General features: G+C 38.6%; 3 protein-coding genes across 6 annotated transcripts; 1 reads left to right on the top strand and 2 right to left on the bottom strand.

Annotated features, from left to right (window-relative positions):
* Positions 1–1,845: 1,845 nt before the first annotated feature.
* VPS22 (EAP30/Vps36 family protein) lies at positions 1,846–8,050 on the bottom strand. Of its 4 annotated transcripts, XM_089069300.1 has the most exons (10): positions 7,907–8,050; positions 7,304–7,400; positions 7,099–7,209; positions 6,017–6,152; positions 5,649–5,803; positions 5,117–5,224; positions 4,554–4,643; positions 4,355–4,460; positions 3,133–3,168; positions 1,846–2,350 (listed from the first exon to the last, which is right to left on the bottom strand). In XM_089069300.1, exons 2-8 carry the CDS (start codon positions 7,352–7,354, stop codon positions 4,356–4,358), a joined length of 756 nt encoding a protein of 251 aa, XP_088925426.1. In that variant the 5' UTR covers positions 7,355–7,400; positions 7,907–8,050; the 3' UTR covers positions 1,846–2,350; positions 3,133–3,168; position 4,355. The 4 variants fall into 4 exon arrangements, with proteins under 4 accessions (XP_088925426.1, XP_088925425.1, XP_047974663.1 ...); XM_089069299.1 differs by lacking the exon at positions 3,133–3,168; XM_048118706.2 differs by lacking the exons at positions 1,846–2,350; positions 3,133–3,168 and having other exon boundaries at positions 4,077–4,460.
* A 1,685-nt stretch (positions 8,051–9,735) lies between these two features.
* Positions 9,736–14,416, bottom strand: LOC125210825 (Major facilitator superfamily protein). Its single transcript, XM_048110423.2, has 7 exons — positions 14,059–14,416; positions 13,315–13,442; positions 12,535–12,756; positions 11,374–11,841; positions 10,609–10,806; positions 10,364–10,501; positions 9,736–10,227 (listed from the first exon to the last, which is right to left on the bottom strand). Exons 1-7 carry the CDS (start codon positions 14,137–14,139, stop codon positions 9,966–9,968), a joined length of 1,497 nt encoding a protein of 498 aa, XP_047966380.1. The 5' UTR covers positions 14,140–14,416; the 3' UTR covers positions 9,736–9,965.
* An 8,050-nt stretch (positions 14,417–22,466) lies between these two features.
* Positions 22,467–24,360, top strand: LOC125214600 (putative serine/threonine-protein kinase PBL23). The gene is made up of 5 exons (XM_048115691.2): positions 22,467–22,662; positions 22,734–22,915; positions 23,022–23,211; positions 23,282–23,673; positions 23,767–24,360. The coding sequence occupies exons 1-5, from the start codon at positions 22,527–22,529 to the stop codon at positions 24,061–24,063; spliced, it is 1,197 nt and encodes a 398-aa protein (XP_047971648.1). The 5' UTR covers positions 22,467–22,526; the 3' UTR covers positions 24,064–24,360.
* Positions 24,361–50,589: the final 26,229 nt, after the last annotated feature.

Genomic DNA, 50,589 nt, shown 5'->3' on the forward strand with positions numbered 1-50,589 from the left:
ATGGAGGATGCCTTTGGCCTGAATATCCGTAAGAAGCTAGAGAAGGCGAAGGCCAAGATAGGTGAATGTATGGTCAAGGAGGTTGGGGAGTGGATCTACCAAGTGAACACAAATCGAGATGAGCAGTTCGTGGTTGACCTGCGGAAATGAAGTTGCAGCTGCCGGCGATAGATGTTGATACGATTACCTTGTCCACATGTGATTGCCGCGATAGAGACGACGACGGAGAACGTCGACAACTTCGTTTTGAGAATATACTCCAAGGAAACCTTCCAACAAGTGTACGCACCCATCATCTATCCGGTGCAAGGTCCACAACTATGGACGAGGACTGCCCAACCAGATGTCGTACCACCCGAGCTGACCAAGCTGTCGGGACGCCCAAAGGGAGCGAGACAGAAGGTCGTGCAAGAAGCCAAAGAAATTAACAAAAAGAAAGCTCGGGTAGCCCGAATTGTGCAAGTTAGAAAAGATGGTGAGGGACGCATGACTATGTCCCGGAAAGGGTTAATGTCGGACTAAAAATGTCGACATTGTGGTGTCGTCGGCCACAAGAAAAGAAGCTATCCCGAGCGTCAGCCAGCAGCAGGTAACAGCAACCCATGATCCACGACATGTCTAGTTAGAATTTGCAACATATTTCCCAACCTTTAATATAGATTTATCAGCCTATATGTCATTGTCTAATTGTTTTTTATAAAAGCAGGGAAGAAGCGCAAACGAAACAATGAAAAGCAAAAATGTGCATTGTGTCGCCAACCCGGTTATAATAGGGCACGATGTCCAAGTGCCATAGCTAACATGTTTGCAATCCAGCCTCATCCTCGGTGGTGGGTGACAACCAAGGTAGTTCATCCACTGTGAAGAAGACATAAACTTAGCGTAGTTCTAGTTTTTTGGGTATGGACAGTGCCCATTGGTCCTGAACATTCGTGAATTGTGTAACTTTTTGGTTTGGACAGTGCCCATTGGTTTGTGGGGTCCATAAACTGTTAGCTTATTGTGTTTGGGTTTGGGCAGTGCATATTGGTCCTGAACATATTCATGATTGTGTAACTTTTTGTTGGGGGCAGTGCCCATTGGTTTGTGGGAATTCATAGTCTTTTGTGGAAATTTATGAATCGTATAGTGTATTTTATTTTGACAGCCTTGTATATTTCATTTATGATTATGGTTGTGCATTAATATCATTAAATCATTTAGACAACATGAATTTGGTTGATGGTATTTATGATTTGTACTGCCACATTCAAGCTATTGAAACCATTGAATTGTTTATGTTTCATTTATGATTATAGTTGTGCATTCATTTCTTTGGTTGTTGTCTCATTTATGAATGGTTGTTGTCCCTATTTAATTATAAAGGAATTCAACTATTTATAGCACAAACATATTTAGAATGAAGCACAACAATCACACCTATCTCTAGTTCCCATTCGAAATGTATAACTCCAATAATCTTTCGAAGGCGGACGTTGAGAAGATAATGGAAAAGTTGAGGAAATCGGGCGACATCGACCGATGTTCGAGTAAACATTTGGAAACCGTCGTGGCATCGACTACAGTTATGAAGACAGAACTTAGACGAGAAAAAGAAGGTCGATCATCAACTCCAAATCGAGATCAATCTATTGGAGGATATTTGTGATGCATCTATCCAATTATTAGTTTTTTTTTTAGGTAAATTGTAGCTTTCATTTCAAAGAAAGCACATTTCAAATTTCAGATTACATAGCATTTCAGATTTCTGCCAAAATCCATATATTACTTCACTCCACATTCATGCCAAAGACTGCCAAATTCATACCTTACTGCCAAAAAATCCATACATTACTTCACTCCACATTCAAAATACATACCTTACTGCAAAGAAATTCAAACATTACTAAATCCATCATGCCAAATAAAGCTTTTACATCATGATTTCACTCCACATTAATGCCAAAATACATACATTACTTCAACATCAAAATACAAGCCAACATCACAATAACAAAAAAACTAAATCCATACTTCACAACACTAGCTAATTTCTGTATGGCTCGATTATTGTCATCGATCGATGCCAAAATCAAGCCTAAACTGTCCCCATCCGTCTCGTCCAGCGTCGGCAATGATTCCACACCATCGTCTTCTTCAATTGGTTCGATTGGTGAGCACCACTTGAAAAAAGTGCACTCTTTTTTTCTCACAAACAAAGTAGAGTTTCCCCTTGTAGGGTTGCCATGACTTTTGACGATACGAAGGGAAGTAAGTCGACTGCAATTGCAACACTCGTACCAGAATCGAAGGTCACGTTGATCGCCGCCACTCTCGCCGGACCCTTTGCTGAAAGTCGAACGCTCCATAACTAGGGTTTGAGAGGAAGAGGAAGGAAGAAGATGAAAGATGAGAAGAAAGAAGAAGATGAAAGATGAGAGGAAGAAAAACGCGATGTGAGGAAGCCTTAATCTATTATTTAAATCTGATTTTAAATGAATATTTACTAAAATAATTAGGAAGTAAAAACTCAAAATTAAAAGTCTAATTTGGTCAAAATCGAGATTAAACCCGTTGACCGTTAGTTTTTAACGGAAATGTTGACGGATGACCAAATGTGCAGGACCAAAAAATCAAAAAGATAAAATTTAGGACCAAAAACGTAAAATGATCATATGGACCAATTTTGGCCTTTAATCATTATTTATTTACAACATATATTACTATGGTCAACCATTATAACTCATTAAATACTAATAATAATATGGATCTCACTATCCACTAACACTACTTTAACCATCATTTTTCCTCCTCTCTCTTACTTTACCAGTTGTGTTTTAGTTCCCATGTCATTTCAAATGCACATATTTTTATAAGAAACTTGATTTAATTGAGTTAAATGAATATTACAGATTTCATTGAGTTACATTTTGCGGAGAGCTTTCTCAGCTACATCAAAAGCACAGTGGTCAAGTTTCTTGTCCCATGGATCTATACAAGAAACAAGAACATAGGGGTTGAAGTTTGAACTGCATAAACATGTCCTAGATATGCTTGGTAGTAGTAGGTTGCTTACGGGAACTCTTGACTAAATTGGAAATGCTAGAAATCCTAGAAGGCTTGACAGGCAACTTGGGAAAAAGAGATACAGACCTTGTTTAAGAGTGCCCTTGAGAATGAGTCCGTAAACTGATCATTAACAAGACAAAAAGGAAGAGTGAATCTCAAAAATACATTGTTATCTTTGGCAATTCGAAAAACACTAAGAAGATTACTAGTTATCATAGGAAAATGGAAGGGATTTTTAAGAAAAGAGTTTAGAGTGAAATGTAGAAAATATGATTGACCAATATTAGAAATATTTAAACACTAATACCATTTCCAAGTTGGAGTTTATTACCTCCATGGTATACCATTTCCAAGTTGGAGTTTATTACCTCCATGGTATCCTAGGCTAGAATTCATATATGAGATATCACTGGAAATGTGATGAGTAGCGCGAATCTCAATATCATGAGGCGATGGAGTATCCATCAATTCCACACTCAGTAGGTGAATTGAGGGAAGGGGGTGAGTGGAAGCTATGAGCTCCAAGGCATGTGACATATTTGCAGTGAGAGTTGAGGGATGGAAGGGATTCTGTTAATAGGAGTTAGCTTATTGTTGTTGTTGCCTTGGCTGAGAGTTTGAACCACTCATATGCGCTTATCTATACCAACACATACTTGTCGAATGTCGAATTAAAGCATTTGCCTCCTCTACTGCCTTTAAAGGAATGTCAACCTATAGTCCCTGAGACGTCCTAAAATTCAAAGGACTATTTCTGTGAAGATATCTTCCTTTGCCTCAAACGCATTAAGGATTTTGGCTAATTCTTTACTCAGTTAACTGACTAATCAGTTCAATTCAGTTGCTAATCGAACTGATCAATTAACCACCCTATATGTTACATAGTTGGAACTATGTAGGGAAAAAAATCTATAATTTGTTATTTGAGTAAAAAAGAAGAAAAAAAAAAACAATCTTCAGAGCAGCCACCAATATAGAATAAGGGCAACGTAGCATGATGTTATAAAGAATCGGACCAATGATCAAAGTTCAAGGGAATTCTCAAGGAAATCATATTATTGACGTTAATATTATCTTAAAGGAGCATCAACAAGAGTTGAACTTGAATACCTAAACAGGTGGATCAATTTGCTCTCCGCTCTTACATACGATAAAAAAAAAATAGTGTAGATAGTCAACCTTCCAAAATAGAAACACAAAAGCAGGTATTTTCCATACAAACTTAACAACACAACACTCCTTACAATTGTGACAATTAAGCCACTGTATAACACAAAATTACATAAAACAAGATAAAGAACCGAACCTTATATAGCATCAGATGCTGAGTAAGAAGATACAGATGATACGCAAGGAAACCAATATCGGCTTCTACCATCCTTGTGTCCATTATCAATCATGGCAAGACCTTCCTGTATTATCCAACATGTACCAGAAAAGCTCTATACTCATTTGGAATCAAAGTTTTAAGCATCTAAAAAGAAAAAATAGCAGCAGCAACTTACTTCTAGTAAAGTCTCGAGGGCATCAGTTGCACGTCCAGAAGACCAAGAGAGCCGTCTCTGAACTTCATCAACTGTCACAAAGCCTTGACCCTAATGAAACAGCATAACAAATAATTACAGTAAGTACTATTAAAACCTTGACCATAACCCAAAGCACATGCTATAACATACACAGCCTCAAACAAGAGGATTCTGTGGACACACGTCAATTTACAACCATAAGGCATGGATAAGATCATAAGACGAGTAGAATCAACAAGATGCTCCGTAGAGATGTTTCTTCTTAGATGGTGTCATGGTGGGATCCCAAAATTTCAGTAACCAACTTAAGCCAGTGTTAGTTTGATATAGACAAGCAACCAAAACCATGAATAGAGAGTTTGCTAGCATATAGATCTATACTGCATCTACCTAGGAATGATAAAATGTGTAGGGGCACAAACAGAAAACTGAAACTGCAGCTGGTTCAAGAATATATGCCAAGGGTAAAAAACATATCTAGATATGAAAGTGATAAAATCAAGAATACAGCAGTAAAATTCGTCAAGGGCTGAAGGGGAAACCTGCGCTAGCTCCAAGATTTCATTGTGGTCTTTATTCAACTCTGTGGGGACAGATCTAACAAGCTTCTTCTTGCCAAGAGAAATGACCTCAAAACCGTTCCCGAGGACCTGAAACAATTTTACGTGTTTAGCACTGTAATTCGCAATGATATCAATAATATAAAATCGGTAACAAGCTACCTAAAATATATATAGAAAATGAGACAGATGAATGCAGACAGATGTGCACACACATGCATATATGAAAGTGGGTAAGAGAAGAGATCTAATGTTGCATCTTAAGTTTAGGAGAAAAATAAGCTTGTAGTGTGCCAATCAGAAAATAAACCATATTTTTATCCAAACATTGATAATTATTGTGGAAAGCAATCAAATATAGCTTGTCACTTTTAAGAGACTACATAAATGATACTCCTTCCATCCCAAGTGCATTGCTAAAATTAATCAGACAGGTGATTAAAAATGATTTGAGGGGTATCCTCAAACATATTCCACTAACATAACATCAGCGATAAGATCAAGACCAAATTACCTTCAGCTTACTTATGGCACGCAAACAATCATCCTGAGAGATAGCCTCGCGAGTCCCTTTCCTTCTTTGACCAAGCAGTTTACAAAGCTCTTCCAAGCTGATCAGACCTCCATTGTGAGGTCTGGTAGCCAAGCAAATATCAACAATTTGCACCCCTGTCTAGATACATGGATTTGTTACAGTTAGAAGTGAAAGAACAGAGACTGTCTATACATAAGGGAAACATGAGGCCAAAACTGTTATGAATAAAATAAAATAAACACCGGGAGTGAAACTAGATACTTGTCAAAATACAATAGTGACAGGCAATAATATAAGTGTGGCAAACAGCTTAGCGTAAGAGATCAATGAAGAGGTGTGGAACCAACCAAGTTCGTAATAGAAGTCACCAATGCCCAATAGTTCAGCCCAGAAACCCTTATTAGAAGCCAGAGGATCAACTCCAACTTTGGCACACATCTCATGAAACTGCGACCGAAATGCTGGATTCTTGCGGATGTCATTCTATCAAACCAAACAGAATGATGAGACAAGCAAATACTTTAAATATTTTGATAAGGAATTAGGGGAATCAGTTATAGCAAACTGCATAAGAATGTGAACTAACTTTGATCAGAAGCTGCAAAGATGTAGTATCTCTTATTTGGTATAGTGATGGTTATGGCACATAAGGCTAGAAATTTTCATGCTTATAATCAAAGCTTCACCAAATTCATCGGACTTTTTGCATGCAACAAATAAGGTAGATGGAGTTATTACCTTTTGATGGATATATTTCTTTGTTTTTAATGCTAGACAAAAAACAAGAGGAACCTGAATTGGGATTCTCATACATTTCATTTAACTCAACATCTTATCATACAGTCCAAGTCCAACCAACTAGGCCTTTAGCCTCTTTCATATAAACTTCACAAAAAATTTTGGACAATGGAGACAAGATACTCAGTCACTATCTCTGGATAGACTTTGAGTGCTTCATTGGCATAGTTCCCGCTAAATTTAACTATAAAATATTTGCTTTTTCAAAATAATGTGAGATTGGCAGCTTGCACCACACAATAACTATTGTGGTATAAATTACTCAAAGAAACAGGTTACTGATAAAAGCTAGACAAAAGAATTATGAAAATAAAGCGAAGAGATGGTATAATAATTATTAAAATGGTTAAATCATGTTCTAGATCAAAGTTTTCCCATCATCAAGAAATAGACCACACTTCCAGTATTGACATAATTATACCCAATATTTTTATTTGGTTTTCAAATCCAGATCGGGCCCACTTTTTCTGTACCAATAGTCACGTTGACAACTGAAATTTGGGAGAATTAAGTTAAATTTTTTTTGTCAATAATTATTTCTGAAAAAAAAAATGAGCAAACTTCAGTCAAGGAAGCTATACTAAACCTTACTCAAAATAAAAAAATAAAAAAAGAAAAGAGAAAAGAGAACCTTGTGTTTGCGGGCAAAGTCTTCTAGCTGAGAACGAAATGTAGCAAGTTGTTCTTTCATGAGATCAGTCCGCAATTTTGCCACATTTTCTCCAAGCAATCGGTACTGATCCTTTAATCATCCAAAAATATTTATAAAAAGTACAGCCAAATATAAAGCAAGATTCGCATTTATATTTAATATAAAGAGAAGGAGTGGGAAGAACCCTAGCAGCGGCGGCATTCTGCAAACCTCCAATTCCAGGTCTACGCCTCATTATGTTATTCTATGTCCAATTGAACTTTGCACTATAACTTCTATTTCTGCTGAAGCAAGATGAAGACAATAGACATCAAATTAAGTAGTGGAGTAAAAACACTATTTAAATAAAGGAAAATACAGGTAAAACTTATAATTCCAAAACCAAAAGGAAAGTATGTGGAGTTTCAATCATAAGATGACCACCAGGCCAGTTCTGTGAATCATAAGTGAAAAAACTGAAATGTGTGCATAGCCAAACAGAACTGGACACCGAATTAGGTTCGTTCAATTTTTGTTATTCTGCAGTTACAAACTTTGTGTTTGTAGTTTCTTCTTCTGTATCCTATGATTCGAATCAATAGACAATGAGAATAGCAAACTAAAGTGCAAATTAACTAAATTCAATCAACAACGGCTATAGAAAACGGAGAACAACTCTCAATTTTGCGACTAGTTTGATTAAAAGGGAGTAAAACTAACGAGGCAGGCCAGAAAGTAGGTTTGATTTTGCAATAAATAGGAAAGCATTTAACCCTAATCATCCATTGAAGGGACGAAGATCTCGAACCTGAGAGTGTTAACGGCTGAGAGAGTTTTCACGACATCGGCGGCGGCGTGTTCGCAAGGTAGAGATGGATGCGACGCGGTGGGAAAGTCGAGTCACTTTGGGAATTGGTAATTGTTGTGGTTACGTTTGTTTTGTGTCAGCAATCAAAGAAATCAATTACTCCCTCCTTCCCATTAAAATCACCCTTTGACCGGGCACGAGTTTTAAGAAATATAAAAAAAAGTCAGTTGAAAAAGTTAGTGGAATGTGAGACACATTTTTTTATATTGATTTTATAATAAAATGTGAGTGAATGGAATGTGAAACCTACTTATTATTTATAGTAAAAATGAAATGTGATTTTTAATTGGGGACGGACCGAAATAGAAAAGTGTGATTTTTAATCGGGAACGATAATTAAATTTGACTTAGCTATGTATACGGACATAGAGTGTATCACCTCAAAATTAAATTTGAATATATGGTGCCCGTAGGACTGGGACAAAATACCGAAATACCGAAATACCGGCCTTATCGTATCAAAAAAATATCGAAAATACCGAATTTTCGGTATACCGTGACTTTCGGTACGGTATGATACCTTACCGAAAGATTCCGGTAAGGTAACAGTATGAATTTTCAAATACCGCGGTATACCGTTGCATACCGAAATTCGGTATATACCGTAAATTAAGGTATATACCGTAAACTAAGATATATACCACAAAAATATAAACACAATTATATATAAAATATATTTTATATATTTTTAAATTGTAAAATCTATTGTGAAATATAAATATAATTATGAATAAATTATATTTAATTTATTTTTAAAATTATAAAATATAAATAATATTCTAAATACTCTAATTTTCTATTTTAATTGATGTTGAAAGTCAGGTATACCGCAAAAGTAATGTATACCGAACTTCGGTACGGCATACCGAAAATGAGGTATGGTTTCGGTATGGAAATTCGCCATACCGAAAATAAGGTATACCGAAGTTCGGTATACCGAAAACTTTGGTAAGGTAAAGGTATGACTTTTTCGCATATCGTATTTACGGTAAGGTATATGGTATGTTGGTTTCGGTAAGGTATACCTTACCTACCCACCCCTAGGTGCCCGTGCATCCTTTTAAATTATAAATGAAATTTAATTAGAATGATTTATTATAATAATTATAATCATGATTTAAGTAGGATAGATTAATCAGGATGGGATCAGGTTGCTAACTAATTTGTTAAGAAATATATCAAAGATTTATGTTATAATATGTCAATACAAAGATATTTGTATGTTATTTAAATTTTGTTTACATGTCACTACGAAGATATTTGTATGTCAACTAATTTCGTCCCATAAAAAGATTTGAAATGACATGAGAATTAATGAAAAATTGATAATGCAAGACGGAAGAGAAGAAGAGTAGTTAAAAATTTAAAATAGCGTTATAGCGTTAAGTGGACAGCGGGATCCACATTATTATTAGTGTTTTATGCGTCATAATGATGGGTCATAGTGGTGTAAATAAATTGATGCATATAAGTAATAAGTTATGGTCAACTTTCCATTAATGGGACGAAAGAAGAGTACATTTTTAGTTGATATACAAACACGTCCGTGTTGAAATCTATAACAGACATAATTAGCTGTTAGCAAATTTAAGATAATTAGCATTCTAATAGGACCCAAATCCACCATGCATATGATATGGGTAAACAGCTAACTCGATCTAAAGAAAGGCTTTAGTTTAAGCAATTAGTAAGAGTAGTGTATTCAGAATGGTGTTTAGTTATTAAAGAAATACTAATGCATTTACTTTCAGCGCATTGTGTAATAGATATTCCGCTAAAATATGACATGAACATTCCTACCTCTGTCCAAAGCAACTAATCCCTTCTCTCAAATCCTTTTACAAAGACCAAAACATTAGTAGGCTAAAAGCTTATATGGAATCCTGTAATCCACAACTGTTTCTAATGTCAAAATTGCTCTTCTGAAAAATAAATCAAACGACCAAAGCTCATTTCTATCTCGCCTAATCAAGTCAGTTCTTTGATCTGTCTCTAGCTGCTAAGCTGATATGCCTGTAGCTTCTTTCGGTATCAAGAATAGAAAAGCCACCGGGATAAAGGTGCATACGACTTGGATCATAATGCCCACGAAAAGGTTGTCAAAGCTTCCTGAAGAGATATTCAAAACTGAGGCCAGCCCAGCACCCACAAACGAGCTCACAGTCGAACCCAAGTTGTTGATGGACATAAAGAGTGCAAACAATGTTCCTTCAATACCAGGTGGGCAGAGTTGCCCGGATAAGATGAGGAATGGCATAAACCTGCAAGAACAAGTTGAATACTGATTAATTCACTGCTTTCACATCTACCCTAAAACCTAGGTGGCCATGAATTGAGACATTTATTTCAATGCAACAATAAGAATAGCCTTTGATACAAAAACTGTTATGTGCGTACTTAAATTGGTTGATGCCATCTGATAGAGCTGATCCGAAGATCACCATAACCTTGTCTGATATGCCTAGTGAAAGATTTGATCTTGACACCAGAATTGCGTCCAGAAGACTCAATATGGACAAACTAATATGAGCACACCTGAAAATTTTTAAGAAGCCCACAAATGAATAATTGGTAACTTACTTGGAGTGAGGGTCTAGTTTTGCCAAAAAGTCAAGAGGAATCCAGGTCTAAGATCGACTTACAGGAGAATCCTACGCAATTTCATTTTCTTCAAGTAACGATTATAAATGAAGGTCCCAAGCATGAGCCCCAACCATCCTATGACACGAGTGGTGCCCAAGAATGATGCTTCCAATTTGAGAACTTCAGTCTGGTAATAGAACATTATTGTCGACAGGTTTGGAACAGTGACATGTGCCAGGAAAAACCATGCCATGGGTCTACACTCCCAGGAGAAAGTAGCAGCATAAAAGAAACCATCAGTTTATTCATGTCATTAAAGAGAAAGAACTTACAAATAAAAACTCAATAACAAGGCTGCAAAGAAATACTAATAAAATTGGTAACAAACACATACACTTGAATACAGGTGCTCAGATATTCCATGTTTCAGTAATGTCAATTTAATAATTGTCACTTTCATATATGGTAGAAGCATTAATATTTGTTACCTGACTTCAAGTATTACGATATTGGTTTTTGATATTCAATCATTGAAAAGGTATAACAATTCACAACAAGTAAGAATCATTAGCCACATTTCTTGGTGATTTTACTTGCCGAACTCTACAGTAGAAATGGGCAAATATCCATTCCAATAATGAATCCTCAAAGCACATATGCAAGTAAATAACACATAGGGAAGCTTAAGTGAAAGCAAGACAATTAATTGTTTCAGGTAAAGTACATATGGGAATAGAGCAGCTTAAGAGACAATATTCAGCCGAAAATCACTCCAATCTTACACAAGCAACCAACTAACTATATGCGAATGTACTAGTAATTACCTCAAAATGATTGGCTGTCTGAAAGCCCCAAGCAATGAAAATGTGGCACTTTTCAAAGAATTGAACCATTTTCCCATAATGAATCCGTGGTCAGACGACTCAGATACAGCTACAGGCTCTTGTTTTGTGCTCTTCTGCCCCCTTCTTCGCCTATGAGTACTTTTTCCGGACTTCTTTGTAGAAATATTTCTATGGTTTCTCGCATTATCTTCATCGGAATCATTGCCATTAATTGAGTGTGAGGCTCCATTTGAGTTGGAGTTCTCAGAAAGTAATTTATCTTCTACTGAACTCTCCTCAACTAAACTACATGAAAGGAGCTGTATGGCTGGTAAAACTGAAAAAAGTAAAAATATTTTATTTATCTGTAAGTTGTCAAGGGTGTAGCCCCCAAATAAACTGCCACATATCCCTCCAAAAGCCATTGCCATCCAGGATATGGACTGAAGATCACCAGCAAAACTAGCCCTGTTCAAGAGTCACAAGAAAGTAATTTATTGACGCCAAAACAAAAGAGAAATACATAGACTAACTACAAATTCAGTGACATATAAAAAACCATGGCATGCTTTGCATGCATGTAAAGTACAGAACAGACTACAGTTTTACATATTTAACACTTCGGCATATACTTTTGAGGAAATGACATTATCTTTGAAACTTGGTATCCCTTCATATATATACTATAGAAGAAAGTCTTTTTACAACAGACAGATTCACCAGGACAGCCAATAAAGACACCAAAATGTTCCATGTCAAGTTAGAACACTGAAGATTAATCTCAGGTTTTGTTCATTTAGAGAGAGAGAGAGAGAGAGAGAGAGAGAGCAACATTGGGCATTCTCAACTTAATAGGAATTAAATGCAGTCTGCAGCAGTCATCATACTTAATTCAAGAAATAACATATTCGCCCTTGGTAATGTTTTCCACACTGCATTTTGGATGGCTGCTAATATTTTAAGCTTCAATTTGAGCTAACTCTATCAAAGGTCAAGTGTAAAAATTAAAACTAAATTTGAATGCCTCATCCTCTGGTGTCAACAGATAAATGTCAGCAATTATCAACATAGCAATATAAGTTTTTTACTTTCAATTAAAAGGGTGCACAATCTCACAGCACATACGAAAAAGGCAGCCCCACAACACATTGAAAGACTTGCCTTTCAAATCTTACAGCCTCAGCTATCATGGCATCAATCACAACATCGGCCATTGCAGAGCCCAAATTCTGTACTGTCAAAAGAATCATGAGCTGCAATCTGGAGGTCCTTGCAGATGTATGTATGCCCAAAACAAGCCATGGGAAAAGAGATAGCAATGTGGCAATTATTAAGTAAGGAATCCTTTTTCTTCCGCCAATGGGTATGCAATCTGACAAAATTCTGCACCGCAAATCGCAATTCAACATTAATTATGTCATCAATGGTGAAGTACTAGTTACTTAATGATTCTTATCAAAATTGCATGCGTGCAGTAGAGCAATAAAGCACTACTATCAAGAGACCTGCTTGTAACATACTGTACACAGGAAAATGTTGAATATGATCAATTAATAATGCAGATTCTTTTCTCATGAATAAAAGTACTTACTCAACTCAATCATGGACTAGTTAAGGCTTCCAGATGCTGATTATTACTATTTGTAGCACGTAGTATAGTGCTTTGATTTTTCTATTTTGAATGAATAATTGATACACCTGAATAAAGTTTCTACAAGGTCTTTACATCCATCATGGCTGCTAGTCCTAGCTCTTGTTTTCCAATTTTCACATTCCCAAAGAAGTGAAGAACATATGCAGAACAGAGAGAATTAATATTTACAGGTGATGGGAGGGAGGGGGGGTATTAAAATGTTGCTGGACTTCCTATTTTCTTTCATGAAAAATGAGCACACATCTCAACATAAAGGCATCACACTGAAAATGGAGTTTGAAACATACCCATATACGGGTTTGATACTCCAAGGAAAAAATGCTATCGTGGTCACGAACTGCGATGCAGAAGGCGATAGCTTTAGCTTGTCTTTTAGTAGGTAAGACACCGCAGTCCAAACAAATGATCTGAAGCCCTGGTTCAACCAGAACAAAATTCCAAATTTAGTGTGGAGAACAAATATCCAGAGAACACAAGAAAGCATATGCAAACATCACAAGGGTGTAAAATCTTCTCTTAGATGTCAAGTCAATTCAATCCCCGTTGTATCCTACTGAAAGATATCCTAAAAAACTCTTCCCTAATAGAGTAAAAGATTTTAGTTATTTGGTAATATGACTCTAGATTCTTCTTAGAACATAAATCAGATGCCTAATAGTTAAATCATTTTATATAGATATCTCAATAGCATATTAACAGGAACTGAAGTGTTTTCAGAACAAATCATCAGGCGTGACAATCACCAAATCGGGGAATCAAAATAAATTAACAAATATACCATGCAATCAGAAACTATTAGGTGCGACTCATCCACAACGAAACACAGGCATATAATAGTAACATAAGAGATCACACAAAGCAATTAATAAAAGCCTTCAGAAATCACTCAAATATAACAATTATTAGAAAATTCAGCATTGCCTTACCACAGCAAGCGAGAAATTGTTAAAAATCAACTGAAAATATAAAAGGAACGAAAAAACTCGGCAACAACAATCGAAATTGAGAAAAACGAGAGCTGGAAAAGGAACCTGGGTGAAGTAAATGAAGCAAACCAGCCATAAAAAGGAGGCACCGAATGCGATCCCTAATTTCTTCAACCAACTTATCATTTTATTTCTACTTGATTCTGGTGGAGCGAACCGACTGAATTTTGTGCAACACCCCACCACCCGTCGATGATCCCGGATAAAGTTTCAATAACGGATGCTGAAGAATTCGTTTACTAAAATCTCCATCTTCTACAATGCATATCAAAAATTGAAATCGCGAAGTATATTGAGGAGAATTGGATCTGAGGGAAAATTTAGCAGATTACGCATCGAATTTGCTTCATTGTGGGAATTTAATGTTCCTTTCTCTCGTTTTTATGTTTCTTCTGCATTCAACGGTTTTTTTCTAACTTGTTGACTCTATTTACATGATGAGGAAAATTGGATTCATTTTTCTAATTTCTGTATATTTTTATTTATGCAAACTTACCTCATTTTCTCTTTTTTTAAAAAAATCTTTCATTTTACCAATTACGTGATCGTTAGTATTTTTCACTATATGATTATTAAATGATTTCTTTCTATTTAATACTACTGAATGTATCCTCTAATATAACGAGAAAATATGCTTGTTGACAATTTTGACACAAAGAATTATTAAATATACTAGTGATAAATACAAACTATATATTACCTCCGTCCCCTGAAAGTTTGATACAGTTTACCATTTCGGTCCGTCCCTGAAAATTTGACACACTTCACTTTTTACTATTTTTGGTAGTGGACCTCATATTCCACTAACTCATTCATACTCACATTTTATTATAAAACTAATATTTTAAAAGTAGGACTCACATCCCACCAACCTTTTCAACTTACTTTCCATTATATTTCTTAAAACTCGTGTCTGGTCAAAGTGTGCCAATATTTGGGGGACGGAGGTTGTATATTGTATAAACTTCAAACTATAATCTTGACGGTTAAAAAATATCAATAGATGATAAAATTATAACAATAAAAAATGTCAACAAATTTTTAACATAGCATCAGCCATTGACAATTGACATTTTTTGTTGATATTACTTTGTCTGTTTATATTTTCTAACAGACCAAATAATAGTTTCAAATTTGTTGAATATTTAGAGTTTGCATTTGATTACATCTCTATACTTATATATACTAATTTAAATTATATCAGTGAGTCAATAAAACCAATATCTTAGTATTCTCTTTTTTAACTTGAACTTTAGTGCATTCACATCCATGCTCTTGCACAACACCTTTAGGATGTAGGCTCGGACCCACCTTTATTCTTTTTTAATTTCATGTTTTTCCGCAAGAGCACAACACTCACATTCGTGTTCTTCCGCAAGACATGCTCTTATACAGTTACATTATTCATGGGTCTCACCATTCTATTATTCAATTTAAATACTTCAATTACTAAAAATATTTTGATAATATTAAAATGCATTCAAAATGCCCGAAATACTATTACAAATTACTAAAAAAATTAAAAATTACATAATTAAAATTCTAAAAATTAAAAATATAATTAAAATCCTAAAATTTAAAAATTACATCCGTGGAAATTTAAAGAAGAATAGTTCAATGGCGGCTGTTGGTTGGGGTTGGGTGATGTGAATCAAATTGTAGTCCTTTATTGTATTATTTTAACATACTTTTAGGTAAAAAAATGGACTCATTTTGATATATTGTAGAACAAAAGATCAAGCTCTAAGAGAGAGAGGAGAAAGGAGCCGTTCATGATTAATTTAAAATGCTTCTACATGGCCGCCATTGCATTCACATTTGAAAGAGTTTCGCGTGGATATCTTGCACACCTCAATCGGAGTCCAGTAGAAGTAGATACGGCTGTTTTACGAAGACTGCGCATTACAGTGAAAAAACTCGCGGGTCGGGCGAAAATTGTCCGACCTGGCGATTTGTGTACATGTCGCTATACAAAAAAAAACGCCCGATCGGGCGATTTCTGAGCAAAAAAACGCCTGACCAGGCAAATGTTACTGGCATGTTTTTTAAGCCATAACTATTTAAATAGCTAAGGCATGACTTTCAAGGCAACTTTTCGCGGCTAGAATGATTTTTGAGAGGAAATTAGAGCTTGGAAGCCACACTTGAAGGAGAAGAGCAAGATTGAAGCTTCATCCACCCAAGCCTTCTCCCCCATGGTATCTTTAGCTTGTTTCCATGTTATTGTGACCACCATGAGGGGCTAGAGCTTGGGATTACTCCTAATTTGTAGTAGGATTGTTGAACATAAACTTCTTTAATTGAATTTTTATGATTTCCTTTGCTTTTTAGTTCTTATCTTTGGTGATTATTCTTATCCTTGTTGAGTTGAGCATGTAAACTTAATTTGGGAATCGCCTTAATTTAATGTCTCTTTAACTTATAATAAGGAGCAAATAAAGATAAGGAACCTTCAAGTTAGAAACGATTAGGTGATAAACCGGGGGTGAATCCTTTGTGTTGAATCGTTTTTGAAGCTAATCCCGAGCTTACTGTGCAACTGTAGGAGTGAGGGGTTGGTGAGTAGAGCCTAGGAACGTGATCAACCTATCCTAGGTGTACAATTCCTCGATCAGTGATCAGCTGCGAGCGAGTGTAAAATCAACATGATCCCTAAAAGCATTGAAAAAATAATTAGGAAATAAAAGTCATGTAAAAAACGGCCTGAACCAAATTAAGAGTAGTTCTTCTCCTTTATTGTGTTAATCTCAAGTTTACTTTCTCGATCTATTTGCTTGAGTCATTTGTCCAAACCTATAGAACTATAAATTTACCGTTTTTTAGTTAGATTTAATAGTTTTAGCAATTAATCTCCTCCCTTGCAGAAATAGTGTTTTTAGGGAATTAAAACTTGTTTTGTGAAACTTAAATTACACCCTTAAAATCACAACATTGGGAAGTATACCCAACTGCAGTTGAAGGGTTCGTATCATCCGGCCATGAGTCTCTTTTTGCTCGGGAGACATCCGAGACGTATCGGCAAAAATAACGGTATTCAATATAGGAAATAACATGTTGGGGTTTGGAGGCATTGCAGGGGGTGGAGGCGGCACAAAGGGAGCCGGTGGTTCCGCTATGATAGCAGTGCAACAGCGGTTGGGCATCGTCGTTTTCTTCCCCGGCGGATGGAGTCGGGAACCGCTCGGGCCGGCGTTGGAGCTATCCAATTAGGCTCCGGCTAGCTGGCTTGCCCCTTGTCCTCGCTGAAGTCGGATAGCGACCTCGACCTTTTTTGGAGGAGCTGGGGGAGGGATTAGATGTCTCCCTTCCACTTTGAAAGATGACGTACCTTCTTCCAAGTGTGGAGATGTTTGAATAATTTGTGTAACATTGTTTGTAGACCGACATTGCGGTCGTGATGATGTTGGCCGTTCTGGATTTCATCGTTGGCTCTTTCGACGACATTGTACAACCTACTCTCAGTGCACTCCACCGTTCCCTCCGGCCGGTTGGCATTGTACATGCGAGCGATGCGGTTCGTGCCTACCTCCGGATCTTCACCGATCGCGTCATATACATCGAATATCTTATCCATCCGAGCGGAGTGTACGGAGTTCGGACATTGGGGTCACCGCCACCGCCCCGGCTACGAATACCATGACTGCTGGAGTTGCCCTTCAGAAGTTGGGACAACGGTTGTGCCGAGCCATGTTTGGGTGTCCACCTGTATTGTCCATGGGGGGCATCTTGCATCTCCACCGGGTAAGGTCGAAAACCACCCGGAATATGCGAACCGTGCTGGAGTTTGTATACTAAAAGATGCTTCGAGCGTACATGCCTTTGTATAGTCAACTCATGCATGTATATAAGAAACATCGCATCACTTGTTTATCTAATTATGAGAATATATAATACTGTCTCCGTCCACCATTAGGAGTCTCATTTCTTGGCGGCACGAGTTTTAAGAAATGTTAAGAAAAGTGAGCGAAAAAAGTTAGTGGAATAGGGGTCCCACTTGTATATATTAGTTTTAAATGAAATGTGAGTAGAATGAGTTAGTGGAAGTTGAGACCCTATTACCATTTATGGTAAAAGTGAACCGAGACTCCTATTTACGGACAGACTAAAATGGAAAAACGACACTCTTATTCGCGGACAGAGGGAGTATAATATAATGGTTCATTATTGAAATATAATAAACAAGTCTAAGGGTTCTTACTAAGAAGGTTTAAGTAGGGGAATACGATGACTTTCATGTGTTCACTAGTAGGGGACTTGACAAGATCTAGTAAGAAGAAAAACGAGTACACAACCTAGATAGGTCTTGGCTACCTATTGGTATGGTTGCAATGTTTGTGATAATTCTCTCTTACCTAAGAAGAGATTAGTAACACTGGTGTGGTAAAACATTGAAAGGATTTAATGCGAAATGTATTCTTTATTGCTATCTACTGAAAGAATATATTTCAGAAAGTTTAGTATTTTCTAGTCTATGATATCAATATCAATATTGTTTATTCAGTCAGACGCCACTTTGACTTATAAATATGGGAGAGTTTGTATGTAACTCAAACATGATATCTTGAGTGGTAGTAATTGAATAACATGAAGGTATAAGAATATTATTTCATAATTCGCGTGCCCATTGTGGTAAGATTAAATCCCCAAGAGGTGTTTGAAAAAAGAATTTATTATTCAGAAATCTGCGTAGTTGGAATTTTATTCCACGAATAATAAATAAAGTTTCAAACTATGAAAACTCTCTGGAGAATTAATTTAATCCAAGTCACATAGCAGCCAAAGAATTAAATTGATGGATTAAGATAATCTTAAACGCGGGAAATATTGTAAATAAAATGGAACCCAAGTTCTTCGTAATTTGGTGATTTAGACGGGAGTGCAATATTATTCTTTAGTGGAACAAAATAATATTCCATTGATAATATATTAAATCATGGGTTAATTGATTAAATTAGATATTTATCTAATGGGTGAACCCAACATCTAATCACTCCATGGATCCCCATTCTAGACCAACAAGTCTATCTTATAAATAGAGAATGAGATGGGAAACCCTAGTACACAATACACAATTCACAACTCCTCCTCAAAACCCTAGCCGCCTTCATAGGCATTCTCTCTCTCCCTTCTTACCTCGGTTTTCGTGCCTTTGCACGAGGGAGAATAGGGTTTTGGTTTTTGTTCTTATTCTATCCTAATCCATAGGATTTGATCAAGACAATCTCGAGTTTTGTGTGGTTTTCCCAAGATCTCATTTCACATCATTGATTCTTCAAGATCTGCCCACACGGATGAATAATCCAAGACATGGGAATAGAATGGAAGATTTGTGGTCGAGAAATCAAGGATTACCGGGAGGATCAACAAGCAACGTCAATCCTTCAATGGATCGAGAGGTAACAATCAGACCTACATCAAATAACATGTTTACGTATAATTTTGATGTGTTTTCTATAGATCTAAATTAATTGCATGAAAACTGAATTTAATCACATAGTCACCTAAATACATCTATAAGGACCTGTTTGATTTCTGTGTCTTCCGCTGCGGTAACCCCAACAAGCCTTGGGCAAGAGGAGGGGGCAAGAAATTCGTATCCGGCAAGGCGGACGCCGAACCGCTGAACCAATCGTGGTTCCATCCGCAGGAGCCCAAAGGGGTATTCGCCTGACATGTTTGCAAGAAAGAAAGAGCGAGAGAATTGAGAGAGTTGATTGGTGTAATGTGATTTTTTGGGTTGGAATGGTGGATATTAATAGATAAAAAATATGAATTTTGGGGTAAAAATAATTAAAAAATAAATTAAAAAGGGGGAAATACGAATATATTTTAGTAGGAAGTGCAATTTTTTTTTAGTTAAATTTGAATTTTCAGATTTTTTGAAATTTTAAAAAAAAAGAAAAAAAAGAAAATCCAGCGACATTTTCGTTGGCCCACCAGAAAATGCCACTTTGCCTGCTCGTCGGCAAGGACAATGCTCTTCGGCAAGAGCACGTCTGTGCCGTCTGTTAGAGTTTGTATACTAGAAATCACCTTTCGAGTGATTTAATACTGTAAAAACTCTTATTTTATTTACCAAGGAATAAAACAGATTATTTTTGTCGTAATGTTGTTATATTTTACATTTAATGGTTGTTTTACTGCATGTTTAAATGTATAAGAATCATAACAAAGTCTAAGTCTTTGTTTTAGTAGACCGGTTATGGGCGTCGTCCACTTTAAGGTAACACGGCCAGTTCTGAACAAAGAAAAAGAAGAATTTCACAACCCAGATAGGCCTAGACTACCTATCGTGAAAGGTTGCAATGTCAGTCCGCATATTTCTAAGCCTTACTGAAACAAGATGACATTGGTGTGGTACAACACTAAACGGATTTAACCGCGATTCATGTCTTTATGCTATCTACTGAAAGACGAGGTCTTGATAAATATTTATTTCTTAATCAATATATGTTAGCATTGAACACACGGTATTGATTATGCACTACTTTGACTTATCAAATGGTGTGGGGTTTTCGCAACCTAATAATCCTGATATATTGAGTGGTGGTGATTAATTAATATTTAGAAGTGCTATGATTGCTATTATACTGAAACGTGCGCGAGGTGAGTCTCGTTTGATAATGTCCTCAAGAGGAGCTCGAAACAAGGTTTTATTATTCTGAACCTAGCTAATTGGAGTTTAATTACTCTATGAATAATAAATAAACTTTGTATGCTCAGTCCGCTTGGAATTAATAAGATGTTAATTAACTAAGTCCATAGCAGACATTAATTAATTAATGGACATTTATATCTTAAGCGCGAGAAATGAAAGTCAAAACAGAAACCCAGATTACTTGTAATTTCGGATTTGGATGGGCAGGGAAATATTATTACTTTAGTGGCTGATTTTAATATTCCAATATAAGCTTGTATTAAATTGTGGGTTCAATTTAATTAGTAAAAAGCTAATTGGGGGAGGCTATATCCAAAACCTTCCATAGATTCCTGATTGGGCCCAATACGTAACTTAATATAAATAGGAGAATAAAGGAGATAGAAAATACACTTAAATTATCTTTGAAAATTTTGACCGCTCCTTCACAGAGTAGGGGACGAAAATTCTTCAGCTCTGCTCCATGAAATTTCTATCTTCTTTATTTAAGTCCTAGTGTTTCGGTGAGATCAACCCACACTAATATCGGAATACAGTTCGGGAACCAGTCAGAAGATCTGTGATCTAGTACTCAAGATCTTCACGAGAAGAAGTAGCGAGCAATCTACGATTCTTTGGAGAATCATCAAAGTATAATTCTTACTCCGTAGAAAAGCATGTTTTAGGTTTCAATTAATCTTAAAACATGTTTTAATTCAAGTTTTGAGCATGATACATGTGATAAATACGCGAATAGAATTTATCTAAATTATCTGTTGAATAGATCGATCTTATTATGTGATTTATTTGTCACACGCTTCCGCTGCCAACCCCTTCACCATCGGCAAGAGCGCAGCGGCGAGTACGTCTCTCGTCGTGCCGTCGACACGACTCTTGCTCTTGCAGAAGCGCACAGCTGCAGATGCTCTTATTAATTTGCTATATGTTAATTTATTTCATTATATTAGATAACAAAACCAATCTCTAAACTCTGTGATTAGATAGTGTTATCTCTTTTTGGCATATACAATCTGACGTAGCCGCACTCGTTCAAGACATGACTAAGAACGAAGTGCTGAGGCTCGAGCTAAGTATAAGTATTGTATCCACAAAGACTAAAATAGCAGGCCTTAAATACTTTCCATTAATGATAGTGTTATTTTATTTCATTATTAGTGTTTAATGAGTTGTAATGGTGGGCCGTATAAGTTGTAAATAAATTGATGTATATTGGTGATGAGTTGGGGATAACTTTTCCTGAATGAAACTATTCATATTTTATGGGATGGACGTAAATAGAAAGTATACATATTTTTATGGAACGGAATTATTATACCTCTTTATCTTATAATGTAGTTTTTGTTAGTTATATAATTCCATTCTAAGTCACAGTTGTATATATATCCATAGTAATAACATGCAGGGGCGGATCCAATAGGAGGGGATAAGGGGCATTTGCCCCTCCTCATATATTTTATGTAGTACTATTTCATAGAGTAATTTTTAAAAATTTATGATTTCCTTTATAAATGCCCCACCTCAAACTATTAAAATTTCTTCTTAAATATATTTTTGCCCCCGTCGAATTGAAATCCTAGCTCCGCCCCTGATAACATGGCCAGAGAACATCCACGTTTGTAAATGACAAGGTAATATATGTATGAGGGAAATGCAAATAACCATCAAATATTAATAGAAAATGAAACATCATATGGAGTAGAGGAATCCGGCTATAAGAAATCATATATTGCCAAATATAGATGCATATATACAACATGATCAACCCAAAATGTAGTTGCATGAGAGAGAAGTTAGAACAAATTGCAATCATCAAATTTTGGAAAGGCCAGAAAACCACATCTGGTTTTTCCAGAAAATGATGATGCATTGTTTTTCAGGCTGTGTCTCGAATGGATCGAGGCTTCATAAAAGATCCTTGAGGAAGAGCTTTCAAGAATTTAAGAAGCAGAATAAAAGGCACACCTCTTTTGCAAGTCTATCAACCAGAAGTGGTATACCATCTTTAATTTTATTTGATTTGTTGCATTTTCTGTCATGCTTATGATCTAATTACTTACTACAGATCGAAGCAAGATAAGGTATATATCAAATGAAATAGAGAAGTTTGGAAAAGGCAACATTGTTGCTCAAGTATTCACCTACACAGAGATATGTGCTGCCACTGAAAACTTTAGTCATAGCAATTTGATAGGCGAAGGCGGTTTTGGGAAGGTCTACAAAGGCTACCTTGAATCCAAACACATGGTAATTATATTGATTGATCGGCCATGATCTTGCTATATGCATGTATACATATATGTATGTGTTTGATGGAAAGGTTCGGCAAAGTGATTTGTTGATTGATAATCAGGAGGTGGCAGTGAAACAACTAGACAGAAATGGTTTCCAAGGAAACAAAGAATTTCTAATAGAGGTGCTGGTGTTGAGTCATCTTCATCATCCTAATCTTGTAAATTTGATTGGATATTGTGCTGAAGGGGATCACAGAGATTTAGTTTATCAATACATGCCTTATGGCTCCTTGGAAGATCATCTCCTATGTATGGCCACAATTTATACTAATACTTTCAACTTAATTATTTATATGTATTAATAAAGATATTATTGCAGGTCCGAGTCTAGGAAAGAAGCCTCTAGACTGGAATACAAGGATAAAGATTGCTCAAGGAGCAGCGAGGGGGCTCGAGTACTTGCATGAGCAAGCGGATCCTCCGGTCATATACCGTGATTTCAAGGCGTCCAATATACTCCTAGACGCTAGCTTCAACCCTAGACTTTCGGATTTTGGGCTTGCCAAGGTGGGGCCCCTTGGCGACAAGAATCATGTCACGACTAGAGTTATGGGTACCTACGGCTATTGTGCGCCTGAGTATGCCCAGACAGGGAGGCTAACCACAAAATCAGACGTTTATAGCTTTGGAGTTGTGTTCTTGGAACTCATCACGGGTCGGAGGGTGATTGATTATGCACGGCCAACCGACGAGCAGAACCTGCTCGCCTGGGTACGTACGTGTAACATGAAAGATTTGGTTGTTTGATAATTTATTTTGATGTTAGGATCGTTAATTGTTTAGTTTACTAATGGATCTTTATAGGCGGAACCGTTGTTCAAGGACAAAAAGAAGTTTCATTTGATGGCGGATCCATTGCTTCTGGGTAACTATCCTGAGAAAGGCCTTTACCAAGCTCTTGCTGTGGCGGCAATGTGCCTTAGTGAAGAAGCTAGCAATAGGCCTATAATGAGTGATGTGGTTAATGCTTTGGAATATATGTGTGCACACGAAATCCAAGAAGAAGATCGCACTCACGACCATGATGATGATAACTATAACGATGATGAAGACGACGAAGACGACGAAGACGACGGAGAGGGTGTCGATAACGAGGAATAGGGATGTTTATCGCTCCAACTTCATGGTTGAACTTAAAAAATCGAACTAACCTTACTTTTCTCAACAGATTAATATTTGCCATTGAGGTGGATTATCATATTAATTATGAAAAATATAACAATATCATATGAATAATTAATGTCCTTGGTTAGGACAATTTTTTTGAAAAAGGTTTTGTAGTGACATAATCTTGCAATTTTCTATTATTGAATTAAGATTTGTAAATTTAGCATATTGAGATATGATTGACAGTTTATTTTGGATATTTTGGAGTCACTTTTGCTTATTTATTTGATATCACTTATTGTATTTTACTTACAATCACATACACAGATACATATAAGTCTTCCACGTCTTTAGTTAATTTTATTTGATTTTAAATCATTAATGATTTCGATCAATTTACGGCATCCAAAACAACACTCACAACTCATCAACCAAATCACTAATCATAACTTCCCTTTGCACTCTTTACCTCATATCTTAATTAAAAAACAATGCTCACAAGTCATCATCCTCTCCTTAACTATTATTGGGCCTCACCTTTTATCTTTTATTTATTTCTTATTTCAAATTATTTTAAATTATTTCTTATTCATTATAATTATTAATTTTTTTATTTAATTAAAATATGAGATTTATTAAAAATTATAACATACAATATTAAAACTTACTCGCCTTTGCTCATATTTGGCCAACAAATGGTATGATCGTATCTTGTTATCTACTATTTTGCTATTTTGATGTTCTTGTGTGAGATGGGTAGGAAAAGAACTTAAATAGGTGATAAGGAATGAAAAAGTGGCCCTTGGGACGTTTTTGCCCCACTGGAGGTTTGAACGATTAACTGGAATGACACTGACTTCCAGATAGTCTCTTGTGACTCGCTGGGTGTGCACCCAGCGACTCGCTCCAAAACAAGACCAGTGACTCATTGGGATTTGTAACGACCATGTTTTAGTGATTTCTCAGTCCCCATATTTCTAGAATTTCTTCCAAGTGCAAGAAAAAGGTCATTGTGAAGACTTTGATCATCAAGGCAAAGAATTCTCACCGCTTGATTCATCTCGAGGACAATAGTGTTAACTTGTGTTCCTTATATTTTCAATGGACTATATTTGTGATTTTATTGGAAACATGATTAACTAATCATTTATAGAGTTTTGGGTGAAGACGAGATTGAACACATGTTTGGATAAATGATTTGAACTTTTTACATAGTTCTTGTAGTTATTGTTGACTATCCTTGTGCTTTTATTCATTCTTACGATTAGCAATTGTTTGAATTGTGATAATTAGGCTATAATAATCAAGATATAGATGGCTTTTCATGGATAAGGGGATAATCACCACTTAAATAATTTGCAATCGAGAGAAGGTAAGGACTTGGCTCATAGAAGCTAAAGGAGTTTGATTCGAGGTATTGAAAGAAGACTTAGATATAACAATGAACTTGGTAACTCGACCCTACAAGTTAATAGTAACTTATCAAAATTTTCATATTGTATACTTTATCGAAAATGCTGGTATAAGTAAATATCATGCTTTAACTTTACTAATATTTTTGATATACCGATTTCAGTATTCCAATTTTCAATACCATTACCAAAACTCGGTATTTCATATTATTACGGTATATCGGTTTTCAGTATATCGTAGTGACATCCTGCTGGAGTTTGGTGCTCCTTGCACAGCGGAAGACTTGTACAAAAATAAATAAATAAGACATGGATCTATTTAACCGATTATGCGATTAATCAATTCACATGTAAACAGATAATTGCATGCTAGAACGCAATTAATTCATGCTTAAAGAAAGTAAATCCTAAAACATGAATACTACGGTTTAGAGTTGGCGATTTGATTCTCCAAAGAATTGTTGATTGCTCGTGCCTTCTCCACGATGATCTTCAATACTAGACCATGGATCTTGTGACTGGTTCCCGAACTGTATCTCGATATTAGGGTGAGCTGATCTTATCAAAATACTAGGACTCGAATAAAGAAGACAGAAAATTCATGTGAGGAGGAGCTGAAAAACTCACGTAGGAGAAAAATCAAGAACAATCGTCTCTTACTAAAGAGAAGAGAGAGACGCTATTTTCTATTAAAAAAATAAGTGTGTTTTCTGTCTCTTTTATTCTCCTATTTATATTAAGTTCATATTGGGCTCAGTCAGGGATCTATGGAAGGCTTTGGATATGGGCTCCTCCAATTAGCTTTTTACTAATTAAATTGAAACCCAATTTAATATAAGATTTTAATTGGAATATTACGAGCAACCACTACAGAAGTAATATTGCACTCCCCATCCAAATCCGAAATTACAAGTAATCTGGGTTTCCATTATTTATATTATTTATTTCCTGCGTGAAGAGTTGATTTTCTGCTTGCTGTATCCTATCAATTTCTAATTACACACTTCCTAGATCCAGTAAATCAACTAGATCACAAGGTCTAGAGACTCACAAGACTGGAAGTCTGGTCGTTGGTACGCAAGCAAACCTTCAAAACCCTCAACCACAGATACTAAACTAGCACAGGGAAGTAGGGATCGATCCCACAGAGATGGACTCGTAAAATACATGCGTAGAGAATTGGAAACTATTTTTGGGTTGGCTGCTGCCACGCATATTTTGGGTTGAGGAATTTAACTAAGTGAATTTGGAAATAAAGTACGCTATGCTAACTGCTAGATCTAGGCGAAAATGAATTTTGCATAAGAACTAAGTCAAATCAACTACTAGATCTGGGACTTCTACGAACATATCTAGACCAAGGAGATTAAATCAAGTGGGGACCAAACTCTGAAAAAGGTAAGTACGGACAGAATCGAATCTGCAGCCTAACTAACTAAAGCATCAACTGAAAATGACTTCATCTTCTTCAACGAACACAAATAAATGCAGAGATCGAGAAAAACAAACTCAGATGTAGATTGGAAACATAATTTTAACGGTAAACGAAACAACGACGGAAATCACACTACTAGACGAAGCAAACCAAGCAGAACAAAATCCCCATAATCTCATGCACAAATTTCACCTCCCCTGTTCAGATCCACACTTCGGATGCTAAATCCACTCCGGATCCAAGCATCCGAACAAAAATCCAACCGAACACAACTTCAATACCACGATTCTCGAATCTCCTAAAATATTCAGCAACAAATTCAAGAGAACATCTCAAATAAACAAACCAAAATAGCAAGCGTCATAATAATCAACACGAAATCCAACTTCATCAAGGCAAATCAAACGTAAACAGAACGGATAAACTGATTCAGCAACAAAACAACAAGCTCGACTTCCAAACGTGAAGTTCGAGACTGAACTGAGTACCAAACAGAAATTTTAAAAGAACAATTGTTTCTTCGCCCTCAAGGGACGGTGATGCACTGATACGAGACTCCTGAAAACGAAAACCACCCCAAATTTCCCATATCCCTAGTGTGTGTGCTAAGAGCGTGACTGTGTGTGGAGTGTAACCGATCTGCCATTCTTGTTGCGCACTCCTTTATTTATAAGCTTCGAGGTGGGGCCCAGCGAGGTATTGATTGACTTGATTGCCCTCAGCTTTTGGCTTCCTTCCTCTAGCTTTTCCTCGTGATTCCGTTCCTGCTCCTCGCTAGATATCCTCCTCCAGCATCTCCTGGATCTAGCGCTACACACACACCTGGCTTAACAAAACTTGTTAGATCCAGCAGAAATGTGATGTTTTTCACTACATAACCAATGCATGAAATTAGCCTTATCAAACTGCTCACACTTAAACCATACTTGTCCTCAAGTATAAAGACAAGAAGAAAAGAAGAATAAGGCGAATTTCAAGCATGGTTATCCCCTTGACCGACTCTACAGACTCTAGACAAAACTCCTACACCTAGACACAACTGAGGCAAAGCTAGACACTAAAACAAAGAGTACATAATCACATAGGATGAAAACATATAAACACATATGCATGAACTGGTTTCAACTTTTAGACAACCGTCCCCACAAGATTAAGGTCAATCCAACAGGCTGCACTCCTCCAAATAGGCCTTTTTCTCCCCTCTACCTAGCCAACCTGTCAGCTCGTCAAGATAGCCTGTTACTTCCCCAATTGTTAGATTCACTCGATCGCTCATTCCTTACCAGGGATGTTAGGACCGATTCTCTCTTAAGTTATTGCCAAACCACTGAAGCCTCGGGTTATGAGAATTTCCTCCTTCTATCCTCCGTCACTATCCCCCTTTTTTTCTTTTTTTTTTTTTTTTTTTTTTCTTTCTGGACTTCGTCCAGCTTATACCTCCTTGATTTCCTGGACTTCGTCCAGCTTATACCTCCTTGATTTTTTTCTCTCTTTTTATTTCCTCCTCTGGACTTCGTCCAGCTTATACCTCCAGATTTTATGATTATATATTTTCTCCTTTCCCTTTTTTTTATTATTTTTTTCTTTTCTCTTTTCCTTCAGCATTCAGTGGCAGACTTTTGACATGTGTTAGCTCTAAGTGTTATCACAGGCTTATAACTCACCTCTAGAGTAGGGCTTCACAACTAGGCAAGTAAAGGCATTTACTATCGTTCTTGCTTCATTCAGATTGGTTCGGCTTACTAAAGAATCAGGCTTCTAAGTTGGAATACCTCCTATTTTCAATTACTCTCCCTAAGGGAATCTGCCGTATTATATCCACTAGTTCATGCGACACACCCCTAGACCTACAACTCCTCAAAGCATAATAACACTGCATTGATTCCTCTCCCCCTCCCACTTCACTCAAGCTTGTCCTCAAGCCATCGTCGTGAAGGGGGGAAAACAGAGAATTCAATGCAGAATTAAACAACAATTTCACTTCTCACACTTAGACCGAGCAACGGGCTAAGTGGGAGAAGAATAAACCAACAGAAAACATAGAACTTCTCACACTTAGACCAAGCATTGGGCTAAGTGGGAGAAGATAGCATAAAACACAGCAACGCATGGAAATAAAACACAGAAAAAGAAACACAAAAACTAAAATTTACTTGGTCTGGGGAAATTGCTCATTTCTGGGGCTGGCTCCCGCGAGAGCCAGACGGTGGTGGAACACTGGGGCGGTTTGTTTTCACTTTCTTCTTCGCTGGTTGCTCCAGCTCTTCCTTTCCTTCTGCAGCTTGATCGAGTCCTGGTTTCCTCATTAGCATTTTCGTCCTCGGTGGATTTGGTTAGGGTTTGTAAGCTTAGAGAGAGAATGACAGTAGAGAGAGGGAGGAGCAAGTTGTGAAATTATTATGTGGAGAGAGAAGGTCGGTTCGCATCTTTTACACAGAAGAGAGAGACGGTTGCAGGCATGACATCAGCGACCGTACTTCTCCATAATTGTCGGCATTTTGAATTTCAAATTATAACTTCCCTCCTCAACTGCTCCTTCATGCTCTCTTCCTCTAATTGATTCCCTTGACCGCGACCTAAAAAAATATGAAGACCCCAGACTCCTGGGTCAAGGTTAAAGTACGAGACATAAATCCCCTTTGAGTTTGGGTCTTCGAAAATATTTTTGGAAATTTTTGAATTTTTATTTTGTTTGGATTTTCTTTGTCTTCTAAAGCAATTAAACTATGTACAATTACCTTTGAATATTCTCGAATCCCCTGGATCAGTGTGTAAAAACATAACATTTCCCTTGACCCAGGAGTTCATCGAGAATATTCCTTTGTCTGGCTAAGTGATAACTGAGAGCGCACGTAGTGGTATTTCCTCCACTACGCATAGCTCAGAATTATCCCTATAGACTTTCAATCTATGGCCATTAACAAGAAAAGGGACCGAGTTAGGAGCACTTCCCTGGATTTCCACTGCTCCGTGTGCGCGGAGGCCAACGATGGTATATGGACCTACCCACTTTGACTTCAACTTTCCTGGCATTAGCTTGAGTCTGGACTGAAATAGAAGTACTTTCTGCCCCACCTGAAGTTCCTTGACCCGGAGGTTCTTGTCGTGCCAGAGCTTCGTTCTTTCCTTGTACCACATTGCTGAATCGAATGCCTCTAGCCGTAGTTCCTCCAGCTCCTGTAATTGCAGCTTCCTTTCTTCTTCACATGCCACAGACTTCATATTCATTTCCTTAATGGCCCAGTATGCCTTGTGCTCCACTTCCACGGGTAAGTGACACATTTTCCCAAACACCAACCTATAAGGTGACATCCCGATTGGTGTCTTGTAAGCAGTTCTATACGCCCACAAAGCATCGTCAAGGCGTTTACTCCAATCCTTCCTTGTGGTGTTAACTGATTTTTCCAAAATACTCTTTATCTCCCTATTAGAGACTTCAGCTTGCCCATTCGATTGGGGGTGATATGGTGTAGACAATCTATGATGCACGCCGTATTTCCTCATGAGCGCTTCTATAGTGCGGTTGCAGAAGTGTGTTCCTTGATCTGAGATAATCGCTCTAGGAACTCCATATCTGCTGAAAATGTTTGACTTCAGAAACTTGGCCACCTCTTTAGACTCACAAGTGGGCGTAGCCTTCGCCTCTATCCATTTGGAAACGTAGTCTACAGCGACCAATATGTAAGCATTTCCGTACGACGACGGAAATGGGCCCATAAAATCCATCCCCCAAACATCGAAAATTTCGCAGATCACTATGGGCACTTGGGGCATCTCATCTCGTCTCGAGATTCCCCCTGTCTGTTGACACCTTTCGCAGCATTGACAGTATTCAAAGGCATCCTTGTTCAATGTAGGCCAGTAGAATCCACTGTCTAGAACTTTCCTTGCGGTTCTCCTTGGTCCGAAATGCCCTCCACACGCCAAGGAGTGACAATGATGGAGTACATCTCTTTGTTCCCATTCAGGAATGCAACGTCGAATTATCTGATCTGCACACATCTTCCAAAGATAAGGATCATCCCAGAAGTAATATTTGGCTTCGCTTTTAAGCTTCATCTTCTGGGCCCGGGAAGCTTCCTCTGAACTTGGCACCTCTCCCGTGACCAAGTAATTTGCCAGGTCGGCGTACCATGGTTCTGCGTTACGTACGCGCTTTCCTCGATCAGATTCTCCTGGACCGGTTAAAACTAAGACAGATTCCCAGCTTATCGGTCTAGGTGGTTCGTCCATATAGTACAAATGCTCTTCGGGAAAAACATCGGGAATAGCCTCGTCCGTATCTCCTTGATGAATTCTACTCAAGTGGTCAGCCACTCGATTCTCTGTTCCTCTTTTGTCTCTTACTTCCCAATCAAACTCCTGTAGAAGTAGGACCCATCGAATTAGCCTTGGCTTTGATTCTTTCTTAGCTAGCAAGTACTTTATTGCTGCATGATCAGTGAAAACAATAACCCTTGACCCAAGAAGATAAGGGCGGAATTTTTCGAACGAGTAGACGACAGCCAACATTTCCTTCTCCGTAGTATCGTAATTCTTCTGAGCTTGATTTAGTGTCTTGGACGCATAGAGAATTACGTAGTTTTTCCCATCTATCTTCTGCCCTAGGACGGCTCCCACAGCGAAATCGCTCGCGTCGCACATTATCTCAAAAGGGTGATTCCAGTCTGGTGCCCTGATAATTGGTGCGGACACTAGTCTATCCTTGAGCAATTGAAATGCCCTCTTGCATCCCTCATCAAACTCGAACTCCACATCGTTGTGCAGCAAATGAGTGAGTGGCTGCGCAATTTTTGCAAAGTCCTTGATAAATCTTCGATAAAACCCTGCATGACCGAGGAACCCTCTAACTTCCTTTTGATTTGTAGGATAAGGTAGCTTCGAAATCACTTCCACCTTTGCCTTGTCCACTTGTATTCCTCTTTCAGAGACCACATGACCTAAAACAATCCCCTCAGTTACCATGAAGTGACATTTTTCAAAATTCAGGACTAGATGTTTCTCTTGACATCTTTGCAGCACTAGGTCAAGGCTGGCTAAACAAGTGTCAAATGAGCCTCCATATACAGTGAAATCATCCATGAATATCTCGATGCACACCTCTAGTAGATCCGAAAAAATACTCATCATACAACGTTGGAATGTCCCTGGTGCATTACATAGACCAAATGGCATCCTTCGGTAGGCATAAGTTCCAAAAGGGCATGTAAATGTGGTCTTTTCCTGGTCCTCTGGGTTCACGAAAATCTGGAAATAACCGCTATATCCGTCGAGGAAACAGAAATACTGTTTGCCAGCCAGCCTCTCTAGCATCTGGTCAATGAATGGTAAAGGAAAATGATCCTTTTTGGTGGCTTCATTTAGTTTCCTATAGTCGATGCACATCCTCCATCCAGTGACCAGTCGAGTAGGCACCAACTCGTTCTTGTCATTCTTCACCACTTGTATTCCAGATTTCTTCGGTACCATGTGAACCGGACTGACCCACTCGCTATCTGGAATAGAGTATATGATTCCAAGGGACAGTAGTTTCAGAACTTCCTTGAGCACTTCCTCCCTCATGTTTGGATTCAGTTTCCTTTGTGGATCACGCCGAGCCTTTGCCCCTTCCTCTAGTCTGATGTGGTGCATGCAAAGATCAGGGCTAATTCCAACTAGGTCAGAAAGTGTCCACCCTATGGCCTTCTTGTTCCTCCTTATTACTTCCAGCAGCGCACTCTCTTGGTCTTCAGTCAAGCGGCTGTTAATTATCACTGGACAAGTTTCTCCTTCCTCCAGGTATGCATACTTTAAATTTTCAGGCAAAGTTTTCAACTCCTTCTTCGGTGTGATGGCTTCCTGAGGTAAAGGGTTCTCCGCCTTACTTCTTGGCGCCATTTCCTCTAGATTCGCTCCCTCGTCTGGGCTCTTCTCCTGAACAGATCTGGCTGATTGGAATGATAGTGGCTGGTGGCAGAATGCCATGATCGCTTCATTGATCTGATCATCTGTCAAGTCCTGTGTGAAAAAAGTTTCACACCATCCTGTCACCTCCTTTTCTACAGTCTGGCTCAGCTCCGAATTGTCAAACTGTTCCTGCATTAGTTCAGTCTCAAGATATTCTTGGACTAGGGGGTTAATTACATCTACAACATGCAAGTTTTCAACATCAAGCGGTTTTTTCATAGCTTCTTCAATGTTGAAGGTGTATTTCTCCCCATGATAGTCCAGGCATATGGTTCCATCAAACACATCAATAACAGTCTTCGCGGTGCGAAGGAAGGGTCTCCCCAGTAACACCCCACTAGACTCAGCAGATTCATTACCCCTCATTTTTATCACATGAAAATCAGCTGGGTATAGGAAATCATGCACTCTAACTATAACATTTTCCAATACTCCCTCAGGAGAGATGCATGTTCTATCGGCCAACTGAATCACTACTTTAGTATCAACCAAACTGACTCCCACCAATTTTTTATATATTGACAGCGGTAGGACATTTATCGAAGCACCTAGATCACACATGGCATGCTCAATTTTAATATCACCTATAGAAATAGGAAGAGTGAACATACCTGGATCTGTACACTTTGACGGCATCCTCCTCTTTTGTATCACGGCGGATACATTTTCTCCTATAACAATCTTCCCATCAGGTTTGGTTTTTCCTGCTATGAATTCCTTGATGAACTTGCTGAAGGTGGGTATTTTCAGAGCCTGCAAAAAGGGTAGGTTAATCTCCAGCTTACTAAATATTTCCACAAGGTCCTCAGTATCATCTTTCTTTTTCTTGGCTTCTCCTCGATATGGGAATGGTTTGGGTCGCTTTACTGCATTCGTGGAACTCCCTGCTGGGGCTGCACCTGTCTCCCTGCTTCCCTCTTTAAGTTCCAACTCAGGTTCTGGATCAAGGAAAAATGGGTCACTTAGTCGAGGCATAGATCCCCTTAAATCTCCCTCCTGGAGGTCATCCTGTATAGGAATTTCTCTGAGTCCAGGATCATCTCCTCGAGACTTCTGATTCCCCTTTTCTCCGTTCATCTGTGAGGGTGTCTCCTCGTTTATCACTTGCTTCGGTCCTTCATAGCCTTTCCCCGATCTCAAGGTAATTTGACTAATATTTGCTCGGTCTGGTGGTTTGACAGTGGCAGGCAATTTCCCTTCATTTCCCCGCATTTCGTTCAGCGACGTGGCCAACTGGGACATCTGCTTTGCCAACATGTCCATGGCAGACTTCTGCTCCTGCTGGGCATCTTGAATTTTGTGCACCACGTCATTGTTAGCCTGCATGTTATTCTGCATGTGTTGTTGGAAATTTACCAGGTCATGCACCATGTCATCAAGATTCCGCTGTGGTCGGAAACCTTGAATTGAACTGGGATTAAATCCTTGATTTTGATTGGTTCCAACCACCTGGTTCTGGCGAAAATTTCCCTGACCTCCTTGATTATTGTTGTACTGGGTTGCTGGACCTGGGTGACTCTGTTGGAAATTTTGATTGTTTCCTGAATTGTTCCTCTGATGCGGTGGCACATAAGAATTCCCTTGGTTGCTCTGGTTCCTGTTGTTCCAGTTATGCTGATCCCCTTGGTTACGGAAATTCCAGTTGTTCAGCCCCTCTTGCTGCTTCCCTGCCCAGTTAGAATTATGCTGTGGTCCTTCCTGATTCCGGCTGGGCCATGTCTGCTGGTTCTCCGCTGGACCTGGGTGTTGTGACTGTGGTTGTTGGTTCCCTTCAGCCCATCTGAAACAAGGATTGTCCCTCCATGGTGCCTCCTTAATCTTCCACTGGTTCCAGTTGGTATTTTGATTACTTTGATTCCAATTCCCCATTGCATTCACTTGAGCTTGGAAATCTCCATCGAGTGAGGGATTATTGTAAAATTGAAGCTGATGTTCCTCTTGACCTGGGTTTTTTTCCTTATCAGTCGACCCAGGGGTATTTTTCTTTTCAATGGCATTTAGCAGTGCCTTCTCCAGTCGATCTATTCTGTCTCTAACCTCTTCTCCTTCTCGTTCCTTAACTGTGTTCGCGGAGCTTCTCCTCATGATAGCACGCGGGCAGTCATACGCCTTCTTCGCGTCGATTAATCTTCCCAGAATCTCGCGTGCCTCGCTTGCCTTATTCTTGGTGAAATTCCCCCCGCTCGAGGAATTCATTAAGTCCTTGGACTCAGGATTTGCCCCTTCGTAGAATAGATAAAATGTTTCAGCCTCCGTCATCCTGTGATTTGGGCAAGCGTCAAGCAGGCCTTTAAACCGAGACCAATATTGGCTTAAAGATTCATCGTAGTCCTGCTTACACTCTTGAATTTCTTTTTTCAAAGCGTTTGTCTTATTGGACGGAAAGAAATAGTCCAGGAACTCCAATTTGAAATCCCTCCATGTGGTGATCGAGTCAGGTGGAAGCCTCAGCAACCAAGTGTTTGCCTCTCCTTTCAATGCAAATGGAATCGCTCGCAGGCGATAGTCCTCCTCGGTAGTTTCGTTAGGCCTTTTCTGGATGCTACATAGCTTACTAAACTCGTTCAAAAACTCATAAGGACACTCATTCCTCCGTCCAGAGAATGTAGGTAAAACGCCCAGCACATTCGTCTTGATCTCAATAGACCGCTGACGTTGATTTGACACTATGGCATGAGCTGGCTCTCCGTCGAGATGTGCAGTTAGCGAACCAATCTCTGGGTCTAGGTCCACTAAGTTTGCCATTACAGACTCCTCTTCCTCCCTTTCCGAATGCTCAGTTTCTGACGACGACCGTGAATCCTCTTTCCCCGATGAATTCCACTCTTCTTCACTCCCTGATTCAAACGGAAATGGATCTACAGTTGACAACCCCGATCTGGTAGTTATGGCGGATGTTGATTCCTTAACTTGCCACTTCAACTGCACGTTCCTTGACCAAGATGGGTTGCTCCAGATTCCTGACCTTGAGCCCTTGCTCATAAACTGCCAAAAGCGAAATTCAAAAGATTAAAACTATTTACACCAAATCTCTAAACACATAAACAAACTACGCCATCCATCCCCGGCAACGGCGCCATTTGAAGAGTTGATTTTCTGCTTGCTGTATCCTATCAATTTCTAATTACACACTTCCTAGATCCAGTAAATCAACTAGATCACAAGGTCTAGAGACTCACAAGACTGGAAGTCTGGTCGTTGGTACGCAAGCAAACCTTCAAAACCCTCAACCACAGATACTAAACTAGCACAGGGAAGTAGGGATCGATCCCACAGAGATGGACTCGTAAAATACATGCGTAGAGAATTGGAAACTATTTTTGGGTTGGCTGCTGCCACGCATATTTTGGGTTGAGGAATTTAACTAAGTGAATTTGGAAATAAAGTACGCTATGCTAACTGCTAGATCTAGGCGAAAATGAATTTTGCATAAGAACTAAGTCAAATCAACTACTAGATCTGGGACTTCTACGAACATATCTAGACCAAGGAGATTAAATCAAGTGGGGACCAAACTCTGAAAAAGGTAAGTACGGACAGAATCGAATCTGCAGCCTAACTAACTAAAGCATCAACTGAAAATGACTTCATCTTCTTCAACGAACACAAATAAATGCAGAGATCGAGAAAAACAAACTCAGATGTAGATTGGAAACATAATTTTAACGGTAAACGAAACAACGACGGAAATCACACTACTAGACGAAGCAAACCAAGCAGAACAAAATCCCCATAATCTCATGCACAAATTTCACCTCCCCTGTTCAGATCCACACTTCGGATGCTAAATCCACTCCGGATCCAAGCATCCGAACAAAAATCCAACCGAACACAACTTCAATACCACGATTCTCGAATCTCCTAAAATATTCAGCAACAAATTCAAGAGAACATCTCAAATAAACAAACCAAAATAGCAAGCGTCATAATAATCAACACGAAATCCAACTTCATCAAGGCAAATCAAACGTAAACAGAACGGATAAACTGATTCAGCAACAAAACAACAAGCTCGACTTCCAAACGTGAAGTTCGAGACTGAACTGAGTACCAAACAGAAATTTTAAAAGAACAATTGTTTCTTCGCCCTCAAGGGACGGTGATGCACTGATACGAGACTCCTGAAAACGAAAACCACCCCAAATTTCCCATATCCCTAGTGTGTGTGCTAAGAGCGTGACTGTGTGTGGAGTGTAACCGATCTGCCATTCTTGTTGCGCACTCCTTTATTTATAAGCTTCGAGGTGGGGCCCAGCGAGGTATTGATTGACTTGATTGCCCTCAGCTTTTGGCTTCCTTCCTCTAGCTTTTCCTCGTGATTCCGTTCCTGCTCCTCGCTAGATATCCTCCTCCAGCATCTCCTGGATCTAGCGCTACACACACACCTGGCTTAACAAAACTTGTTAGATCCAGCAGAAATGTGATGTTTTTCACTACATAACCAATGCATGAAATTAGCCTTATCACTGCGCTTAAGATATAAATGTCCATTAATTAATTGAAGTCTGCTATGGACTTAATTAATTAACATCTTATTAATTCCAAGAGTGGACTTAGCAAGAAACATTATTTATTATTCATGGAATAATTAAATTCCAACTGGCCAGTTTTCCGAATAATAAAACCTTGTTCAAGCTCCTCTTGAGGACATTATCAAACGAGACTCACCTCGCGCGCGATTCAACATAATAGCTATCCTAGCACCGCTAGATATTAATCACCACTACCCAATATATCAGGATTATTGGGTTGCGAAAAATCCGCACCATTTGATAAGTCAAAGTAGTGCATAATCAATACCGTATGCTCAATGCTAACGTATGTAGATTAAGAAATAGTTATTTATCAAGACCTAGTCTTTCAGTAGATAGCATAAAGACACGTCTTGCTATTAGATCCATTCAGTGTTATACCACACCAACGTCATCTTATTTCAGTAAGGCTTAGAAATATCGGATTGACATTGCAACCTTTGACGATAGGTAGTCTAAACCTATCTGGGTTGTGAAATTCTTCTTTTTCTTTTGCAAAGCAATGCATAAAACCGACTGTGTTACCTTAAAGTGGACGTCGCCCACAACCAGTCTACTAAGCAAAAGACTTAGACTTTGTTTGCTTCTTATACATTTAAATGTTTATAAAACATCTTATGAATGCACAAGCAAACACAATGTAATAATATACTGATTCTATTCGTGCGAAACAACTCGAATAATACTGAATCGGGTTAAAAGTGGATTATAGAGTTTTACGTATACAAGCAAGATTCTATTCGAGCGAAACTTGCTCGAAACATGCTTTTCAGTATACCAAACCTAACACATTCGACATACCATAATTTTACACTATACCAAATTGTGATATGACATACCGAAATAACATCGAAATCTTGTTTCATATCATTGTGGTATACAAATATTATGGGTATACATCAATCTCGTAGTATATACTGACTTTTCAGTGTATCATGAATATGATATAGTGACGTAGCCATGATTTTGATGTTAGGTGATCCGAGTCACTCTTAATAGTCGTGGAGTATTTTATTGTATTGACATCACCGAAAATAATTGTGGCATGAGTAGCATAAGAATGTAAGACATACTCCCTTTGTCCGCGAATAGGAGTCCCGATTCATTTTTACTATAAATGGTATATAGGTCCCACACTTAACTTATTCATTTTACTCACATTTCCTATAAAACTAATATATTCAAGTAGGATCCATATTCCACAAACAATTTTCCATCCACTTTTCTTAACATGTCTCAAAACCCGTGCCGAAATGCAATGAGACTCTATTCACGGACGGAGGGAGTATACCTCAGTAGCCAGAACTTTTTTTTAAAAAAAAATGAGTGATTGAAACTAGAAAAAATATGTTGGTTGTTGTTTAATTAGTCTGTCTAACACTTTTTGCTCTAATATGTAAAAACAACATCTCTATCTCTACTTTTTCATCTTTCTTACTTTACTCTCTCTTCATTAACTCACAAAACAACATTATATAAAAACTAAAAACCTGTTCCGATTCTCAAATGTTGCATATTTAATGGGACGGAGGGAGTATGAGATAATATAAATGGAAATAAAAATGAAACATAAAAGTGGAAATCATGCATAAAAGTAAAATTAAAATGAAATTAAAACAGAAAAATAGTACTCCCTCCATCCCCAAAGAATATGCACTTTGGGTCCGTGAAGAGTTGATTTTCTTGCTTGCTGTATCCTATCAATTTCTAATTACACACTTCCTAGATCCAGTAAATCAACTAGATCACAAGGTCTAGAGACTCACAAGACTGGAAGTCTGGTCGTTGGTACGCAAGCAAACCTTCAAAACCCTCAACCACAGATACTAAACTAGCACAGGGAAGTAGGGATCGATCCCACAGAGATGGACTCGTAAAATACATGCGTAGAGAATTGGAAACTATTTTTGGGTTGGCTGCTGCCACGCATATTTTGGGTTGAGGAATTTAACTAAGTGAATTTGGAAATAAAGTATGCTATGCTAACTGCTAGATCTAGGCAAAAAATGAATTATGTATAAGAACTAAATCAAATCAACTACTAGATCTGGGACTTCTACGAACATCTCTAGACCAAGGAGATTAAAACAAGTGGGGACCAAACTCTGAAAAAGGTAAGTACGGACAGAATCGAATCTGCAGCCTAACTAACTAAAGCATCAACTGAAAATGACTTCATCTTCTTCAACGAACATAAATAAATGCAGAGATCGAGAAAAACAAACTCAGATGTAGATTGGAAACATAATTTTAACGGTAAACGAAACAACGACGGAAATCACACTACTAGACGAAGCAAACCAAGCAGAACAAAATCCCCATAATCTCATGCACAAATTTCACCTCCCCTGTTCAGATCCACACTTCGGATGCTAAATCCACTCCGGATCCAAGCATCCGAACAAAAATCCAACCGAACACAACTTCAATACCACGATTCTCGAATCTCCTAAAATATTCAGCAACAAATTCAAGAGAACATCTCAAATAAACAAACCAAAATAGCAAGCATCATAATAATCAACACGAAATCTAACTTCATCAAAGCAAATCAAATGTAAATAGAACGGATAAACTGATTCAGCAACAAAAACAGCAAGCTCGACTTCCAAAAGTGAAGTTCGAGACGGAACAGAGTAGTAAACAGAAATTAAGAGAACAATTGTTTCTTCGCCCTCAAGGGACGGTGGTGCACTGATACGTAATTCACGAAAACGAAAACCTCCCCCAATTCCCCATTTCCCTAGTGTGTGTGAGCTAAGAGCGTGACTGTGTGTGGAGTGTGACCGATCTGCCATTCTTGTTGCGCACTCCTTTATTTATAAGCTTCGAGGTGGGGCCCAGCGAGGTATTGATTGACTTGATTGCCCTCAGCTTTTGGCTTCCTTCCTCTAGCTTTTCCTCGTGATTCCGTTCCTGCTCCTCGCTAGATATCCTCCTCCAGCATCTCCTGGATCTAGCGCTACACACACACCTGGCTTAACAAAACTTGTTAGATCCAGCAGAAATGTGATGTTTTTCACTACATAACCAATGCATGAAATTAGCCTTATCAATGCTCCTTCTCTATCGTTCTCGGTTAATCATCATAGAGAGCTTTATATAATTGTTCAATCAATTATTCCAACAAGTAGTATCAGAGCCACTCTATTGATGATTCTCTGAGAATTGGAGAAAGGAAAATTAAGGTTTTATTTTCATGATCGTGCTTTGGAATTCAAGGAATCAAATTCCTTGATATTAGGTTTAATATTTTCAAATTAAAGTATATGTCTAGCCGCCGCAAGTTAGGTTTTATGTATTGAGTATGGTTTTGTAAATTATAATTCACGCATAAGATTTGTGTTTATTTGGGTTTATGAATATTGTGAATTGATAATACATATAACCGTGAATTGATTTGGTTTGCTTTTAAGAATTGAAGAATAGTACTATCAAACTTGTTTTGTAAAACCGACTCCGTTCCCAAAAATTGGTTTCATAGAACTGTTATGTTTCCATGTTATTCACGCAAGCATACTTTTGCTTATTGATTTGATAATTCCATTCGTGTAATTATGCACGCATACAGATGTTTTTCTTTTGCTTAATGAATTCATTACGAGGTTTTGGTTCAGCATGCTTACGGAGAATTGTTTTCGGTTGATGAATTGAGTATCAGATTTGAGAATTAGGAATTTATTTCAGTTTATGTGAAGAACTGATCAATTTGTATGCGCGATATCTTGTGATTGAGAATTGGTTTATGCCTCATGGAGAATTAGGGTGTTTTGTTATTGCTTGTTTTGGTGAATCCATAAAATCTATATATTGTGTTATATGGATTTGTTTAATTAATTTGATGTTGTTTTTGGATGTGTTTATGTTTATTGGTTTCGTTCTTGGGAAACATCAAAATTTGGATTTTGTCGATTTTAGTGAAAATCGGATTAAAAAAAATAAAATTATATGGAATCTCATTAGGAATCAGCAATTTGTGATTTGCTGGGGAGCTATTGTGTTGGCCATAAGAATTTAACGACTTGCTAAGTTTGCAAGGTATGCGAACCTAGTGACTCGTTGGCTAATCACTTTATTCTAGAAAAATTATAAACGACTCCTTTGCGAGCGTTTGTATTCGGTTTTGAATTTTTAAATTCAAATTCTTGGGTACATCTCATGTTCCTTATTTTCTACTCATGAGTGTGTATTTTAATGCGGATATTAGTCGGCCAAAAGGAAGATTAATATTTGGCACGAGATACACATATACGTGTGGTAATAAATACGTGACGATTATTCAGTTTTCCTGTGAGAAGTGTGATGCCAAAGGTGGACGCTACTTAACATGATCTTATTGTCAGTATTTAACCACTGTAAGGAGGTTGCCATTTACAAGTTCATATTACTGTCAAAAGACTTTATGTGAATGTTGTGCTCGGTACCTCGTAATGTTTTACTAATATTCAAAGTAGATTAGTCGAAGCAAGACGTTGCAAAAGTAACCTCTATGGTCTAGATTTCTTTATTGCGAATGTTAGGACGGTATGTGTGTATGTATTTTAATGTGGATATTAGTCGGCCAAAAGGAAGATTAATGTTTGGCACGAAATACATATATACCTGTGGTGATAAATACGTGATAATTATTCAGTGTTCATATGAGTAGTGTGATGCCAAAAGGTGGACATTACTTGACCAGATCTTATTGTCAGTGTTTGATCACTACAATGAGGTTACCAATTACAAGTTCATATTACTGTCAAAAGACTTGATATGGATGTTGTGCCGGTACCTCGAGATGTTACCTTCTTATTTGGATTTTATTATGTGAGCATGACAACTATTTTGGTTTTGTTCTTTGTTAAGTTATGATGTCTGCTTCTGCAGTTTCTTCCAACATGAACAATATGTTAGTGTTGAATGGGTCAAATTTTAAGGATTGCAAAGATTATATTTTGATTGCCCTGGGTTGCATGGATCTGGATTACGCGTTAAGGATTGAGAACCTACTTCTCCTACGGACATAGTACTTCTTATCGAAGGAGAAACTACGAGAAGTGGGAACACTCAAATCGTGTAAGTCTGCTGATCATTAAGCGTAGCATCACAGAAGCCTTTCGAGGCACTGCATCTGAGTATATCACTAAGGCCAGTGAATACCTTGCCAAAATTAAGGAACGTTTTGTGAAAAACGATAAGGTTGAGACAAACATGCTTGATCTCAATAAAGTATATAATGGCAAGGGCAACATAAGGGAGCACATTATGAAAATGTCTCATGTTGCTTCACTTAAGCTTGAATTCTAAAGACTTGTTTGTGCATTTGGTGTTGTACATATGGTCAGTATCTCAAGAAATAAAGTAAAGGGCATTAAGAAAAAGTGTATCGAGAATGCTGCTATGGATAAGGGTTCATCACAAAAGAAATAACATAAGGATAATGATAGTTGTTCCTTTTATGGTAAACATGGATATAAAAGAAGAATTGTGACAAATATCACGCATGGCGTACAAAGGAAGTTACAATTCTTGTTTTGGTCTGTTCTGAAGTTAATTTGGATTTTAGTCCCTAATGATATTTAGTGGGTAGATTCTGGTGCTACTACTCACATAAGGTTATCAGTCAAGGTTGTCTGAGCTACCGAAAGTCAATTGATGGTGAAAGATACATCTATGTGAGAATTAGGATATGACAAATCGGTGGAAGTAGAGACTATTGGGCATTGTAGATTGTTATTAAAGACTGGAATTATTCTGGTTTTGAAGGATACTTTATTGTACAGTCATTTAGACTGAATTTGGTTTCTGTTTCAGCTTTGAACAAATTTGGTTTCTCTTGTTCATTCAGAAATAGTAAAGTTCCTTCAAATAATTCTAGTATTGTGGACACTATTTCTTAAGTGCATATAACAATCTTTATATGCTCGATATGTTACTTCATATTCAGAAGCTTTACATGTTGAATCAAAAGGGACTAAGCAAATTAATTAATGAAAATTAGGTTAATTTATGACACAAGTGTTTTGGTTATATCTAAAAATAAAGGATTGTGAGACTTGTGTCAGATGTTGTATTGAATACACTTATCTTTTCAGAACTTGATTTGTGTGTTTAATGTATCGAAGGAATGCAAACCAAACTTGAAAAATTAGGTGCCAATAGAGCTATACATTTTAGAATTGATATATACGGACATTTGTGGTTCATTCACTTCGGTTTCTTGGGATGATCAACAATATTTTATATCATTCATAAACGAGTATTCTTGTTTTGGGCACCTACATTTTATCTATTAAAAGTCTGAGGCTTTAGACAAGTTCAAAATGTTCAGGGCTGATGTTGAGCTCCAACTCAACAAAGGCATTAAGAAAGTCAAATCTGACCGTGGTGGCGAATACTACGTGAAGAGTTGATTTTCTTGCTTGCTGTATCCTATCAATTTCTAATTACACACTTCCTAGATCCAGTAAATCAACTAGATCACAAGGTCTAGAGACTCACAAGACTGGAAGTCTGGTCGTTGGTACGCAAGCAAACCTTCAAAACCCTCAACCACAGATACTAAACTAGCACAGGGAAGTAGGGATCGATCCCACAGAGATGGACTCGTATAGTACATGCATAGAGATTTGGAAACTATTTTTGGGTTGGCTGCTGCCACGCATATTTTGGGTTGAGGAATTTAACTAAGTGAATTTGGAAATAAAGTATGCTATGCTAACTGCTAGATCTAGGCAAAAAAATGAATTATGTATAAGAACTAAATCAAATCAACTACTAGATCTGGGACTTCTACGAACATCTCTAGACCAAGGAGATTAAAACAAGTGGGGACCAAACTCTGAAAAAGGTAAGTACGGACAGAATCGAATCTGCAGCCTAACTAACTAAAGCATCAACTGAAAATGACTTCATCTTCTTCAACGAACACAAATAAATGCAGAGATCAAGAAAAACAAACTCAGATGTAGATCGGAGGCATAATCTTAACAGAAAACTAAACAACGCCGGAAATCACACTACTAGACGAAGCAAACCAAGCAGAACAAAATCCCCATAATCTCATGCACAAATTTCACCTCCCCTGTTCAGATCCACACTTCGGATGCTAAATCCACTCCGGATCCAAGCATCAGAACAAAAATCCAACCGAACACAACTTCAATACCACGATTCTCGAATCTCCTAAAATATTCAGCAACAAATTCAAGATAGCATCTCAAATAAACACTCCGAAATAGCAAGCATCATAATAATCAACACGAAATCTAACTTCATCAAAGCAAATCAAATGTAAACAGAACGGATAAACTGATTCAGCAACAAAACAACAAGCTCGACTTCCAAACGTGAAGTTCGAGACTGAACTGAGTACCAAACAGAAATTTTAAAAGAACAATTGTTTCTTCGCCCTCAAGGGACGGTGATGCACTGATACGAGACTCCTGAAAACGAAAACCACCCCAAATTTCCCATATCCCTAGTGTGTGTGAGCTAAGAGCGTGACTGTGTGTGGAGTGTGACGGATCTGCCATTCTTGTTGCGCACTCCTTTATTTATAAGCTTCGAGGTGGGGCCCAGCGAGGTATTGATTGACTTGATTGCCCTCAGCTTTTGGCTTCCTTCCTCTAGCTTTTCCTCGTGATTCCGTTCCTGCTCCTCGCTAGATATCCTCCTCCAGCATCTCCTGGATCTAGCGCTACACACACACCTGGCTTAACAAAACTTGTTAGATCCAGCAGAAATGTGATGTTTTTCACTACATAACCAATGCATGAAATTAGCCTTATCAAACTGCTCACACTTAAACCATACTTGTCCTCAAGTATAAAGACAAGAAGAAAAGAAGAATAAGGCGAATTTCAAGCATGGTTATCCCCTTGACCGACTCTACAGACTCTAGACAAAACTCCTACACCTAGACACAACTGAGGCAAAGCTAGACACTAAAACAAAGAGTACATAATCACATAAGATGAAAACACATAAACACATATGCATGAACTGGTTTCAACTTTTAGACAACCGTCCCCACAAGATTAAGGTCAATCCAACAGGCTGCACTCCTCCAAATAGGCCCTTTTCTCCCCTCTACCTAGCCAATCTGTCAGCTCGTCAAGATAGCCTTTTACTTCCCCAATTGTTAGATTCACTCGATCACTCATTCCTCACCAGGGATGTTAGGACCGATTCTCTCTTAAGTTATTGCCAACCACTGAAACCTCGGGTTATGAGAATTCCTCCTTCTATCCTCCGTCACTATCCCCCTTTTTTTTTCTTTTTTTTTTTTTTTCTTTCTGGACTTCGTCCAGCTTATACCTCCTTGATTTCCTGGACTTCGTCCAGCTTATACCTCCTTGATTTCCTGGACTTCGTCCAGCTTATACCTCCTTGATTTTTTTCTCTCTTTTTATTTCCTCCTCTGGACTTCGTCCAGCTTATACCTCCAGATTTTATGATTATATATTTTCTCCTTTCCCCCTTTTTTATTTATATTTTTTTTTTTTTTCTTCTCTTTTCCTTCAGCATTCAGTGGCAGACTTTTGACATATGTTAGCTCTAAGTGTTATCACAGGCTTATAACTCACCTCTAGAGTAGGGCTTCACAACTGAGCAAGTAAAGGCATTTACTATCGTTCTCGCTTCATTCAGATTGGTTCGGCTTACTAAAGAATCAGGCTTCTAAGTTGGAATACCTCCTATTTTCAATTGCTCTCCCTAAGGGAATCTGCCGTATTATATCCACTAGTTCATGCGATACAATCCTAGACCTACAACTCCTCAAAGCATAATAACACTGCATTGATTCCTCTCCCCCTCCCACTTCACTCAAGCTTGTCCTCAAGCCATCGTCGTGAAGGGGGGAAAACAGAGAATTCAATGCAGAATTAAACAACAATTTCACTTCTCACACTTAGACCGAGCAACGGGCTAAGTGGGAGAAGAATAAACCAACAGAAAACATAGAACTTCTCACACTTAGACCAAGCATTGGGCTAAGTGGGAGAAGATAGCATAAAACACAGCAACGCATGGAAATAAAACACAGAAAAAAAAACACAAAAACTAAAATTTACTTGGTCTGGGGAAATTGCTCATTTCTGGGGCTGGCTCCCGCGAGAGCCAGACGGTGGTGGAACACTGGGGCGGTTTGTTTTCACTTTCTTCTTCGCTGGTTGCTCCAGCTCTTCCTTTCCTTCTGCAGCTTGATCGAGTCCTGGTTTCCTCATTAGCATTTTCGTCCTCGGTGGATTTGGAACTTTCTCGGGAATAGTCGGGGTGGTCAACTGCTGGAATGGCTTGATCGAGGGACTGCTGTGGATGATCTTCTGTGCCTCGCCACTTGACCCAGGAGTCGACTTCGACTGGGTCAAGGGAAGCGTCTGATGCAGCCATTTCAACATCCTCGTAGATATCTCTACAGCTTCCGCCACTCTTTCACTTTGCTTGGCACATTTCGTGGCCAAATCTGCTACGTTGCTGCTCAGACCTTTCACTTCCTCCCGACTCCCATTGAGTTCCTTTCGTACCCCACCTAGTTCCTTCATCATCTCCTTCCTCATCAGCTGCATTTCCTTCCTAACGTCTTGCACTTCTTTCCTCATCTCCTGCACCTCCTTCCTAAGCTCTTCCACCTCTTCACTTGGCATGGCCTCCTCAGCTTCCTCTAATTGATTCCCTTGACCGCGACCTAAAAAAATATGAAGACCCCAGACTCCTGGGTCAAGGTTAAAGTACGAGACATAAATCCCCTTTGAGTTTGGGTCTTCGAAAATATTTTTGGAAATTTTTGAATTTTTATTTTGTTTGGATTTTCTTTGTCTTCTAAAGCAATTAAACTATGTACAATTACCTTTGAATATTCTCGAATCCCCTGGGTCAGCGTGTAAAAACATAACATTTCCCTTGACCCAGGAGTTCATCGAGAATATTCCTTTGTCTGGCTAAGTGATAACTGAGAGCGCACGTAGTGGTATTTCCTCCACTACGCATAGCTCAGAATTATCCCTATAGACTTTCAATCTATGGCCATTAACAAGAAAAGGGACCGAGTTAGGAGCACTTCCCTGGATTTCCACTGCTCCGTGTGCGCGGAGGCCAACGATGGTATATGGACCTACCCACTTTGACTTCAACTTCCCTGGCATTAGCTTGAGTCTGGACTGAAATAGAAGTACTTTCTGCCCCACCTGAAGTTCCTTGACCCGGAGGTTCTTGTCGTGCCAGAGCTTCGTTCTTTCCTTGTACCACATTGCTGAATCGAATGCCTCTAGCCGTAGTTCCTCCAGCTCCTGTAATTGCAGCTTCCTTTCTTCTTCACATGCCACAGACTTCATATTCATTTCCTTAATGGCCCAGTATGCCTTGTGCTCCACTTCCACGGGTAAGTGACACATTTTCCCAAACACCAACCTATAAGGTGACATCCCGATTGGTGTCTTGTAAGCAGTTCTATACGCCCACAAAGCATCGTCAAGGCGTTTACTCCAATCCTTCCTTGTGGTGTTAACTGATTTTTCCAAAATACTCTTTATCTCCCTATTAGAGACTTCAGCTTGCCCATTCGATTGGGGGTGATATGGTGTAGACAATCTATGATGCACGCCGTATTTCCTCATGAGCGCTTCTATAGTGCGGTTGCAGAAGTGTGTTCCTTGATCTGAGATAATCGCTCTAGGAACTCCATATCTGCTGAAAATGTTTGACTTCAGAAACTTGGCCACCTCTTTAGACTCACAAGTGGGCGTAGCCTTCGCCTCTATCCATTTGGAAACGTAGTCTACAGCGACCAATATGTAAGCATTTCCGTACGACGACGGAAATGGGCCCATAAAATCCATCCCCCAAACATCGAAAATTTCGCAGATCACTATGGGCACTTGGGGCATCTCATCTCGTCTCGAGATTCCCCCTGTCTGTTGACACCTTTCGCAGCATTGACAGTATTCAAAGGCATCCTTGTTCAATGTAGGCCAGTAGAATCCACTGTCTAGAACTTTCCTTGCGGTTCTCCTTGGTCCGAAATGCCCTCCACACGCCAAGGAGTGACAATGATGGAGTACATCTCTTTGTTCCCATTCAGGAATGCAACGTCGAATTATCTGATCTGCACACATCTTCCAAAGATAAGGATCATCCCAGAAGTAATATTTGGCTTCGCTTTTAAGCTTCATCTTCTGGGCCCGGGAGGCTTCCTCTGAACTTGGCACCTCTCCCGTGACCAAGTAATTTGCCAGGTCTGCGTACCATGGTTCTGCGTTACGTACGCGCTTTCCTCGATCAGATTCTCCTGGACCGGTTAAAACTAAGACAGATTCCCAGCTTATCGGTCTAGGTGGTTCGTCCATATAGTACAAATGCTCTTCGGGAAAAACATCGGGAATAGCCTCGTCCGTATCTCCTTGATGAATTCTACTCAAGTGGTCAGCCACTCGATTCTCTGTTCCTCTTTTGTCTCTTACTTCCCAATCAAACTCCTTTGACCCAAGAAGATAAGGGCGGAATTTTTCGAACGAGTAGACGACAGCCAACATTTCCTTCTCCGTAGTATCGTAATTCTTCTGAGCTTGATTTAGTGTCTTGGACGCATAGAAAATTACGTAGTTTTTCCCATCTATCTTCTGCCCTAGGACGGCTCCCACAGCGAAATCGCTCGCGTCGCACATTATCTCAAAAGGGTGATTCCAGTCCGGTGCCCTGATAATTGGTGCGGACACTAGTCTCTCCTTGAGCAATTGAAATGCCCTCTTGCATCCCTCATCAAACTCGAACTCCACATCGTTGTGCAGCAAATGAGTGAGTGGTTGCGCAATTTTTGCAAAGTCCTTGATAAACCTTCGATAAAACCCTGCGTGACCGAGGAATCCTCTAACTTCCTTTTGATTTGTAGGGTAAGGTAGCTTTGCAATCACTTCCACCTTTGCCTTGTCCACTTGTATTCCTCTTTCAGAGACCACATGACCTAAAACAATCCCCTCAGTTACCATGAAGTGACATTTTTCAAAATTCAGGACTAGATGTTTCTCTTGACATCTTTGCAGCACTAGGTCAAGGCTGGCTAAACAAGTATCAAATGAGCCTCCATATACAGTGAAATCATCCATGAATATCTCGATGCATACCTCTAGTAGATCCGAAAAAATACTCATCATACAACGTTGGAATGTACCTGGTGCATTACATAGACCAAATGGCATCCTTCGGTAGGCATAAGTTCCAAAAGGGCATGTAAATGTGGTCTTTTCCTGGTCCTCTGGGTCCACGAAAATCTGGAAATAACCGCTATATCCGTCGAGGAAACAGAAATACTGTTTGCCAGCCAGCCTCTCTAGCATCTGGTCAATGAATGGTAAAGGAAAATGATCCTTTTTGGTGGCTTCATTTAGTTTCCTATAGTCGATGCACATCCTCCATCCAGTGACCAGTCGAGTAGGCACCAACTCGTTCTTGTCATTCTTCACCACTTGTATTCCAGATTTCTTCGGTACCATGTGAACCGGACTGACCCACTCGCTATCTGGAATAGAGTATATGATTCCAAGGGACAGTAGTTTCAGAACTTCCTTGAGCACTTCCTCCCTCATGTTTGGATTCAGTTTCCTTTGTGGATCACGCCGAGCCTTTGCCCCTTCCTCTAGTCTGATGTGGTGCATGCAAAGATCAGGGCTAATTCCAACTAGGTCAGAAAGTGTCCACCCTATGGCCTTCTTGTTCCTCCTTATTACTTCCAGCAGCGCACTCTCTTGGTCTTCAGTCAAGCGGCTGTTAATTATCACTGGACAAGTTTCTCCTTCCTCCAGGTATGCATACTTTAAATTTTCAGGCAAAGTTTTCAACTCCTTCTTCGGTGTGATGGCTTCCTGAGGTAAAGGGTTCTCCGCCTTACTTCTTGGCGCCATTTCCTCTAGATTCGCTCCCTCGTCTGGGCTCTTCTCCTGAACAGATCTGGCTGATTGGAATGATAGTGGCTGGTGGCAGAATGCCATGATCGCTTCATTGATCTGATCATCTGTCAAGTCCTGTGTGAAAAAAGTTTCACACCATCCTGTCACCTCCTTTTCTACAGTCTGGCTCAGCTCCGAATTGTCAAACTGTTCCTGCATTAGTTCAGTCTCAAGATATTCTTGGACTAGGGGGTTAATTACATCTACAACATGCAAGTTTTCAACATCAAGCGGTTTTTTCATAGCTTCTTCAATGTTGAAGGTGTATT

Source organism: Salvia hispanica, chromosome 3, assembly GCF_029641045.1.
Source record: "Salvia hispanica isolate PSC_SH4W2 chromosome 3, Shi_PSC_v1, whole genome shotgun sequence".
In the NCBI taxonomy this organism is placed as follows: Eukaryota; Viridiplantae; Streptophyta; class Magnoliopsida; order Lamiales; family Lamiaceae; genus Salvia; species Salvia hispanica.

Coding starts and splice junctions, on each gene's coding strand:
- VPS22 (XM_089069299.1), bottom strand. CDS start 7,354: ATGAGGCGTAGACCTGGAATTGGAGGTTTGCAGAATGCCGCCGCTGCT. Junction 6,153..7,098: donor ACTTTGCCCGCAAACACAAG/GTTCTCTTTTCT, acceptor TTGGTTTGATAG/AATGACATCCGCAAGAATCC. Junction 5,804..6,016: donor TGACTTCTATTACGAACTTG/GTTGGTTCCACA, acceptor GTATCTAGACAG/GGGTGCAAATTGTTGATATT.
- LOC125210825 (XM_048110423.2), bottom strand. CDS start 14,139: ATGATAAGTTGGTTGAAGAAATTAGGGATCGCATTCGGTGCCTCCTTT. Junction 10,807..11,373: donor AGACAGCCAATCATTTTGAG/GTAATTACTAGT, acceptor CTGGGAGTGTAG/ACCCATGGCATGGTTTTTCC. Junction 10,228..10,363: donor GATGGCATCAACCAATTTAA/GTACGCACATAA, acceptor TTGTTCTTGCAG/GTTTATGCCATTCCTCATCT.
- LOC125214600 (XM_048115691.2), top strand. CDS start 22,527: ATGATGATGCATTGTTTTTCAGGCTGTGTCTCGAATGGATCGAGGCTT. Junction 22,916..23,021: donor ACCTTGAATCCAAACACATG/GTAATTATATTG, acceptor ATTGATAATCAG/GAGGTGGCAGTGAAACAACT. Junction 23,674..23,766: donor AGCAGAACCTGCTCGCCTGG/GTACGTACGTGT, acceptor GGATCTTTATAG/GCGGAACCGTTGTTCAAGGA.